This window comes from Eublepharis macularius, chromosome 3 (genome assembly GCF_028583425.1).
Source record: "Eublepharis macularius isolate TG4126 chromosome 3, MPM_Emac_v1.0, whole genome shotgun sequence".
Taxonomy (NCBI): domain Eukaryota; kingdom Metazoa; phylum Chordata; class Lepidosauria; order Squamata; family Eublepharidae; genus Eublepharis; species Eublepharis macularius.
The window spans coordinates 79,093,517-79,165,605 of record NC_072792.1 but is presented as its reverse complement, the minus strand read 5'-3'; the positions used below and the strand labels follow the sequence as shown (position 1 = coordinate 79,165,605).

Genomic DNA, 72,089 nt, shown 5'->3' with positions numbered 1-72,089 from the left:
TGATTGGGAGGGGGGGGGGAGAAGAGAAAGCAGGGAAAGGTGAAGATAAGGGATGTTGCCAGGAGGAGACAAAGAAGAAATAGTGTGGGAAGAAAGATAACGGGGGGAAAGAGAGGTGCTTTCTGCAAGTCCTTGCAGGTTTCCTACTGTGTAAGTAGTCCTAGCCTGGCTGCTTGCACCACTCCAGGACCAGCCTAGCATCCAGTATCATGCTACTGGGCCTTTAGTTTTCCTGAGCAGAGGCTCCCAGGGAGAGGAAAGCTATAAAGATGGGAGGGGGACAGATAATAGTAGGTTGGCTGGTGATGGTGGGTGGGAAGGATAGGAAGCAGGAAAAGGGGCTTTGAGGGAAGGGAATGAGGAAAAATGGGGGCAGCGAAAATGAGATGTCCCCTGCAACTTCTTGCAGTTTTCCTGATTGCTCTATTTCTAACTACTAACCAGGCCAGCCAATGGACACTGTCCAACTCAAGCAGACTTTTCCTGAGAAGGAAGCAGGAAAGGGTGAGAAGCTATGGGGTCTGCCAAGGAAGAGAAAGAGGAAATGGTGGGGAAGGGGACTACAGGGAGAAATGAGATTCTCAGCCCATGCAAATCCTTGCAGGTCCCCTACTTGTAATAATATAAACTGCAGTTAGATTCTGCTATGGACATGTTAAGGCTTCTATCCTATTTTTGAAAATTGATGGTATATGGGTAGACTTTTGTTTATACTGTAGCTAACTCAATGAAATAATTCTACGTTTGCATGAACATGGCTGACTGTGTGCTCCTATTCCATATAACGTAATATAAAGCTCTAAAGGAGTTTTAATGGAGCAAGACTGAAATTTTAAAATGTAACCCCAGATTGCTGTGAAGTCCAAACACTCGTATTGGTTTGGCATGTGTTAGTATGTCTTCTCTTTCCTTTTGATATAAAATAGTTTTGCTTTGTGGGGCATCACCTCTCTATCACTACCTAGTCAGCTATGGGCATAACATCTGTTATGATCCTTAAACCTGAGGCAAGAGGGCTATTACTAGACATTACAATGGCAACTGCCCTTTTAGAGAAAACTTTGTGAGAGGGTCCAATCCTGACCAGGCCTGTGGTGCAAGGAGGCACAGTGATCTCCCCACGCCTTTTCAAGTACCGAAACAAGCCCTCTTGGCATGGAGGAGGACAAGGTCCCCTGATCCTCTGCACCAGAGGATCCCCTGATCAAGGTCCCCTGGCATCCCTATATACCACTCTTCTAGACAATTCAGTGCCCACTCAGAACAGTGTTATTATCATCCCAACAATAAAGCTGGCAAGCTGGGGCTGAGAGGAGTGGCTTACCCAAGGCCACCTGCTAAGCTCATGGCAGTAGAGGAATTCAAACTAGTAGTATGCTGATTTTCAACCCAACCACTTAACCACTATGGTACAGCAGCTAATGCCTTGCTGCACTTTTTTTTGCAGGCCTACATATCTCAGACACCCTCTAAGTCTCAGGATTGCACTGGGGAAAATGGAGGAAAAAACATGAGCTGATCATTAGTGAGGAGGCAGCTCCCTAAGAAAGTATATGTAAGACTTCGCACAGGGTAGGAGAGTATTTACTTCCTGAAGAGGAGCAACAGTGAGGCTGCTTTTCAAGTCTAAAGATGCAAAATATCTGCTGTGTTGAGGACTCCTTCCAGGACTGTCTTATAGCTAACCACATGTAAGGTTTGAACTGAGGATATCATGTATGCTGAGCCTTTGGTTGTTTGCTTTTGACACCAGAACCAATGGAGGATTCCATGTTTATTTATTTAAGAAATTCATATATGGCCTTCCAGACTCCTGCTTGACGTATTTTACAAGTAAAAACAATACCATAAAATCACAAACCATCTCAATCATTAATCTAAATTAGCAATAAATAGAAATAAATCAAGGTAATTTAAATATCATATATTCCTTGTTGTCTCTCTTCTTGTGTGCTCAGAAGGTGGTGTGAGTAGAGGAATGTTCTGCAGTGTGTAGTCCTGCCTTATTATTTATTATTTCATATTTATATCCCACCCTCCCTACAAGCGGGCTCAGAGTGGCTAAGAACATTTAAAAACATTACAACTGTATAAATATTAAATATTAAAACACCATTTAAAACAGCGACATTTTGTATTGTGCAGCAGCAGCATCAGGAAGACTTATATTTTGTATGAGTACTGTGGTGGACAGTTTTTCACAAGGGGGGGTTTAAATTTCATTCCCCCCCCCCCCCGGTCGGCAGAGGCCCAACCTTAGCCATGAGTCTGGCAGAACAACTCCGTCTTGCAGGCCTGTTGGAATGACAATAAATCCTGCTGGACCCTGGTCTCAGTAGACAGAGCATTCCACCAGGTAGGAGCCAGGGCCAAGAAAGTGCGGAATTTAAGATTGGTGGGTGTTGACAGTGTTACTATGGATTTCAGTTCAGTGGCTATGTTTTTAGTTCCTTGGAGTTGGGTCCTTCTGGCATTTCTTTTCTGTGTTCAGGTAACACAGAATTCTGTCCAGCAATTCTAATGTCATGTTATCATAAAGGGGATTAGGACTGGGTTATTATCTTTTCTTTTTATATCTATATATTTGTATATAAATGCCATAAAAGCATATACTCCATCCATTTTGAAATTAACACGTCTTTCCCAGTAATAATGCAACTGTAGTCTTTTCCCAGTTCTAACTGTATCTGCTTGGTGCCATGATGAAAGAACTGTGGCAAAACAGCTATAAAGGCTCATTTTTGGCTATGACTTTTGATAAATGAAAGATTATTTCTGGAAGTTCCACAGTCCTGTTATTTCATTGCATTATACAAACCAAAGTGTGAAATAAGAGGTAAGAACTGGAGAGAAGGTGGCTAATGGTTTTAGAACCAATTTTGTAACTACAATTGGGGTTTCCACCTCATAAAATTTAATAGAAACAATGGGGAATGTCTCATTAGCAGCCTTTGCATCTTCATGAACGCATTTGGAGCTCACAATCTAGGAGAGTGATGCGTTAGTGGATACAGCCAAGAATAGATTTTTAGACTTCCTCTGTTTTATGTTGAAGCAATTTGCTACTCTTTTTAATTTGTTATGCAATGTAATTAGAGACTGTTTCAGAATATGGAAAACAAAAATGGTCTCCTTGGAATGCTGTCAGCACTTCAGAATAAGACACTTACGTCCAGCCTTATTTATGTTCTCATATATGTGCTATAAAATCCCAAATTTTCCTGACTTAGCAAAGCAATCACACTGTGGCTTGAGCAAAATATACCTTGTCAGCTATTTATACTCATTTATTTTGATAGAATGCTGTAGTGCTATATCATTATGTTGTCCAGCATCTCTGAATTACTGCAGGTGAAATAATTAACAATATGAAAATGTTCACCTATGAACTAAACTTATTAGAGCTTAAATTATTTACTATGAAGATTTCATATTGTGAATTAGAGAATAGTTCATGTGGTTTGAAGGGCAGGGTAGGGGACCTTAATACGTATGATTATTAGCCATTTTTAACTCTCTAATTGAAGGCCTATTTTCATATTTTTGGGCCCAGTTTCTTACTTTTTTAGGGGAGGGCAAAGCACTTCAACATGAGAAGAATCTATCAAACAGTGGAAGATATTTAGGAGCCTGGTTGATTTCCCTGTTGCTGCTGCTTAAAGTCTTTGCTGACAAGGTGCTTTTTACACTTTACTTTTCTCTTACATATATTTGTGCCCATTCTCTTACTCAAGAAACATTTTATTGAAATCTTTAAGGTGCCACCAGACCCTGTTTTATTCTGCTACCACAGACTAACATGCTACCATCTGGATTTAGGGAATCTTTTTGGATTATAAATCAGTATGATGATGTCTACAGGGATAATTCCACCCTCATTCCAAAAGCTTGAATGATCTAAGAAAAATCAAGGATGCTCTGCAAAACGTGGGTCATCAATGGCGACAGGAGCACAGGGTTCCTCTAGCACTTTGCTATGCGGGAGTTAGAAATTTTAGCAGACCCAGTCTAATGCTCTGCAGGTACTTTGCTGCCAGCCACATCTTCATATAGACTTCATTAAGATAATTGGGCTGATACCGCACAATCTCAACTTTTATGGCCATAAAATGTCTTCCTACTGTGGAAATGATATTGAGCTTTGGTTTAATTACAAATACATGCTTCTCATGACTATCCTTATTTTTCTACCTTTTAAAAAAGGGGAAACTTTCAAAATGCTGATCTTGCAGCTTCTTCCTCTTCTGAGCAATGGTTTTAAATTCCAAAGTATGTGCAGAATAGAGGTCAAAAGCCTGTTTCTTGTAAAATGCATACAGACTTCACTACAGATCCCATTCAAAGGTTTCCATCTGTTTTGTTGAGCTCTGTTCTGAGCATCATTGACAGGAATTCTTGCCTTTTGAAACAAACCTGAAAAATGAAGGGTGAAAGATGGGCAGCAACAGTGGAATGTTGACTATGTGAAAGTGACATTTGTCAGAGCTGGAAGAAGAGTAAGGGAGCCCTGAATGATTTTTAAAAGTTTAAGCAAAGGCTCACACAGCCTGGAACCAGCAGCAAGGAAAGAGCTTTATATTAGAATTTTCTGGATCCATTTATAAAATTTAGTTGACATGTCATTTGATTCTGCACATTTCTTTTTAAGCAAGTCCAACTTAATTTAATGAGATTTTTAAACCAGTTCAGTAGCCATAGGTATAGGCTTGTATTCAGAGGCAGGTAATTGGAGGTAACCTATATAGTAAAGCTTATTTAACCTAGAATTTTGTTGGTTAACCTGTGATCCCAATCCAGTCAAATTTAAGATTTTTAAGTAACAGTGATAGTTGAATTCCAGAAGTGTAGCTGCGTTAGTCTGTTGCTGCCAAAATACCAAGAGAAGCTTTGCAGTACTTTAAATACTAACAAACTTATTTTGGCACTTGCTTTCATAAACCAGGGTCTACTTCATTAGGTGCTTCAAGTTCCACATTTCAAAAAGTGCCTGATTAACAAAAAGTGGATGAAACAAAGCATTTTATATGGGACTCCTTCAAAGGCTGTACACTGGCACATAGAGGGGTTATATGTCCTCCCATCTCACTGCACCACTAACTCCAGTGGAGTTAGTAAACCACCTTTGCTTCTCTCTTGCATTGAAAACTCCTTGCTGAGGTTGCCGTAAGTCAGCTCTAATTTGTCAGCCCGAAAGACTTGACAGGGCTCTTTTCTTTTTTTGGTGCTGTCACAGCCAGTTTATGGGGACCCAGCAGGGGCTTTCGTGGCAAGTGAGAAGGTGGTTTGCCATTGCCTGCCTCTGCTTAGCAACCCTGGCCTTCCTTGGTGATCTCTCATCTAAATACTGAGGTCAGCTCTACTTAGTTTCCCAGATCTAACAAAATTGGCTCACCTGAGTCAACTAGACCAGGCTTATATGTATGGGCATATTTTAATTATTTTATTGACATGGTAGAATTTTCTTGGGGGGGGGGGGGTTAATGGTTTTAAAATGTGACTTTATTTTGTATGCCTTAATTTGTTAATTTCTTTGGTGGCCTTCTAAGGGCAGAAAGGCAGGGTAGAAATTTTGCTAAACAAGTTTTTTAAAAAAGATCAGGAGAGAGATATTTCAAGGAATAACTGGAAAATTTTAAGACTATAGAATAATGACAATAAAAATTATCCTCCTGCCCAAAGTTGCTGTATCTATTTCACACAAACTGCATCATAATTAAGAAAAAAGTAGCAAATTATATTTGAAAATAATTAATATGGGTAGACAAAAAGGCCAGATTTAAATCTAATACTGTATATCAAGCTAGGGATAAAATAAGACTGAGCTTCCTTTATTCCAAATTATGGCCGTTTTCTTTAACATAGTGCAAAACTCACGGAACAAAGGTATTTTCACGGCATGATTTCTGACATCACCCCACCATGATTCCGTTTTTGTGGCATGATGATGTCAGAAATCGTGTCATGAAGATGCCCTCATTCCATGAGTTTTGTGCAATGTTAAAGGGTGTGAAAACAGCCTATATTGGGGATCTAATTACTTCCAACTGTACTATATTATATGTAAAACCCAAAAGGTCCAAAATGGTTTGACCTGAAAATAAAAGTAATTGGGAAACATTCCTTGGAAAAATCAACATGGGAAACTCAACGTAACACTCCCTACGTAAATAACACATATGTTTCAATACAATTAAAGTATGAGCAAGATAGAAAAAAATATTTTACTCTTGGTTCTAGAACTCTCATTCAGTATTCACCCCAGTTTTAATCAGGCATCTCAGGATAACAACCAGATGAACAGGTTCTATGAAATCTGCCTGAAAGCAGAATATTAACCATGGAACAATTAAACTAAAAAATGGAATGGAGTTATGGTACAGGGTGGGCAAATAGCCCATCTCTGCCACACCCCAATTTTGGAAAAACAGCTAAACAGAGACATGACCCTTCATAAACAGTTAATCGTACAGTCACTTTAATAGTGCCCTCCTAAGCAGTTATGTTTGTTTAATCATTCAGTGGATTTAGATGGCTGTTACCATGCTGAGAACGGCATTGCAAAGCTGTTTTTCATCTCAAACAACAATTAGGGTTACTCACATGGGAAACTGCACCAAATACGTGGGACCCTAGGGTAAGAACTTTGGAGAACCACTTACTAAAAAGATTTGGAATGGATTTCGACAACACAGCCATTAACTTCAACATGCCTCAATATTAGCAAAACTGCAGTCAGAATATTATGTAGACGGCACCTTCTATCAAGCAGGCTAAAATCGTATTACTAAGCAAATAAAACTGCTGGAGAGTTTGAGGACAAGTAGGCACCTATTATTGTATTTGGTGAAACTGCCCCAAGATCAAAAGATTTTTAGTTAAGCTTTCTATTATATCAAAGCAATCTTAGGCTATAAAAGATCACTTGACTCAAAATGTGTTCTTCTAGATTGCACGCACAAATCCTAGATGCCCTGTATCAGAACTGAACTGATCCACTGATGGCTTGTAGGCTATAAGTGACCACATGTGGGATTTAAAAAAATAGAAATGGCTCAGCAAAACATGGAATTGACAAGAACTGATTAAAGGACTTTATACTCAAATAGGAGGGCTGTACTATAAGAAGGTGGTCTCAAAGAGATGCATCTCTAAAGAGACAGAGACTATAGATTTCACTATTATATTCTCTGCTGTCATGTACTATCTGTTGCTTTAAGTATGTAATACTATGTAGTATCTCTTGCTTTAAGTATGATCCTACTGGGTAGTTCTGTGTTTAATATGTCGGTCTTAGAATTGCTCATGCTTTGTTTAAGCATTTCTTCTACTCTGTATTAGATTTCTTGATACTGACAGCACTAATCGCCTAGTATGCCTTGAATCTCAGTGAGAATGGTGGATTATAAATGACATAAATAAAATAAAATGCCAAGAAACTAGCAAAACGCTTTTAAAAAGTGTTCTTTTTATTATGTACAGAAACTAAGACAAATTTTAAATAAAGCATAAAAAATCCTCCATTATTTCTGAAAATTGCTTATTATTAGTATATACATCTTCTGATTCAACAAAATTCCTTGACACTATAAAACTGACACAAGTCATTTTATGAGTTGGATCCTCTGACTCAGTTTTGATGAGAACATAGCTTTTCTCCAACATAGGCTGATTCCGCAAACGTTGGATAATGCACTTTCAATGCACTTTATCAATCGTTTGAGGTGGATTTTTTGTTCTGCACATGAAAAAATCCATTTCAAATGATCTATAAAGAGGATTAGAAGTGCATTATCCAACATGTGCGGAATCAGCCATAAGGAGGTTCTTGTGCTGGAAGAAAACTCCATCACAAGCAGCATGGAGTTATTGGATCCAACCTTATGGCGTCATGTATTTCTGAGCCTTCTGCACTTACTATCTATCTTTTATATTAGATGAGGTTTACTATGATTAACTGTTTGCATTTGATTTATATTTTGCTTTGGGTAAACTTATAGAAAAATTCCACTAACAAAATATTTGACTCTTATTTCATTATTTTCTAAGTCACAGGGTGATTGGAGGTGCGGGAGTTAAAGCTTACTCCTTTGTCATGGTCAGATCATACCTGATAGGATTTAAACTTACTGCTTCCTATGTCCACCACTGGTGGACCCATTAAGATCGTTTGTTCCAGGTACCTGATGGATCCCAACGACTTCCTGTCTGTGCTTGGGAATTTCCCCACCTCGGCTACTGACTATTCTGTCGATGCCGCCTGCTCTTTGGTATAGGGAAATGGTCTGGGCTATTGACACAATTGCCTCTAAGCACCCTCTCCTCCCAGACAGAGCCAAGCAGTCTCCATTGTTCACGGGTGAACTGACGGCACTGAAACAGGAGAGACCATGACTAGAGCAAGACTGATTAAACACAGCATAGAGTCCATATTAGAGCCTATTCTGTGGCAGTGATGGCTGTGAAAGGCACTATTTCTGTGCCACCAATGTATTTGCACATAATCATCCGCCTGAGTTGTTTTGTGTGATATGAGGGCTTTTACTTCATGCCCCCACGTAACTGGACTCTGACCACATGACAGCTCACTGTGATCAATTTGCTACTTTGTAGACAAAATCACCAAGACTTGCCCGCATGGATTCATGGTCAGATGATGTATGTTGGCATCTGCTTGTTTGATTTATATGGACACCTTTCAGCTTGTGGAGCCTGAAGATAGAGGCAAGGGAAATGATCAATGCTTTTTTGAAAGCAGGAATTGTACTTTCTATGCAAGGAGGCAGTGATTTGACCTGTGTTCCTTCCGAAAGTTGCATTCATCTTCTATTGCTTTCACTTCTCAAAAAATCTGAAGTGGAAGTAGATTCAGTTTGTGTCCATAATTTTTCTGCTATATTAGTGGATTTAAAACTACAATTTAAAAATTGAAGAGACACTATTATATGACTATTATATGACTGCGCTCCACTAAGTGTTCAATGTATTCAAAGGTACTATCAATATGCATATTTACCTTGAAAATTACACAAGTTCTATGCAAACTGGACCAATGGATGTCCACTTGCACTAATTTTTTTTCTAAGTTCATATCAGAGTAAAAATTCACTAAGGCATTCCAAAATGGCAGTTTTGTCCTATTTCAGATATTTTTGGAGGATCCTTTTCAGATGCTGAAAAAGTAAATTTGATTTTTAATTGCAAATGCAGAGGTTTTCAGTGTGCTCCCCGTAACAACTTGTTAAAAGAGGCAGACAGGTTAGGTGTTTGCAAAATGCAAAAAGAAATAACTTAAGACAGCAGGTAACAAAAGCAGGGGAAACAGAGGCCATAAAAATAACTTTTGCAGCAGTAAACTGTAATTTGAAAGCATTGAAGAATTTCACTACCCCAGCATTAGAGCACCTTAAAAGGGCACTGAATAAGGCTTCCACATCTGGGCTGGGAAATTCCTGGAGATTTGGGGGTGGAGCCTAGGGAGGGTGGGGTTTGGAGAGGAAAGGGAGCTCAGTGGGGTATAATACCAGAGTCCACCCTTCAAATCATCCCTTTTCGCCAGGGAAACTGATCTCTGTTATCTGGAGATCTGTTGTAATTCTGAGAGATCTCCCTGACTCACATAGCACCGAGGGCCAAACTAGACATGACAGCATTCTTCTGTTCGCCATAGGGACAGTGCCATTTTAATGTGATTTAAAAATAGCGCAAGGGCCTGATTCTGATTGGGCCTGCAATGTAATGGATTGAGGCTCTCTCTTTTTCCACCCCCTACTGTTCAAGTGCTGAAAACAGCCAGAAGGGTGCAACTCTTTCAACACTTGAAAAGGCACAGGGGAGGAATCAAGAGTGGCTCAACTTGCAATGTGTTGCCAAGCCCTTGCAGCATTTTTAAATCACTTTAACATGGTGTTGTCACCCCTGTAGAATGGATGAGCCATTTCAGCTCAGTGGGCACAAGCATATGAGCAAGTGGAGGCTTAGCAAACTATCATACTAGCAGTACAATTTCTATTTGTTCTTTTTCATAATTTTATATAGTTAATTTGTATCCTGTCCTTCTATTCCAAGGAATACACATGTTTAAACTAGCAGAGAATAAACATATGGGCATGGTGCGGGGGTATGATTCTATATAAATATATGATTTATATAGAATCATATATGATTCTATATGAGTAATATAGAATTCTGTATTTTATATAAATAAATGTAACACACACACACATATCTGTACACACCCCACACACAACACAAACCCATTTATACTGAGGAGGAAGATTTTACATTGGTTACTTATTTCTCTTTGTCAGTGCTGGGGAAAATGCCAGCCTAGCATGTCTTGTACACTATAGAGAAAAAACCCAGCTTTGGGAAATCTTAAAAACTAATATCCAGAGGTATCCTCAAAACTAACAAAATTTGTTTCAATATGTGCTTTCCTGAGCCACAGCACAACTCACTTCGGGTAGATATTAAAGACCAACTAGAGTTCCCAGGTATGAGTTTTCAAAAGTCAAAGCTCAAGGTAGGAGTCTTTCTAATCCAAACGGATGGTGAAAGGTGTATTGTCATATGTGAATTCAGAATGTAAGGGGGAAAGTGTGGAACTGATGTGGTTTCAGGTGTGAAATCAGCATAATTAGTGGTTACACATAGTGGATGGTGAAGGATAGAGGTTCAACATTTATACAAATACTTTAAATGAAAACAGATTTGTTGCGGGGGTACACTTTACAATTTGGTAGCTTCGGTGGGAAGGGGCAAATGGATAACTAAGACTCTCTTCTTGTATTGGCGTGAAGAAAACATCGACAGCAGTAACACAAAGCTCCCCGGGGGACCAAAGCAGAGAAGCACAGAGGGGCACACGTGGCTCCCCCGCTGCCCATTGACAGCAGACGCATAACCGCTTCCACGCACCTATAGCAGAGCACGACGGAACTCGTATCGTGACGAAAAGAGGTGATTTCGGATAACCAGAAGTGGAACATTCCTTCCTTTCTTTTCAGCGCGCCTTTTCACTCACAAAACACCGCCTGTCCTGACCATCGCAACGCTTGCAAGTCCCGTTCTACAACTCCTCATGTAAGCCATCGTGTTTGGACCACTTTTCGGCGCCAACCTCTCACATCTCGCGATATTTCCGTTTGCCGGACCGCTCTGTGCAGGCGCTCCGAGAAAGGCCTTTCACGGGCTACAGTCTCCATCGTTTTCAAAGCACACTTCCGGTTGCAGCTCATCGCCCTCGCCCGCATGCAGGGTCAGAGTGGTTACACCGAAATTATATTGCTTTAAAATCCTCGCGCCCTTTATCAAAAATATAGGGGGGAAATCGGTAAATAAGAGAGAGAATTTTTTTTGTTGGATTCCTGTAACTCACAGCAAGCAGAACTTGAACAGGTGCAGCCTTTCCTATCAATGCATGATGGACGAGAGAGACATGCCGGATTTCTGTATTCTGCACATAAGGCTTGTATTGGATGCAGGGCATCATGTTTCCAAAGCACTGCAACACGAGGAACTCGTATGCCTTTATCAACCAGGGTCTTGTGATGTCTTAAAGGACAAACAAATGCCACACGGGACAGAGGTCCCAGCTCCTCAAACATTCCTAGTCGAGAGTCCAAAACTTTTAAACGGTCAACAGCTGCCCTCATCTAAGTTTCAGATCCCGAGAAAGCTGCCGAAGCTCAAGAGCTGAGAGGTGGGATTGCTACTTATCAGGACAGCAGGACATCTTTTAAAATGTCACTGGACTCAAACCGTGCAGTTCCACTCAGACCAACACGACAATCCACCAAAGTATCTGCTGGGAGATAGTTTCGGGGCGGGGGGGGGGCGGTATCCGCATTAGTCTGTGATAGAAGAGGAAAGGAAGTAAAAACCAAGAGGAGCAAGATTCGGGACCAGGAGCATCTTAAAGACCAACTAGATTTCCAGAGTATGAGCTCTCAAGAGTCAGAGGGAGACATGATCAAGAGCATCGGGTCCTCTCAGGAAGCAAAAATAGCTCCTCTCAGCTTTCTGGGGATGGAAAGCCAATATATTTAACACAGGGTCGCCAGCTCCAGATTGAGAAACTCCTAGAGATGGTGAGGGGGAGCCTGGGGAGGGGAGGAACCTCAGTGGGACGTAATACCTTACACCTTCCAAAGCAGCCGTTTGCTCCAGGCGAACTAGCCTGGAGATCAGTTGCAATCCCGAGAACTCTCCGACGGCTTGGCCTCATTTCCCCTCTGTTTCCATCTCGAGTCCCAGCTCCCCCGCATATGGAGGTTCAGCAGACCCGGAAGTGACGACCCTAACGAGTGTTCGGCTTTTTAATGTCGGGGCGAGGGGGCGGCTGTCTCCTTCGGCCCCTCCCTCCGCGGCAGGCCGTTTGGCCGCCGGCCCTCGCCGAGTTCCTGCTGCCTGGATCCCGGAAGCACTTTGCGGCCGTGGCTGTGTACCGGCCCGCCCCTTCCCTCCTCCTCCTCCTCCTCCCGTGCTCCGCCGGTGCCGCCCGGAGACGCCCCCTCGCCTCGCGCAGACGGGAAGGAGGAGCCCGGCTCCTCTCCAGAAGCGAGGGGGCTCGGTGGCCCCGTCCCCCCCCCCGCCTCCCTCCCTGCCGCGCTGGGGGGCCGAGCAGGAGGGGGCGCGGGATGCTCTTCGCGGAGGTGGCCCCCCTGCGAGCGGTGAGAGCTGGGGGGAGGGGGGGCCGCTGGGCGGACATGAAGGGCGAGCGGGGCGCGCTGCATATTCATCGGAGGGGGTGAGAGGCTGCCCGGTGGGCGTCTCAAAGGGGGTGGGAGGCGTTGAATTATACTCTTCCCTTCAGAGGTTGCTACAGTGGGGAACTGTCAGAGAGGAGAATCTTGCCTCGGTCACTTAACTTTTTAATGAAAAAGGAAAGGCCAGTTTTAGTCGTCTCTTTTAAACGGTTTCTAGAGGTGTTACTATTTGTAAGCCTTACAGCGGTGTTGATTGGTTGGGGTTGGAGATCAGGCAATCAGCTCGAACTAGGGGTGGTCAGCTTGTCTTCCAGGCCTTTGCATGAAGATCATTATGAAGTCCTGTGAGCCTTGTGTTGTTGCACTTTTCCCTCTCTCTCTGCCCCGACACACACACAGGCCCTATCCTGCTTGGGTTTCTTTAAACCCAGTACAAACAGATATTCTTCATGATTGTAACTAAACCAGAAACTAGGTAAAATTACAAAATAGTGTAATGGGTGTGTGTGTTCTTTACACCTACATTTGCAGCAAACTTTTGTCTGTTTTGGAGGCTGCTTTTGGGTTGCTTGGATATGCCACACCTATGCATATATTTGTATAACAGGGATAGTGGGTAGTGTCACAACTATTGTCTTGTTCTTATTGTAAGGAATTGCATTTGTAATAGCTGCTGCTTTCTTTGGCATGTCTCTTCAGCATGTTGACTGCAGTATGATGATGCTGCTTTTGATTTTGGCAGCTTTAGAAATAAGAGCTTGATTGGCAAGGCTTTGGCAGTTACGAGAAATTTCCTCCCTCTGCTTTTTTTCCTAAAAATCATTTTTATTGTGGTGTTTGTCCATTTTAGAGGAAGTCTGTTTTTGAAAAGTGGTGCTCAAAAACCTTTGCAGATGATTTTTCTTAGTGCCCCCCCTTGAGCTAGCCTAAATTCAGTGCTGTTGGCATGTTACATTATTTCTTAGTTAATGGGTCCTGGGTTGCCTTGTTGTGAAGGGAACACGTTTTTAATCCTGTCTAAAAGGTCATAAAAGGCAATATAGTGTTGGAGGCCAAGTTATCACAAATTAAGAGTTGTATCATCTTTATTAACTGCCATCTTAATTTTTTTTTTGTTAAAGCACATAAACCTAGAAAAATTCCTGCCATAAATTCTACTAGCCTGCTTGCTCTTACATGCCAGTGTTGGCTATCTGTGAAAGAAAAAGCTCCAGTACCAATAACCCTGCAGAGATTCTCATGCTACAGATGACTGTGAGAGAGGCAATTGTGTTAAAGGGCTGCCCCATTGCAATGTAAGAAGTAAAATCATCTTTAAAGTACTGTTTAATAAATGCTTACAAAATAGAATGTGTTTTTAACAAGCATATTGTATTAACTATTATTATAGTGGATTATGTGCCAAAAAAATTTCCCATGTGTGAATCCTTGGGATTTTATTCTAGTTTGTATAAAACCTGATAAGGAAGCTGTAATGTTTTGTATCACCAAGACCTGGGTGGCAAAAGGGCTGTTTTGAGTGTTTGTACCTGGTGATGGGAAATAGAGGCCAATTAGGGATTCTCTTGGTGTACAAATCACCCTGTTGTGTAACAGTTTTAGTGTGAGCTGACTTTCTTGGTTTCTAGTTAGATGTAGGAGAATCACAGGCATTTGGTTCTGGGGACTTCAGTATCCATATTGAGGCAACTCTATTTGTAACTTCTCAGAATTTCATGGTCGCTAGGAAGCCTGTGGGTTGTTCCAAAATATCAGCCCTACATTACATATATTCTTTGGTGTTCACCGCACCACAGATGGTGATTTGTGTCTGGGAAGTATTTATCTTATCATAAACAGATCCATACCTGGCAAGGTGTAGCTTTTGGGGGCTTTATTGCAAGTAGATTCTATAGCTGTATGTTTGGAAGAAATACTTGTCACATTTGCTTGTATAATTTCAGTTTTATACTCCAGCTGATGCCGATAAAGGTTGCTTGGAGTGTAAAGTCCATCACATGCAAATCGTATCATGGCAAGTAAAATCTAGTTTACTAGAGTTAGGAGGATAACTAGCCAAGATTATCAATAGTTCTTTGTGGGGGGGGGAGGCTGTTGAGCAGACCATTGGGTTTTTTTACATCATTAGAAAATGCATTATAGGAATATAAGTAGAGTCTGTTGGATCAAACTAGTGATCCATCTAGTCCAGCATCCTGTTTTACAAAGCAGCCAGCCAGTTACCCTGGAGTGCTAAATGGCACAGAGTCCGAGGCCTTCCTTAATGCTGTCTTCTCATACTAGTTTTCAGAGGTTTGTTACCTCTGTTTATGGAGATTGCCTTCAATCACCATGGGTAGTAGCCAGTGATAGATCTCTCCTCCATGAATCTGTCTAAGCCCCTTTTAAAGCCATCTATGCTTGTAACTATCATTATGTCTAGTGGTATTGAATTTCACAGTTCACTTACTTATTAAATAAAATTTGGATCCAGTAGTACATTAGACAACAACTAGATTTTCAGGGTATGAACTTTTGAGAGTCAAAGCACCATTCATTAGCTGCTACCGGACCTGAATCTTGCTCTTCTGTTACAGACCAACGTGACTACTCACCTGAACTATCTTACTGAATAAAAACGTATTTCCTTATATTGGTCCTGAACATATTGATTATCAATTTCATTGGGTGCCCCTGAGTTCTGATATTATAGGAGAGGGAGAAAAAGTTATCTGTCTCCACTTTCTCTGCATCTTCATAAATTTATAAATTTCTATGCTATCTCCTTTAGCGAACTTTTTTCTAGACTGAAAAGTTCTAGACTTTCCTCATAGGAAGGGTGCTTCAACCTTTTAATCACCTTGGTTGCCCTTTTCTGTATTTTTTTCCAGCTCGACAATACCCTTTTTGAGCATCCTTAAATAAAGTGGAACCAGCCAATTTATGACTAAACCTCTGTCTTGGGGCAACATGATCAAGTGTTGAGTGCCAGGGCAATTCCTAGTATGCCTGAATGACACATACCTTGATCTTTTTCAGTCTGACTTCAGGCCTGGTTGCATAGCTGGTGAAGTTTTAGGTTTTTTTAACAAATAAATAGTTCTGATTGATCATATTCTTCTCAACAGACCAGAAAGCTTTTTATTTATTTAGAAAACTTGGGGTAATTGTTGAGTTCTAATGATTTCAGTCTTTTCTGTCCAATAGAACACAAAGCCACACTTGGGAATCCTGAGTCCTCTTCCTAGGACCACTGGACAGGAGTCAACAGTGATTGATATTTTCAGAAGTGTTGTTTAATGTATATAACACAAGTAAGGGAGTTCATTGGTAAGTTTGGGTTTGTTGTTGTTAATAGGTTGGTGACCCCTGGTTCTACATTTATTAATTCAACCTCTGGAAACTGCTGTCTTTGTTCTTAATCAGTGAATAAATTGAAATTGAATTAAGCTAAGATGTCGTTATCTGATTAGGTAAACAACTTAGTGATGCTCTTGAACCAGAACCTGCTTTCTGAAAATCTAGTACAAGATGTTTCTAAGAGTGCTTTCTTCCATCTACACAATGCATAGATTTTTATACCTTCTAGACCAATCTGACCTGGTAATGCCATTCTACACTTCTGCAACTTCCTGGCAATGTGCTTATATGTTACTGCAGTAGAAGACAACTCCAGCTGGTACAAAATACTGCTGTCTGTTGTCTACTGACATGCCACTTATACAACCTTTATTGCCAGTTTACTTGTAGGTTAAGTTCAGACTGCTGAATATGACTAGAGATGTTTATGAATATCAGACTCTTTTGACTTGGAGCGCAAGCATTAACAGTTCTGAAAACCAGGCTTCAAATAGTGTTAAGCCTTACAGCAGCAATATTCTTCTCTAGCTGAAATGGTACATTTGAGCCAGAGAAAAATTTCCCCTCTGCATCCTGTCCCAAGTTATTTTCTCCTCTTTTCTACCAGGTCGCTTTCCAATGATATAGTATGTGTGGTGCCCTACATATTCTGGAAACTGAATATTTATTTCCCAGAATGCACCAAATATCTGTGACACATGGTATCCTTAGCATTTGGTGGAGTCTGGAACTATAAATGTCAGAATTGTTGAGAGCCACAGACACACTGTGCATTCCAAGACAGTGGGGACGGGTGAGAAAGGAGGAGGGAAAGCAGGGTGAATGGAGGTATCATGAATTTCTAGTTGCTGGCTGAAACCCAACATTACTTCCTGGCAATGGGATGGAAGTGTTAGTTAAGAGACAATTCTTGTCGAAATTCTGTCAGGTAGAAACTATGGTACTACTGAGTGCTGTCTTCTGTGACAGTTCTAATGTTAGGGAATTGTTTTCCTGGGAGGTGAAAAAGGTTACATCCCTCTCATCCTTTAATAAGAGTTGCAACATTTAAAAAAATCTACAGTTTAATTTAGCTGTTAAAATGTTTGGCCTTTTTAATTGTGCTAACTTTTAAATTGATTTGTTCAAATCTTGTTTTTATGTCAGCTATTTTATATCAAGTACTGGTTTTTATATTTTCAGTTGAAGACTACTTCTCTCATAAAATCCAAAGGTGCAGCTTGATACCAGCTGCACTCGACACTAGACATGGGCCCGATCAAAAAAAAAATTCCGATTCAGCCGTTCGTGGATCTGGGCTGCTGCCGAACACAGGCCACCGATTCTAAACGATCAACTCTCGTTTCCAGGCCGCAATCGGGAATCGGGGAGGCCAGCACCCAGAACAACTGTAGTCAGGCTCTTGCGCGCGTGCGCATGCTCCTGAGTTGCCCCCGCCCACGCAGCAAGCCGGCTGTCCCAGTGCGCTGTGGAGCTGGCGGCAGCGCGAGTGTCTCGGAGGCTGCCCGCGCCCCTTGTCCTGGGGAAAGGCGAACGGCGCAGGCAGCCTCCCAGCCACCCACACTGCTTTTTGCCTTTTGCCTTTCCCCAGGACAAGGGGCGGCCGGCTTGCTCACGCACCCCTTGGCCTGGGGAAAGGCGAATGGTGCAGGCAGCCTCCCAGCCTCCCGCGCTGCCTTTTGCCTTTCCCCAGGACAAGGGGCGGCTGGCTTGCCCACACGCCCCTTGTCCTGGGGAAAGGCAAATGGCGCAGGCGGCCTCCCAGCCTCCCACGCTGCCTTTTGCCTTTCCTTTGTGCCCACCCCCTTCCCCCTCCCTCCCCTGGGTTGCTGCTCCGTGTTTGGAAGGAAGCCTGCTAATCAAGGAAAGCTGGGCTTCCATTCGTGTTTCGAGGGCGACAGAAGGAGGGCAAACACAGCTCATTTCCCTGACTCCGTTGCCCCGGGAATAAAATACTAGCGCCAGAGTGCAATTCCGAACAGAAACTGACCCATCCAATCAAGTCCCGAACAAGCAAACTCCCGACCGCTGGATCGGTTGCCATGGACAGAACCGATTAGCTGAGTCACGATGGAGCAAACGCCAAAATCGGGGAGTTTTTGAAATAATTCAGATCGTGCCCATCTCTACTCGACACTACTTTATCTATTCAAATCTCTCTAGTATTCTATGCAGGATGCAGATGGGAGGTTTCCAAGACCAAAGTCTGTCACATCTCTCCCCCTTCTGCTTCCCAGTTGACATCCAATGTGAAGAGTCCTGGAGAATATGAAAACTTGTACATTATTTTTATCCTAATAAAATGTATTGCATGGCTTTTTTCTTGGATATTGTTTTTTGTTGACATTTTTATGTGATTTATGAATACTGTTGTTAAACTGCCCCAACACTAGAAAAATAAATCCTAAAATAAAATAAAAATCAAGTATATTAAACCAGTTAGATCACTCCATCCCCCAGAGACTGATGGCTCTAGAATTCTGGGTGGGGGCAACTTGTCCAACTGGTTCTTCTATTTCCTCCATAGATCCCAAAAAGTATTATTCAAGCTTGTATAAATCCTGGATAAGGAAGCTGTAATATTTTGTATCACCAAGACCAGGATGGCAAAAGGACTGTTTTGAGTGTTTGCACCTGGTGATGGGCAATAGAGGTCAGTTAGGGATTTTCTTGTTGTACATATCACCCTGTTGTTTAACAGTGTATAAGGCCATATCCAGAGTAATGGTTTCACAGCTTAGAGGTGGACTGGATATGGTCTTATCTTTGGATGCTGAGATGGTGTCTGTGGCTATAAGTACCAATTGCCAGCTTTGATTAGTATGTCAGCTGAGCCATATTCTCAGAAGAAATTAATTCTCCATGTTTATGCATGCTGTAGCCATATCAAGGTTAAATTATCCTAGTTGTGTTGTAGGACTCCCTTTGTGGTTATTTCAGACTTCGAATAGTCCAAAATACTGTGACAAAGGTATTGACAGAGAGATGTTGCAGTGAACATATTATTTCTGTATGATAAGATCTCCACTGGTTCCTAGTCTTTGTGGACATTATTTAAAGTGCTTTTTTGACATTTAAAGAAGTTCCTTGAATCTATTGAGAGAATTGCTCCTCGCCGTCTTCTCCCTTCCTTACAGAAGAAACCAGCCCCATGGTTCACCACAGAACTAGGAAATTTAAAGAAGACTAAGATGTCTGGAAAGATGCTGGTGAAAAACTTCTTCTGAAGCTGATAGAACACGCTATAGAGCCCATTGGAAGACTTATGTAGCAGCAGTGGTAGCAGCGAAGAAAAATTACTTTTCTGCAACCATTGCATCAGCTAAATCACATCCATCCCAACTGTTAAGGTATCTTGACATCTTTTGATTCCTAAATCAGAAACTTTGCTTGTTCAAGAACAATTAGCTGTGACATCTTTGCAAAGTTTTTTGCTGATAAAAATAGCTCGAATATACTCTGATCTGGATGCCACCTATAATATAAATGAGCCAGAAGTGATACTAAACACACAGATCCATTTCTTTTTTTAAATATATATATATATATATATATTTTCTAAACAATAAAAGGGATACAAAACAACAAAAGGAACAGTGTTATGACCCTTTCCTTCTCTTGGGTAGATTTGGTCTTTAAGCCTTTTATTCTTGCCCCCTCTTGGTAGATTGCTGCCACCAGGAATTAAATTCCAGAATAATTTAAAATTCTCCTTTTAGTAACATGCCCAAGGGTCAAGCTTTTTCGTGGTACTATGTGGCTCTGATGACAGGAATGGGATATAAGAATGACAGATACTCGGGGATATAAAAAAACTAAATGTTTATTTTTATAGGAAGTGTATCGGTTTCATATTATTTCTAAAACTTGATGGTTTCAAAAGAGAAGTTCTCAATTCTTAAAGTTACTTTACTTAAACCCAGTCACACAGATCTTCACACACAGTTTGCCTGCTTTTGATACTAATTTCTGTCTCAATTACAAGTAATACCTTTTCTCAGGCACACACACAGTTTGCCTGCTTTTCCCTGACTAAATATTTCTCTTGGAAATGCTTAAACATGCTAAGGCTGCACACGGCTTGCCTCTCTTGCCCTGACTAAATATTTTCTCTCCACTCTCAGTCTAAAATTGCATTCACTCCACCCACATTCTCAGTCATCAACCAGTCATATCACTCACTCATCCCTATCTTTCATCCCCACACTTCATCTATACCACACCAAGCATTTAAAGACATACACACATTTACTTAAAATCATTACAAACAGGAATACAAATTACACTAAAGGAAAATTAAGGTACCCATTACAAAGATTGCCTAGAGTACAATAACCATATATTGTTTAAATACCATGTGCGGATTTATTACAACCATTCTCGGAAACCTTTCCTCTCTTTTGCTATATCTCACTATTAAATCAAATATTAAAGATATAATATTGTGTTTTAAAGTATTTAACTATTCATTGTTCTACTTTTCTTACCAAATTAATTTGACACAATCTAACCATTTTTAATATTAACTATATTATACTATAATATACTAAATTATGCTAATTATCAGTCAAATTCTTGAATATGTTTCTATTTCAGAAAATTTGAAACTTAAAATAAACAACATTTCTATAACCTTTGTTAGTCAAGGCTCATGTCCAAATTTACATTGTTATTTCTTTTATTTCTCATTTTTATAATAGGTGAAGTAATTTCCCATTTTTAAAAAATTCTTTAATGGGTCTTCTATTTATATATTTCATTAATTTTGCCATTGCCACATATTCTATCATTTTATCTTTCCAATTTTCTTTAGGAACTGGTCCATTTCTTGATAATTTTTGACCCAGTCACAGAATTGACAGAATTCTAGCATCGGTGAGCCACTACTTTGTATCTTGCCCATCCTGATAACTAATATCTTATAAAGATCACATAAAGGATATCTATCATAAATCAGTCATTAACTGAAGGCACCTTCTCTCAGCTTCTCAAAGAAATGCTCATCCTCCCACTACTTAAAAAATTATCCTTAGACAAAAATGATGTGGCCAGTTATTCCCAATCTCTAATCTACCCTTTCTGGGCAAAGTGACTGAGAGACCAATAGCTGACCAACTCCACAAATTCTTGGACAACTCTGTTGCTTTAGACCATTTTCAGTCTGATTTAGGTCAGGCTATGGGTTGGAGATGGCTCTCTTGGCTCTGGTTGTTGACTTCTACCTGAATGTAGACAAAGGACAAGCTTCATTATTGTTCCTCCTGAATCTGCAACCTTCAGCATAGTAGACCATGCCATTTTGCTGAGGCATTTGGAGGCAGAAGTAGGTGTCAGGGGTTGTGCTTCAGACTGGTTTCAATAATTCCTCATGGGATGAACTTGAAGGGTTGCTATTGAAAACCAGCTATCCTCAGTGTGAGAAGTCTCATGTGGGGTTCCACAAGGCGCAATCTTATCCCCCATGTTATTCAACCTCTAGGACAGGGATCTCCAACTTTTTTGAGCTTGCAGGCACATTTAGAGTTCTGGCACAGTGTGGTAGGCGCAGCAACAATATGGGTGCCAGAAAATGACTGCCCTCTGTGCAGCCAAAATACTCCAATCGCCAGTCAGAAACCATGCTTTGAAAAAAATCCACCTGATCCCACTCACTTTCTAAAAACATTTAGCAAGCACCAGAAAAAGTGTTAATGGGCACAGTTGTGCCCATGAGCACCACATTGGGAACCCCTGCTTTAGGAGAACTCATTTGTAGCTATGGAATTGGATGCCATCAATGTGCAGATGACACCCAGCTCTGTATCTCATTATCCAAATCCTCTGCTGAGAGGATACTGAGTTACTGTTTTTGTCAACTGGCGAAAGCAAACAGACTGAAACTAAACCTAAACAAGACAGAAGTGCTGCTGGTTGGTAAAGCAGAGATCCTGAAGGACATTGTGTTTCACTTTCCAACCTTTAATGGGATTCATTTGACTGTCGCTGACTCATTTAAGAGCCATGGGGTTATACTAGATCAAGTGCTGCTGCTAGAGATGTAAGTGAATGTAACTGCTATAAAGGCCTTTTCACAACTTAGACTGGCCTGAAGATGGCCCCCTAACTTGACATGGCTCTTCTTGCCACCTGGATTCAGGCAAAGTAACATTGAGACTAGACTACTGTAATGCAATCTACATAGGTCTCCCCTCAAAGCTTACTTGGAGACTCCAGCTGGTGAAGAATACTGTAGCTCATTTACTCTCAGGAGCTAGATGGAGCATGCATATTACTCCCATTCTGCAGTCACTCTGTTGACTTTCCATGAGTTACCGGGCTCAATTCAGGGTCATGACTATCACATTCAAAGCCCTTCATAGCCTTGGTCCCTCATATTTGTGTGATATGCTCCTCTGGGCAGAGCCTTCTGCAGATACCGCCCTGCAGTTAGGTGAAATCAACAGCTGCCCATACACATGCTTTCTTTGTGGTAGCTTCCACCTTATAGAATGGCCTGTGTGAGGTGGTCAGGAAAGCTCCCACTCTCCTTTCCACAAACTATGCAAATCTGAATTATTCTGAAGGGCTTTCTATATAGATTATGGGGTTGTGTCATAAGAAGTAGCCCAGAGAGATGCACTGGCAGGGGCAGGGACTATATGCTGGCAGACATGCAGTTGGGAGTTTCCATGTTGCTAAACATGGTATGTAATTTAGTTATGTTTAGTTTCCGGAAGATTTCATCTCTGTGCTTGGCTTTGCACTTGTTTTTCATTTTTTATTCCTTCCATTCCCTATTGTCTCTCATTGAATGTCCTAACTGCTGTTCATTATTGTACCAGTGAATGTCCTAGCGGTTGATTATATCATATTTTCACTTGCATTGTGTAACCTGCCTTGGATCTCAGTGAGAAAGGCGGACTATAAATAATAGTAAATTGAGCTGGAGCCAGAGTTGTGAAGAAGCTCCTTCTCTTGTATGAATGGTGCTCTCTGTAGATTCATTATCAGAAGTTCTCTGGGAACTGTAGTCAACAAAAACGAGGCAGGTGATGACTGAAAAGGGCTTTTTCAGTTTTAACGCTACATCTTCCCTTTCAAAGGTTTGCCTGGCTCCCTCTCTGCTAGCATTTAAGTGCCATGCTTTGGTTTGATTTTTCTATCTGATTTTCCCCACTGAACATGCCTTAAAATCTGTTCAGTGTTCTTGGGTAAGATGCTATTGTTTTAGCTCAGTTTTGTATACCTTGAGATTATCCTGTTGTTTTTGTATCTGTTGCTCACTTATTTTCATATTCTTTCCATTGGTGGTTTTAATAGCACGTTTAATTATATTGTATAACTTTGTTGATTGTGAGTTGCTTTGGACAACATAGAAAATCAGGATATAATTTCTTTTAAATTATGTAATTGATTCTGAGGTAGAAAACTACATAAGCCACCAAATCTTGTTTGTACACTTTGTAATGAAGATGGGCAGCTTCTTCAACTCTGAGAATAATTTTGGAGATGTATCATAAGCTGCAGTTGTATGTTTTGATACGCTTGTTGTACCAACTGTGTGTTTATTTTTTTAATTGTTATTTTATACATACAACAATAACCATAAAAAGGTGTCACTACAACAATTGTACATAATAAGCTTTAAATTGCAGATTTATTACAATTGAATTATATGTTACGTTATGCTGCATTTTTACCCAAATTAGACAATCATATTGGTGTTGTGAATTAAGATTTATAAGAGATACTTTATTTATATCTATACTTTTCTGTTATCTCATAGTTATATTTCAATGATTTCATTAATAATAAATCGTTGTTGGAAAGGTATTCTAAGAATGAATACCACTTCTCTATGAAATTTGTTGTTTTAGGGTAGTTTGTTGTTGATTGTTATATCTGTTACGTGTTATCTTTTCCATTATTAGTTGTTCCCATATCTTTGTAAACCATGTATCTAGATTGATTGTTAACTGAGATTTCCATCTCAAAGCTATAGCTGTTTTAGCTGCCACTAAGAGGGTTGATATCAAATCTTGTCTTATCTGTGGAATTGTTTGACTTTGCCAATGGTCTAAGAAAATTAATTCTGGCTTCAAAGGTATGGTTTAGTTTGTTATGAAATTAATTTGCTCTAAAACTTTCCCCCAGAATTCTTCAGTGTATTTGCATTTCCTCCAACAATGTGAGAATGAGCTTAATTCTCCGCAGTTTTTGGTTGAGGTTATTCTGGCTAATTTTGTGGCATAAGATACCAACAATATTATTTTATAAAGCTGGAGTCTTGTACTGATAATCTGTGTGGGTTTTTTTCATGTGAGAATTGAAGTAGAAGCGCAGTATTCTCCTGAGACATTGAAAACAGGACAGGTTTCTTAAAACTGAATAATCATTTAACTAAAGTTTTTCCACATGAATTGTTTTACCTGTAGCTCTGTACCTTGCAAGACCTTTTTCATTTTCTACAAAATACAAAAACATAACTATTCCTCTATTTTTAATAAATAGGCTAAACTGGGATTTTTTTAGGATGCTTTCTAATCCTGTATCATTCAGTGAAATGCATTGTCTTGTGTTAAATCCCATGCGCTCTTTTTGCCTTGGAATAATTGATGCATCTTGACCCACCTTAGATTTTTCTGTATTTGATCTGTGGGATTTTTGCCTGTAGTCCAGCAATGGAAGCCATGTAATTTATGGGATTTTTGCATCCCCTTAATGAGTATGAAGTCATCTGAAGAGGGGATTGCCTTTACTTACCACCCAAAGTGAGAACTGAGCTCTCCCTAATCAGTAGCCACAGAAGGAAGAAAAGAGCATCAAGCTGATTTATTTCTAGCACTGTAATACTTTCTAAACAAATAACTTCATAACTTTAGCAGTGAGGTCTGAGAGAAGGGGTTCACAGTCAACCTTACTAGTAAGGCCTCTGTTACAAACCTGTGACATGCTGCTTCAGCTTTATAGTGTTCATGTATGCATGGCATCATTAAATATCCTTTTTTCTCCCTTCCTCAACAAAATGGTGTGGCCAGTCTTTTTGCATATGGAAGCATTTCCATGCTTCAAATCATTCTAGGGAAACAACTGTGTTGTGCTAATGCTGCTAAATGAAATATTTCCAAATGGTACCAATATAACCAAAGAATATGTTAATAATAAAACAAGTGAAGTCATATAAAAGGGTGGCAGTGGTAAAGGATCAGCTTTGGTGCCTGACAATGCAAGTAATATGAAGGCAGCATGGGAAATCATAGTAGATAAGTTTCCATATAATCCTGCAATTGGGTGTGCTTCCCATGCCCTAAAACTGCTTTTTAATGTTTTCACAAAGTTGGACACAGTGGGAAAAAATCTCTACAGAAGAGCTGCAGAATTTTTCAAAGATTCTACATTCAGTTTCTTCTGAAATCACTGTATTTTAATCAGACAGTGTACTGCTGTTAGATATCCCTCACTATATTGCAGAGATAAAATCTAATGTATTTGAGAGTCTAAGGATATCGCCTCTTACATGTTTGGAAGATTCCAATTAGAAATTTAAGATCCTGATACTTTTATTTTTAAATGTGACCAATTTTGTACTTAATTAAAGTGCGTGCTGATAATAGACTACTGAATATTTCAATGCTTTAATGTTGTAAAATTTAACTACATATCAAAATATGCTGCTGATTTTACTATAGAGTGTGCACCCCTTTTCCTGACCAAATAACATATTTTATATTATTTACTACAAAGCTTGTGTTTTCTGTTTGACTCCTTTTTTTGTACTTTTCAGATAGAATTAAGGTATATGTTTATAGGTAGCACTGGGGGCATCTGTCTCTGCGGTATTCTCTCAAGCATTTAGTATATTTGCACTATTGCTAGTTGAAAACTAAGGTGTTTGTAACTTTTACATTCCATAAATAAGTCAGAAATTGCACTTTATATGCTACACTCAACCTTTTGTTCCTTGGTAGCAGAAGGAAGTGAGCTAGGGCAGTCATACTAGCCTGATGATGTCCTGGGATATCAACTGATGCTGGTATAATACCTGTTCTTGACTTCTACTAATTTGTTGTCTTAACCCTGTTTAGCATCCAAAATGCTTAATGAAACCTTTAGCTAGTTTGCTGTGTTAAGGTTTGCTTCACTCACACCTTGCACTCATGCATTAGTACAAGTGAAAAAACTGCAGAAACTATAACTTGCTCAGTAGAGCTAGAACTTTTAAACTTTGGTTTGCAGGCCCGCTTCAGATCACTGTTTCATATCCTAGTATGTGGCCAATATTTGAGCATAGTTTTGGACATACTTATTAACCTTGGTTTTATGCACAAACCTATGGCAATGCATTGAGCTTTCCCTCTTTCTCTAATTGGGTAAGCCTGTCTCTATCAGTTCTCATCCCGACTGATAGAGTTCTTCCCAGCTAACTTTGGAAAACTGCATGTTTACCTTTCATTGTTTAGGTCTTTGGCATTGTATGCTAGTATTTTTTTCTGTTACCCCTATCCTCCCCCCCTTCCTGGTGTGTGTGGGATGTATAATTCAATTATTACCAAATGAGGGACTATCTGATATTTAGTTCACAGTTGTTCATATTTAAGAATGTGATGACAAATAATGAAGAAACTTGGCAATCTAACTTTCAAGTTTTACTCCTTTTCACCCATATTTGGTGGATTGACTCAGTTTTGTGTTTTTGTTTGTGTGCATGTGTAATAGCGTCACGGTAAAGCACTATCTGTTGTGCAGTGGAATCCATTATATCTGGAAAATCATATGCAAGTTCCATTTACTGAACCTTACGTAATTTTCACAGACACCAATGTTAAACAATTTACTCCCCCCCGCGCCCCCCCCCCCGACTAGGAGTCTGTGAGCCATTTGAAAATATTATTGTTATAAGTAGACTTGTAGTGGCAGATGTCAGTTACAAAGAAAGGAGTCTTTGCTGTCTTTAAACTTCCTAGGGTACCTGCGCCAACATTTACATGTGTTTGGAATCTGTGCTGACTGGGGAAAATGCTGGGGAATTGCTGGTAATGGATATACTCTTCAAAGTAAATGAAGTAACCTGTAAATGGTAGCTCTCTTGGACATCCTTTTGGACATTCAAAGTAAAGCCTGGGTAATTATATATAATTGGGTAATCGGATGATTTTATGTGAGAAGTGATGGAAGCATGTGATGTTGTGAGGATCTGTTCTGGAAAAGGAAAATGTTTATAGGGTGTGTATTGTATGCTTCAGGATACTGGAGTGGCAGTGCAGTTGGGTCTTATTTGCAAACACAGCCTACATCCTCACAGGCAATCATCTTGGATTCGTGGAGTAAACATGAATTTGTACAGCACATTCTTTGAGGTCCTCTTTTCCTGATGAATGTTCAAATTGTTAGTGTCTTTTATATACAATAAAAGATGGGACCTTGATTCTAACTTACTCTTCTGGACTAGTGTCTTTAGTCACATTAGTGAAGGAATAGGAGGAGCATGGTAATGGCAATTTGAACTTGTAGCGTGGAGTTATACCTTGTATTTGAACTACTTTGATTTATTTAACAGTTTAAGAGTTGCTTAGATGTGGTCTCTGAGAACCACTTCACTTTACACTGTAGAATTGCTTCTGCAGGTAATTTAGATGGAAATGAATTATCTGGAATTTTGCATCTTTTTGAAGCCAGTATCTTTCCAAATTCCTGGCTCAAAATCCCACATTTGCAGGAGCATAGAATGGTCTGTTATCAATCTTATGGATACTTTTGAATTATTAAGTACTCTGGGGAACTTAGGGAGTTGCAGCAGTAACTCTGCTGAAGTTCCGGCTTCAGTATAGAAGAGAAGGCTTTCTGGGGCTACAGAGTTGTTGATCTCTGGTACCCTCTCCATCCTTCAAGTAGATGCCCCCTCCCTACTTCCTAGGCAAAGATCAAACAAATTGGGAGACAGGTAGAGCATTTATGGCAGAAAACTCTTATTGAGTCAGGCAGAACATGCCATAGAGCTCATCTGAAGGATTGTGAGGTGGTAGCGATGGTAACAAAAAGCATTTTTTTGTTATTATTTTATTGGTTTCAAAAAGAATACATACATATACACATAGACATCACATCAGGGAATATCAAGCACAACTTCATAAGAAATTAAAGGCAATAATAACAACAAACTATATATTATACTCATTTTCCATCTCTACAGTTCCTTCCTCTTTATATCTTGTTTTCCTTATCCAAAACCTAGTTTTCCTGTAAGGCTACCCTGCTTAATTCCTGTAAGTATTCTCTCCTGTCTTCATATCCTATACTTAATTTCTTGTTCCATATTTTGATTTAACCCATCTATGAAAGGGTGTCCCATCTTTTCTGCAGATCGTCCCTATTTTGTTCTTTTATGAAGTCTGTTAAGACATCCATTTCTGCTGTTTCTAAGATTTTTTCTATCACTTCTCCTTTCAATGGTATCTCTAGCTTCTTCCAATACCTCACATATATTATTCTTGCCGTTGTAATTACATGAAGCATCAATTACCCATTTTCCTTCTCTACCCCCTCCAACATAATATTCAATAAGAACAATTCTGGTTTGAAAGGTATGGCCGTGCCTAATACTTCTTGAAGTAACCCATGTATCATCTTCCAATATTTCGCCGCCTTTGTACATGACCACCACATATGATAGAACGTACCTAACTTATCTTTATATTTCCAACATTTATTGGATGTATCCGCATACATTTTAGCCAGTTTCTCTGGTGTCACATACCACCTATAATACATTTTTTACAAATTTTCTTTGGAACTGACTTTATTTTGATATTTATCTTCCATATCTGTGACCATTATTCTAAATCTATCTCATGCCCCAAATTTTGTGCCCACTTTGTCCTACAATCTTTTATTACTTCATCTTCCCTTTTCAATTGCATTAGATGTAGATAGAATTTCTTAATTATTTTTTTATTTATCTCTAATAGCAATTTATCAAAGGGGGGCTGTCCCAAACAGAATCCTTTGCGGTTTGTCTTTGGCAAATCTGGATTCGATATGTGCTCTTTGTCACCAGTCCATCTGTATATCCTGTTCTTTTAATTCCTCTATTGAGTTTAACTTTCCATCTTTCCCTAGTAGTTGCTCATATCTATATATTTTCTCCCAATTTAGTAAATTTGGGTGGGTAAATGCTTCCGCTGGTGACACCCATTTTGGAATTCTTTTGTAAATCTGCGATTTTAATTTCTCCCACACTAACATTAAAGACTTTCTTATTACATCATCTTTGAAGTACTTATGTACCTCAGCTTTATGATACCAGAGGAATGCATGCCACCCCAATTTAAGATCATGCCCTTCTAGCTTTAAGAGCTTTATATTCTGGATTAAGATCCATTCTTTAATCCATACCAATACATAGGCTTTGTAGTATGTTTCCCAGTCTGGCAAGGCACATCCCGCTTTCTCTTTTAATTCTTGTAGTGCTTTAAGTCTTATTCTAGGTCTTTTGCCTTGCCATATAAATTTTGAAGTTATTCTATTTAATTCTTGAAAGAATGCTTTTTTCTGTATGATTGGTATGGTCTGGAATAAAAACATGAACCTTGGCAATATATTCATTTTGATTGTGGCTATACGCCCCAACAGTGATATATTCATATCTTTCCACTTATTTAAATCCTCCACAACTGCTTTAATTAATTTTTGGTAATTGTCCTCCCTCAATTAACTAGCTCTGTTGGTTATATAAATTCCTAGGTATTTCACTCTTTTTTCCCATTGGAATCCAGACTTCTATGTTAATTCTTTAATTTGTGCTTTTGTCATATTTTTGGTGATAATCTTTGTTTTTTGCTGATTGACCTTCATTCCTGCCATTTCCCCAAATCTTTTTATTTTTGATATCAGACAGTCAAAAATATTGGTTCTTCCAAAATACATACTAGGTCGTCCGCAAAGGCTTGTAACTTATATTCTTTGCCTTTTATTACTGCTCCTTTTATCTCTTTATCTTTTCTAATTTCATTATTTAGGACTTCCAGAGACAAAATGAATAGGAGTGGCGAAGTGGGCATCCCTGCCTCGTTCCTTTTTCTATTTTGATGGATTCTGTCAAATCTCCATTCAAACTTATTTTCGCCCATTGTTCCGTATATATCGCTTGAATCATATCTAAAAAAAATTCTCCACAATTCATCTGTTTCATTTCTTCTAACATAAATTGCCAGTTGACGTTGTCAAATATCTTCTCTGCATCCAGAAATATCAGGGCCATTTGTAAAAAAAAGCATTTTTCTGTGGTACAATTGTATCAGTGACTAGTTGTGTTCAGTTATATTGTTCAAGGTGGCTCATGATCATGTATAGATCTAGTTCCCTAGTGGAGGAAAATTTGCTTAACTGTGACATCTTTACTAATAAAGTCCAGTTAGACTTAAGTTCCAGTTGTAGATATTTTGTCCAATGTGCTGGGAGCACTTGCTTGCCTTAGGGAAAGCAATCTAGAATCATATGCAGAATGAACTTACATGGGTAGAGTGCTTAGGGCTGAGAAGGTCACATCTGCAAAATAGATGCTTGCCTTTTCGGCTAATTAAAGTTTGCCGTGAAAAGTTAGTGTGTATGTGGAGGCCCTTGTTAAGATTATGAACTCTTCCTTAGTTTTAAGGTAAGATGAGGTCACCCTTTGCTGGAAAAAAAACATAATTGGCCAAATATAATCCAAGCAATTGTCAGATTGAATTGAATCTTTTCCTTTTTAGGCAAGGCAAATGAATAGGTGGTGGCAGGGCAACTTTAGGCATACCTAAAAGTCATATCTGCCCTTGGCCCATGTCAGTCTGGCTTCAGGTTTGACTTTGACATAGTTTTTTTTTCTCTGTACTACAGGCTCTCTTTATAACTGGGTAAGTCATTCCATTCTTTTTAATTTGTCTGCTGCCTTTGATATGGTGGATCATGTTGCTCTTTTAGAGCAAAGTGAGTGGCTCATTGGTGTCTAAATTTTTTAATCTTAATGAACACAATAATTACTGTGGCTCTAAATTCTTTTGGGATTTAGACTGTGAAGTGCCGTGAGATTCTGTCATATTTCTCCATGTTCTTAATATGTTTATCTGACCACTGAATGAGATCATTCAAAACTTGGGTGTTAGCACTATGCTGATAACATCTAACTGCACATCTTTTTTAGAATTAATAACGATAAATGTATGCCATTGCTAATATAAAATTAGGCGCATTAAGCAGTTTCAAAGTTGTAATTAATGTTTTTGGGGTGATATTACATAGAACTCATTTGATAGTACGTGCAGATTTTATTGATTTGTAAACAGTGTGCGGGGTGGGGAATAAAATCATTATTTGTGTACTACATTGTCCATCACCGCATAATGCCATCACAAACATGTAATAAACAGCTATTTGAGGTTTTTATAGGTGGTGAGTGGGAAATTACAGGTGCCTCAATAATTAAGGCACAGCAAACACAACAGATGCTGTTGTTGGTACCAAAAACGTTTTTTGTCACACTAAATGGTGTTCAAAGTTGGATTTGTTAAATCAGAAAGTTGCTGTGTAATGAGTGACACAGCAGTAGCCAATAGTGATTTCATCAGTGTTTTGTTCTGATTATATTATGTTCATCCTTTTGCTTCGTTGACCATTGGCAGAGATAATGGTCTGCCTTTGTCAGGTATGAATCACATGAGTCAACTGAAATTTGCAAGGGCTCATTGATTCTCAGACAGATTTGAGAGGGCTACCACTGTGTTTCTGTGTACGTCAGTCAGGAAAATAGAACATTCAGTTATTGTTTACATATAGTTCTACCACACTGGTCCTTTTATTTTAAATAGTTTGGGATGGGGGAGACAATACATCAGGGATCCCCAACACGGTACCTGAGGGCACTATGATGACCTCCCAGTGTATTTAGAAAATGAGAAGGGGCAGAAGGAACTTTTGCCCAGCAGGATCATTGGAAAACTGATTGGCTGTGCAGTTTTTAAAAGTTGCTTCAACAACAGCTGCCACCACAGCTTGAGGATCTTCACTGTGTTACTGTCTGTTTGCAAGGAAATATTTTTAAAAATATGTTCATTTAAAAAGGCATCCTGTGACGCAGAGCTTCTGCCTTAAACGTTTAAAGAGTTACTATTAAAGTTAAGCATAACTTCACTCCCTGATATTTTGTGGTTTCACCCACCACCGTATATCAGAAGTACAACAGCATCAGTAGGCTTGAAATGGTTGGGTACTCTTGCCTTATGCTGAGGAGAGCATAACAACGATGTGCTGGTCTAAAACTGTTAGGCTAAAAGAAATGTATAGAAGTTGGTATGTATTGTTATCAATAGGGAGTTCTTCTCTGATCTGTTTAAATATTGTTTATGGATGGTGAAGAAGGATTTGTACCTGAGGAGGTTTTTCCAGAAGATATAAACTATGTATTGGAGTATTACGCTCAGTGTGGGGAAGAACAAACTGCCTTATGAAAGATGTCATTATGCTTATATGACCTTCAAATCTGTTAGATTTTCAAGTAACTTTTTATTTTACTGTATTTATAGACAATGTTTGAAGCATCAGAAGATCACAACCACTGGGAATCCTGTTGACTGCTGTTTCCTGATAATCTTGGGAATAACATCAGTCTGGCATGGCGCAGGGCAGCCAGCAACTTGACATGCAGGTACTCCATGACCTCCGACAACGTTTCCCTGAAATTCCTGAAGTTGTGGTGTCTCAGTGTATGCTTCAGGTAGGTGTTGAGAGAAAACTCTTTTATTTAAAAAAAATTAAAAAGTACGTAACATAACTTTTCTTTATGAAAAAGAAGTCCTTTAAAAATGGACTTATTTTAACCTCTCTTGATTACGTATATTATCAAGCAAAACACAATTCCCCATGGCGGAATACAGAGAAACATAAAGTTCATTGAAGTATGATAGACACATGGCTCGTAATCTAGAAGAAGGTGGGCATGTCTAAAACCATTTAAAGGGTGGGAGCATTCTTATCAAGGGGATTTCAGAGCTTAACCATTGGTTTTGGTTCCACTGAGTGCAGCTAACTTTCTCTAGATTGAGCTTCACTGAGATTTTCACTCAGCGAAGTTAATGCCTGTAGAACTCACTTTACTAGTAAAAAGGAAACAATTGAAATAGTTTCCTAAAGATATATTACCATACAATGAAAATTAGTTGTGAAAAATTCATGCAGCTATTTCATAGGTGTCTGTGCAGGGGGAGAGTGTCTTTCCTCTATCTTCAAAAAAATCTTCTTACCTGTCAACCTGAAATGTTTGAAGTAGCTAACAAAAATTCCAAATAGAACATATCAGTCAAAACACTGTTAAAGTTATAAATCTTAATAACTAAAACATACACAAACAGCTCAACCTCAAAATTAACAATATGCAGGGGAAAGACAGTTAACATTCTAATGAGAAACAGGATTCTCTAAGTCATAAGAGATTGTAGTCTCTCCTCCACCTCATATTAAATGAAAGCTTGGGGGAAAAGAAATATATTTTCCTCATGCCTGAAACTCAGCTGGTGAGGGAAGGGAATTCCATTACTGAGATGCCGGTATGGTGACCCTGTCACTTTACACAGAAAATGGAAGCACACAGAGCACTGAGCAGTGTGTCAAGCACATTAATTTTGGAAAAAATGGTACTCTGAGTTTCTTTGTCCCAGACTGTTCTGAACCTTAAATGTAAAACAACTCTTAAGAATTGTACCTGGAAGGAAATAGCCAGTCAATGCAGGTCTTTTAACTCTGCTGAGATGAATTATCAGTAACTGGTGCCCAACAGCCATCCTGCCATGGTATTTTGTACCAGCCAAACCTCTATAGGCTTTAAAGACAGCCCACCCCGTTTGCTTTAAGTTACTAGAGAAAAATGCATTTTCAGGGCTTCAAGCTCAGGTGCAGGGGGAAAAGATACGTCTCTGCTCATGAGGAGTAAGGGGTTTTTTTTCTAGTCACTTGTCAATATTAAGCAACAACTTTTGTGTCTTTAGGTAGCTTTTGACTATAGAGCTGAAGGTAACTAGCGTTGTCAAACTCAGCAGCTAGAGTAATTCTGAAAAGACAGTAGTAACTCTAGGAACAGTAAAGGACTTTTTACTTGCTTGATGTTTGAGAAAAGTAAGACTCAATCATGTTGAATAGTGTGGTCTTTTTTTTTTAGTTTTTTTCCCTGGTAGTATTGCTTCCCTCCCTCCTTGAGTTCAGCTTTAACCCATCTGATGTAGATTATTCAGGGCAGATTGTTTAAGTATAAATGCCTACTGCTTTTGATGTCAAGGCAGAAGGGAGGGTTCTGTAGTTGCTTTTAAAATCATGGAAGGCCTGATAGCTTGGGGCTTCTGCAAGATGAATGGCTTTTAGCTACTTGGAAGACACAGATCCAAATATCTAAAAAGGTTTTCACACGCATACACAGCCCCCACGCCCTTACACCCATGATGGTACTCAGATTAGCAAAAAAAAATTAATAAAAATGAAGGACTTATGTCTTATGAAAATGGATTATTAGAAATGAGTTCTTGTGGCTCTTTACTGGTAAAAGGGCTATCCTTGTTACCGTAGTCTAGTTGTATACGGCTGATATTCACCACTATATTGGTAGATGGCCAAAAGAAATTCTGTGATTTGTTTTTATTGATCCAAATTATAAATAATATTTTCTTGGCTTACCTCATGATCAACTTGGATATTACATGCTTTCTTTCTCAGAACTGTGTCTTTTTTGCTGAAGATTGTCCAAGAAATTGCAAAATATTAGCACACATTTAGGAGCTCCCAGTCAGCCCATCCTACTAAACTCTTCCCTTTGAATGAATGAATGAATAAATAAATTTATTTGCGGTCAGAGACCATAACAATGACAATACATCCTTATCAATCAATAAGATGATTAAAGCCAGCCCCACCTACCTCACAGGGTGATTGTCATGAGGATAGTAAAACACAATTTGTAAACCGCTCTGAGTGGGCATTAAATTGTCCTGAATTGCAGTATATAAACTCTTCCCTTTGTAAACTTACTCAGGACTAGCTAGTGATGGCAGAGTCTTTATTGGACTCTTCCTTAGCACCTCATAGCTCAGGAGCATCTGTGAAGTTTTTCCAGCGTGTCCCAGCTAAACTTATTTAACCCGGAGGCATTGGAAATCATCATTCTCATGCATCCCTGAGGCAGTGGCTGTTTCTGAGCATCTTTAAAAATGCCTATAAGGCTTTCCCTGCAGTTAATTTTTCTTAGTAAGAGTAGGTTTTCTTGGGGACGGGGCAGATCAGCAGAGTGTGTTTATGGCAGTGGGTCCATTACCAGATGGATTTGTGCTTTCGGTGGAGTTGTGGTCTTGGCTTGTAATAGACTCATGAAGGTGAGCTCTTGTTCACAATTATGATCCCCTCCATTTTGTGTCATTCCTAGGAAGTGTTGAGAATTTATGAATGTCCATTGACATTGGTTTAACTAATGATAAAACTAGATGAAATTGGAACATTTGCAAAAAGGTCTTGTAACTTTAAACAACCTGTACATTACATAAATATTTGGCCTTTAACCAAAGTCTGTTGGAGTGCTTGAGACTTAGGGTAAACAGAATTTTTGATAGTTTCCACCAAAATGTTCCAAATTACTATATTTCTGATATTCATTGTAATGAGCACAAAACAAACCATTGGGGAAAACACAGTGGTTATAGCAGGTCACAACAACAGAAGTTTGCTTTTATGATAAACATAAAAAGGACAAAATGCCACTGAGGGCTGCATTAACAGTCCACATTAAATGCAGACATAGCAAAATATAGAACTTTCTAGTTAGCATTCAGTAAACTTCATTGTATTCAGGGTTTTTTTATAACAGTTTGCAAAGGATATAGTTAAGGTCTAGAAATTTCAGAGCACACCAACAGAGAATGTGTTAGGTGTAATCTAACATGTTGCTGTGGATGTTTTTTGGTTAGGATACGTTCTTCTTGCTGGCACAGATGCACTGGGAAGTTGAAACCTCATTGGTATTCTCTCCATTCCTGATATCCTCTCTTAACTCATAAATTGGAAGTAAGGTTAGCATTTAAATCTTCCAGGTAACTTTTTAAGAGAAAATAACACCACAAAAGGTGTTCAAACTTTGTGAAGCTTCTTAGAGACTGGAGTAGCCTGTAGTTGAAATTATCTTACAGATGTTTTAAATAAATTATATCCCACCTTTTCACCCGTACAAACAGTTTAAAAGACATTAAAATCAACGTAAGAACAGCATACATACAAGCTTGCGGAAGACAGTGATAGAGGGGGATAGATTATTCTCTTTGGGGAAGGAATTCCACAGTTTTGGTGCCACAAGAATGAGATAAATTAATGGAGTGTGTTGTATTATGTGCATTTTTAACCCAGGAGTTGGATCCAGAATGAATTTTCAACTCACACAAGGCATTTCCACCAGTGAAACAGAATATTCTTGCTTCTCCCCCATGCAGCTCACTGACCACCCCAAAATGCTGCTTCAATGGGGTAGGAAGAGGGACTTGGTAGACATTACCCCACCCCTTCCATTTGTGCAACGTTTAGTCTGGATCCAACCCCAAAGCAATAAATGCAAGGAGAAAATGTGTCACGATTACATTTTTTTACTTTGACTTTCAGAATATATCATTCACTGTAAGTTTTTTGAGCTACATCTTTCTTAAGACAGAAAAAATATCATATATTTCAAGATTCAAAACCAAGTTATCCAGAAATCACATCTGCAATTTTTAATGGATTGATTAGTATAATTAATTAATGTTTCCTTTGACTGAGTAGGTACCAGATTTTTAAAACCTTCTTTTGTATTTTAATGCCATTACTTATAAAACCTGTGAGTGAAAAGTGTCACTTTAGAAGAAATAATCCTTTTCCTCATACAGGTGCTCCTACTGAAGTGGTGCCTGATTATGTCATTTGCACATAACCACTGCAACTTTAATCAACATCTTATGAATTGGCTAAACTCTTAAATCTTAGGCAGGCAAGTGCTAACTAAAATATAATATAAATGCTTGCTCAATTAGATTATTGGAGTTGAGATCAAATGTCTGAACATAGTTAATGTTACAGCTTTTGAGAGTTATTTATATAATTTAATTTTCTTAACGTGTGCAATTTCTTATTACCAGCACAACAACAACATTGATGCTTGTTGTCGATTTCTTGCGCAAGAGAGTAACAAATACTTGTATATGGAATACCATAGTCCAGATGACACGAGAATGAACAGGAATCGCCTTCTCCATATTAACCTGGGCATACATCCTCCTACCAACTATCATGGAGGGGATGGAGCTCAACTTAATGGTGGTCGTACACTGGTACATAGTTCAAGTGATGGACATATCGATCCACAACGCACCACAGGTAAACAGCTGATATGCTTAGTTCAAGAACCGCATTCTGCTCCAGCTGTTGTGGCAGCTTCTCCCAACTACAATCCATTTTTTATGAATGACCAGAATAGAAACGCAGCTACTCCTCCTCCGCAACCACCTCAACAACCTTCTTCCATACAGCCTGGAATGAATACATCTGCTATGCAAGGCCCTCCTCCTACATATATGCATATACCTCGGTACAGCACAAATCCGATTACTGTTACAGTATCTCAAAACCTCCCCTCTGGACAGACTGTACCCAGAGCTTTACAAATTCTCCCGTCGATTCCAAGCAATCCTTATGGGAATCCTGGCTCTCTGTATATTAGACAGACATCTCAAAGTTCTTCAGGACGACAGACTCCTACACAAAATACACAGTGGCACTCAGCACCACAAGGTCCAGTCCCACATTATAGTCCACATCCGCTGCCAGTTTATCCACATCAACAGAACTACCAGTCTTCTCAGTATTCTCCAAAACAGCCTCAGATTCCTCAGTCACCTTTTCGATCACCACCTACTTCTCAGTGCCCCTCTCCATTTGGTTCACCTCAGCACCAAGTTCAACCTCCTCAGATAGGGCATCAGAGTTCCCATGTATTTATGCCTCCCAGTCCTTCAGCTGTGCTACCCCATCCATATCAACAAACAGCCCAGACGTATCAAAAACAAGGTGGACACTCAGTATCTTATCTACCATATGGTGGACCTAGTTTATCCAAAGGCTCCATGAACAAGATAGAAATTACAGTTGAGCCACCACAACGACCTGGGACTTCAATGAATAGGAGCCCTTCACCTATAAGTAACCAACCAACTCAACGAAACCAGCACCCACTGTATGCCCCTGCTACTCCTCCTTCAAGTTCTCCTTCCAGAAGTATGTCGGGTCAGCCCAAACCTCCTTATACTGTCAATCCTGTGTATATAACCTACACACAACCAGCTGCACCTACTGGCGCACTTACACAGTCACCCCGGGTAATGGTATCTCAGCCAAATCCTGCAGTTTTTAAAATTACAGTAGGTCGAGCACCAGCGGAGAACCTTTTAAATTTAGTGGACCAAGAAGAGCGTTCTGCAGCGCCAGAGCCTATTCAGCCCATTTCAGTTGTACCAGGATCGGGAGGTGAAAGAGGGAGCCATAAGTACCAGAGGAGTTCCAGTTCTGGATCAGATGACTATGCCTATACTCAAGGTATATTTATTGAGATGCAAGCTGCTGTAGTTTTCAAAAGGATTTTTAAAAAAATCCAAACCACTAATATTATGTGAATTACTGTTACTTTTGTTTAAGCTTGTTCATAATACTTAGTATCTAGCACTTCTAAAGTACTGCTGTTTGCTGGAATCCTTTTCCAGACCAGTTTTTGGAGCCTTTGCTAAGTGTTTAGATTTCTGTCTAATATACTAATGTCTGCATAGTGCTTTCAAATGTTCACAGAATTTCACATACATTATTATTGTAATCCTTACAGCCCTGTAAGCAAGCCAGTGTTACCATCCACATAATGCAGATAGCATGCTGAGGTGCACACATGCATATAAGTGCGCATGCACACACACGCACACACAGAGTGACTGACTTTAATGGCAGATACCCATCATATTGCCCTATAGTTTATGGCTCCTTTGGGGGGCTGTGCAGCTGCAAAATACATATTTTATAGGGTTCAGCATCTGCCACATCAGCACAGTGTGGCATGATGCTGTGTTGTGCTGATGAAGGGTGACTAGTGTGTGTACTGAATAGAATAACATATTGGCTTTTGAAGCCATTGTCATACTATATCCTGCAGTGCTGTATCATGGCACAGAACTGGGAAGAGGGGCTTGGACTAGATCCAATTGAAGATGACTTAGCTGCATGCTATCTTAAAGTAACTTGTGCCATGGTAGAATTATCACTGCTGTCACAACCCTTTATGTCCCAAACATAGTAAAGTTTTTTCATGTCATGTTTACAGGTAGGCTTGGCTGGCTGGCTTTAGCAATGAGTACTGTTGAGGCTTCATCCATGTACTGTTAAAATGAATTGTGGAAACTTCTGCATGACTGATTTGAAAAATGTGCATGAATTTACATTATTTGTTTTTTGATTCTTGTCATCTGAGTCTCTATTTTACAGCCTGTAAAATGGGTTTGTCAAGCATTGATATCCGTTATGAAATACACTCAGTAGTAGTCTCAGTAAGTTAGAATATGGGAGAATAGGATGTGCATGATAATGGACTGTTGTGCAGTGCTTGTAAAAACCATTTAAAAGTTCTAGCTGGATAATATCCTATGTTTGCCCATCTGCATAGGAAGGATTGTTCTGCGTAACAGTATTTTCTAGCAAAGCTGCCAATTATATTGTTTATACAAGAAAGCTAGATGTTTTGAAGGGAATAATGTGTTGTGAATATTAATTGAAGATTAATTTAATTGAATTGGTTGAACAGATTGATGGTAAAATATTAAGAAAAATTATTGGGTGGAGATGTTAACAAAATGCATCCTGGATGTATTTTGAGTTTCTCATCTCAGAAATAAAAAAAACCCTGAGAAGTGGTCACCATGCTTCATAGTACTCTCCTAAGACTTTCTATTTTAATGCCTCTTCTGCCATTTGCCTCCAAGGAGCTTGAAAATATGTATGTGCTTTCAATCTTTAACAACCATTGTGCAGTATTAAAAAGCACACTGTGCTGGAGGGCTATGCAATCTAAATCTCCTCTAAATAATCATGTAGAACTTTTAAAAAATGGGTTTTGGGTAGTTACTTGCACAGAATCACAGTATTTGGGTCAATTTAAACTGTTAGTGGCATTATCAGGCACTGGGAATTTGTGCGTGTGGGTAACAACATATTGTATCTTTAGGTGTTTTATAGAATGCTCTGCAAGCTCATGATGCAGTTAAAATGATGTAGGACTGATTCTGAGTAGACCATCTAGGGTCTATATGAAGTCTTCAGAGCTCTTTGTCAGAAGATTGAGGTACAAGTATTGTCATAAATGCTGTTCTTACTTGTATAAGAATTAAGTGACGTGTTCACCAGACATCTCCGTAGCTGAAGACTCTTTGTATCTATTTCTCTTGTTTGCCCCCAAAGATTTAAGAAGTATGGTTTACTCTGAGCTTCACCAGTGGTCCATTACAGGTAGCATGTTTTCAGGAGATCAAGCAGAATCTTTTCTGCCTTTCCACTTATGGTCCTTATATGGAGGTTTGAGATGGAGTGTAAAAACATATATTCCATATAAAATGGCAGCTTAGTTTCCACAACTATCTTGAGTATTTTTACTTAGCACATTTTTATCCTTCCCTTCTTTCAAAAAGTCCAGGGTGGCTTTCCTCCATATTATCCTTGCAACAACCCAGTGAAGGTCCCAAGGTCATGATTAGTGGAGATTTTACCTTGGTTAGCCCAGTCCTAGGACAGCCATTACCCCACACTGGTGCAGTTTGATCATTCTAATTTCCTTTTCTTGTACACTATTGGTCAGTCTAGAATACAGCTGCACTGACCCTATCATGCTTACCTGCGTCATGTCATCCACAGGTAAACACTTCTAATGCTATAGTCTACATGATGTATTCTGTTTCTGTTAATCCTGAGGAAGGGCAAACACTTTGAAGTCCTTGGAATAATGTTTGAGCAAGTCTTGGGTATCTGAGATTTTCAACTGGCATTGCCTAGTGCCTACACACATTGGAAACTCTAAAGAATAGGACATTTCTTTCCGTGGAAGCTGAGATTTTTCAAAACCAGTACTGAACTCTGTGGCTTGCTTGCACTCCTGTCATACAATGGATCCTTAGTCCAGTCAAATAATATTAATAATAGCCACATTTTGCTTTCTCAGTCTGGCAATAGGTTCTGCGGTGTCCACTCTTTCCTTCCATCTCCTTTCTCGCTGCTTAAGAATGTAATGTCAGTTGGGATTCATTTAAATGCTGGTTCACCATAGCCCCAATTAGGTAGCTTTCTCTTCAAATTAGAGAGAGATTGTAGGAAAAAGATCGCCCATTCAAGTAATCCTTTTTCAGTCAAACTCCTGTACATAGTAAAGGGGAGGGGCCACAGAGGAAACATGAGCCATCAAGTCTTACCAGTTGTTTCCCCTCAAGAAAAAGAGTTGTCATTTATTTATAAAGAAATCTTCACATCTAACATGTGCCAACCTTAGGGTAAGTGCACACCTAGAGAACAGTGGGACTCAAGCTATAGTAGGAGGCATATAGCCTTCTTTGTGCAGTGTTCCTTACAGCATGTTCATGGAGAGGAGTCTGTGTGTTTAGACATTCTTACATACGCCCCAAGCAGAATGCAGGATTGGAAATGGCTAACGGATGTAACCACAGTAGATTAAGAGAAAGCAGTGACTACGTATATACTAAATAGTACTAGGGAAGGAAGCATTATTTTGATGTCACATTTCAGCCACCCCATCTGTCTTTTATGTCAGTTTTGCAATTACTACCCTGTCTTTGCCCCTCTGTGTGATGCATTTTATTCAATGAAGCATTTGCCTAACTTCAGTTCTTTGTGTAGCGTATCCCATGAGATTACACCCTGTCTACATTAGAGTCCTTGTATTGATATAATTAAATGTTCTGTTTGTGTGTGTGTGCGTACATGTGCCCATCCCATTCCCTTCTAAATTCCTTCATCATAAGAAGTGGAAGATAAGTAGCCCTGTATTGAGTAGTAGGAAAATCGAACACATTATCATTCTAAGAATCACTGGGTACAGTGTATTTTGGGCATAGAACAGGATGAGATGGACTGAGATGGAAGAGGTGAAGAAGGGCTCTTCAGTATACTTTGTGCTGTAAACTCTGGTTTTTTTCTACTCCCCCCCCCCTTCTCATGATAATGCAGCTGGCAGCAAGTGGCAGAGACTGCCATCCTGCTGTCTGCCACATCTGATCTGCAGGGAAGCTGGCTGCCATCAAGGTGACTAGTAGCTCCAGGCCTCAGTTTTCCCTTAAGGCAGCTGGTGGGCTGAACAGGCAAGGAAAGCAATCTTACTTTCCTAGAACAGTACGATAGAATCTCTTGTTTCTTGCAGATATCCTTAGAGTAAAATGATGAAGGATGAGTGGAGAGAAAGCTGGAAGATGTCCAAAAATTTCTGTGCTGGTGAAGAGGGCTGCACCAAATACAGAGCAACAAACAAACGAACAAAAAAACCTAGTGGTGCTGTGGAAAAAGTAGCTTTAGTCCAATATATTCTTCTTTTTCTGTAATAGATTTTTATTAGGTTTTTTAAAAAGAAGAAAGAAAACTTTTTAGTATCAGGTTCATGTACAAGATAGTCATTATACATCAGAATTTTTAAAAATTTGCAATACAAACATCAATCCATAGAAAAAGAAACTGAGTAACCGACTACCCCTTTTTTCCCCTTTATACAATACACAGTTCATTTAGATCTCTCCAAGCACCTTTTAATTCCTTGCTCTTTTGCCCAACTACTCAATTCCTTTTCTCATTTCTTACAATTATTTATATTCTAAGTGAGCAGCTTCTTTAGGCACACTTCAGTCCTTTAATTCTTAAGCCCAGGGTACTAAGCCCATAGCCAGTCCGGGGACAGAGCTAAGAAGAACAAACAGCCACATCTTTATATTCTATTATTAGTCCCATTATTTGTGTATATCATTGACTAAATAATTTCTTAAAGGAGAAAAGTATACAAAAAGATTTTTGTAACAGCCTACCCTCCGTCTTTCATACATCAAAACCCAAGCCATCTGAGGTTTTGTACTTGTATTTTCATTACAAAAGGCAAAAGAAAGTGAATAGGTAGACTTAGCGTAACCAATAGTTTAAGTTTTGAAATTTAACAGATTTAGAAAATTCCCTCTACCTCCCTGGTGTTTCCCCTATTAGTCCTAGAAGATATCTTGTCTCAACATCTTTCTTATACTTTTATTTAAAGGAAAGAAATCCAAAGAAGAAGATAAAGGGTGAGAAGGAAAATAGAAGACTACAAAAGACCCAGTTACCACACTCCCTCTAGTCCAGTAATTAAACATAAACGATATCTAATGTGTTAGAAAAGCATAGAGGATTGTATTAGGTCTATATTAAACAGCATAAAACAGGAGGCATATGAAGCCTAGTTTCTTTCCAGATTCTCTAAGTTTTATATTAAAACAATGTAGATAGCATTTAGAACGTGGACATATATAAATCACAATATATCCCATATACCATCCTTATTTGTGAAAGCCCCTAACAACCCTATTAACCCACCCTTTTAATCTCACTTCAGTTTAAAGCTCTATGCCATATAAACAGAAAAGAAGAGAGAGGGGAAAGAAAGATAAAGGAACAGGGGTCACACTTAAAGTTTCATATTCTTTCTTCTTTCTCCCTCTGGAATAGTATTAAAACTCTTTCTTTCCAATGAACAGCCATAGCTGACTCTTTTTGCCTTCTAGCCATTCGAGGTGCCGTTAAATACATTATAATGTCCCTGTTTATCTCTCTTCATCTTTGTGATAGGTTTCTTGATTGGAGTATGTTGTATGCTTTGTACTTCATACAGAAGCAGTACGCTAAAACTCTTCCTTGCAGCTTCCTTTTCAGCACGCTCCTCCCACTTCTCCACTTTCTGTACTTTCACAGAAGAAAACTGATTTTCTCCTCCATTTCGTTGGGAGTATTTTTCACAATTCCACTCCAATTTTCTTTTAGGTAAGTCGGTCCCATCAAAATTCTCTTCTAACTTGGCATCTAACACAGTGCTCGTGCCTGTTTTTATTCCAAGTGTTTAGTCTGCTTTTCTTAATACACAGTCCATCAGTTTAGAAATTTGTTGCAGCTTTAAAAATAACTCTTCAGAAAACGCCATTTTGTCCACTCACAAATGTTCAATCACAGATCTTTTAAAACTGGTAAAAAGCTCCTTTGCTCTTACTATTTGTAGTTATAAAGTTTTTTGCTTCCCAGCTCTCCATCCCAGGAAACCTCTTCTTATGCTTCACTTCTTGATAGGTGTCAGTTTCCTAGTCCATGAGGCAGCCGCCTCTCCAGGGGATAATAAACCCCCCTCATCAAGCTGTTTAGCCATCGTAAAGCAATAAGCAATGCTCTCACTTGGAGAAGTGTCAGGTAAAATCACTCTTTTTCGGTCTTTCAGTTGTCCTTGCATCTATCTGGTCAGGAATCCTTGCTTTGTTTTTGCTTGTTTCAAAGTCTTGGGGTTTGTAGCTTATGCGCCATTAAGGCTTCTTCCTCGGTCCTTGCCTTCAAGCCGATGTGAGGGCTCGAACAGGGGGTTGCCAATCCACATGAGTTCCTCCACCTTGCTCTGGCCTGCCCCCCCTCTCCATGGGGGGGGGGTCTTGGAGGCCCGAATCCTCGAGTCCCAGGGGATCAGGAAGATCACGGCACTGAGCTCATAAACTCAGCTACCATGACATCGCCACGCCATTCCAGAAGTCCTTCACTGGTGCTTCTTCACTGACATCTGTTTAATAAGAACTGCAAATGTTTTAAACCCCTGCTATTATTATACAGACCCCTCTGAAAAAGTCACAGCAAAATGCACAGGAGACATATATAGGAATAAAACTACTTTTTTTCCTGCACCACTCCTTTTTTGCTTCTTGCAAAAAATTCAGTGCACAAAAAGACGTCTCCCCCTTGAACTTTCTGTCATGTAGTCAACAGCTTGACTACTCCTAAAGAATAACTTTCTTTCCAAGCAAGTTCCTTTTAGCTTGAAATCTCTTTGGAATTTTTCTATATATATATGAGCGCTGATAATGTGATTTTGGATATTAAAGCTACTTTTCCCAAAGACAAAAGTAACTATTAAGACAAGGTAATGTTTACTACAATGATACACTCAATAAGGTTTCGAGTTACAGTTGGAGGCAGGAAAAACTGACGTGGCTTTTGAATATTCTGTTTGGAATTTAACTGTGTTACTAGGGATGTGCAAGAAAAAAAATTGATTTTCCCACTTTGGAATTTCTGAAGCAGGGGAAAAAGTCGGAAAAAAGCAATTTCCAAAGTGGCAAGCTGCTTTGGAAATTGTTTATTAAGTGGCTTCGGTATGCTCTGTAAAGATTTGGACCATACCGAAAAGGCATTTAAACTTCCTGCCCCTCCCATTCCCCCCCCAATCAAGTGAAATAAGCGGTGGGACGGGAAGTTTAAACCTATACTTTCTAGCTGCTTGCAAGTGGCTAGAAAAGAGTAGGTTTAAACCTCCTCCCCCCCCCCCGACTTGGTCTGCTGCAGGAGGGGCCAGGGAATCCCCTGGCCCCTGCTGCAGCAGGTGAAAGAAGCAGCGGGGCTGTAGGCTTAAGTCTGCAGCCCCACTGCCAGGCGCTCTGTTCACCCCTGTTCACTCTGTTCACCCCTGGCCCTTCCCTCAGTAGGCAATGGAAGCGGCAGGGCTATAGGCTTAAACTTACAGCCCTGCCGCCGGGTGCTCCATTCCCCCACTGAAGGGGAGGGAGAAATCCCCTGACCCCTGCCGCAGCAGGTGAAGGAAGCCTTCAAGCTGTAGGCTTAAGCCTGCCTCCCTGCCACCAGGGATTCTCTGTTCGCCCACTGCTGGAGCGGCTGGTGGATTCCCTGGCCCTTCCCCAGCGGACGATGTGAACAGTGGGGCTGTTGGCTTAAGCCTGCAGCCCCGCCGCCACGCACTCCTTCGCCTGCTGTCCAAGGGGCCATGGAATCCCCTAGCCCCTGCCGCAGCTTGTGAAGGAAGCGGCAGGGCTGTAGGCTGAAGCCTGCAATCCCACTGACAAGCGCTCCATTTGCTCGCTGTAGAAGAATCCCCTGTTCCCTGCCTCAGCTGGTGAAGGGAACAGTGTGGTGGTATGTTTAAACCTAAACTTTTCTAGCTGCTTTCAAGTGGCAAGAAAAGTGTAGGTTTAAACCTCCCACTCTGTTGCTTTTTTCACCTGATTGGAGGCGGAGGAGGGAATCCTCTCCACCTCCTCCCATGGGTGAAAAAAAGCAGTGGGGCAGGAACTTTTCTTGCTGTTTGCAAATGCAAACAGCTAGAAAAGTGCTGTGCCTGAAGCTTTCTGAAGCTATATAAATCACTTTGGGAAGCTTTGTGTTGGGATTTCTGAATTGGCCCGGCAATGCTGGCACCAATTCAGAAATCCCAGATCCTTATAAACCCGAAGTGCACACCCCTACTTGTCATTGCTCTGTTGATATGATGAGTCTTAAGAAGATTTCTCCTTGTATAAGTACCTTTTTATTGAGTAGACAAAGACTAAAAAAAGGTGACCAGATATGGTAATATCTTTAAGTTACTGTCTGAAATGTTTTTATGATTGATCAAAGATTCATCTGCAGCTGTAGTTCATTATGTTCTACTGTGTTTTTAGATTCTTTGTTCCTATATAGTTTATATTCTCTTTGTTCCTATAAAAGTCACCTGATTACTCTGTGCAAGTTATGAGCTATGTTTCTCACTTTTGTGCATTGATCTGACTTTGTTCCCTATAATATACTAGCCTTGCTGTTACATCAACGTGCAAGGATGGAGAGATTAGCAAAGGGACTGAAATTTGAAAACGAGGAGCTTGAGAAGCTCAAATCTGAAGTGAATGGTATGGAGCATGATCTTATGCAAAGACGTCTTAGAAGAGTGAGCTGTACAACCTCAACCCCAACAGTAAGTTTTTAAAAAACTGCTTCAACAAACTGAAATCTTCACTTTCTTGTTTGGCTGTTTGGAGAACTCATGCACCATTTTTAAAAATGTATCATTTCTTTTTACATACTGAAGACTGAGATGCAATTGACCAGTCAGCAGACCTATCCCATACTGTTCTAGAGGGGTCCCTTGATCCTTGGGAGCTGCTTAGGGGTGGAGGGGAAAGGCTGCAGTAGAAAAAAAGCATCAGAAAAACTCAATTTCATAAGTAGAACTCTGCTTTCAGGAGCCAGCATTTAGGGTCTAGATGACTTAAGAACTGTGCTTATATAGCTAATAGTTCAAATAACTCCGTGGTGTTTTCATCAGTCAGGAATACTTTTTTTTGTTGCTGTGTGGGCCATTAGATGTATATAAGCACAACTCTTTTTTTTAGGGGTCTTTATACTCTTATTATTTTGATCTTTCTTTTTGTAAATACTTTATTATTTTATTAAAATAATAAATAATAATAAAAGTGCAATGAAAAGGGCAGAGAGGAAAAAAGAAATAGAAAAAGAGAAGAAAAGAACAATTTCTTTTTAAAAAAAGAAGAAAAATAATACTAGTTGTTGTGGGTTTTCCGGGCTGTATTGCCGTGGTCTTGGCATTGTAGTTCCTGACGTTTCGCCAGCAGCTGTGGCTGGCATCTTCAGAGGTGTAGCACCAAAAGACAGAGATCTCTCAGTGTGAGAGATCTCTGTGTTTTGGTGCTACACCTCTGAAGATGCCAGCCACAGCTGCTGGCGAAACGTCAGGAACTACAATGCCAAGACCACGGCAATACAGCCTGGAAAACCCACAACAATCAGCATTCTCCGGCCATGAAAGCCTTCGACAATACAAGAAAAATAATACATTTCATTTTCCATTTTTCTCTACAACACCTGTCATATCTTTACAAACAATGTAGTTCTAATACCCCTAGAATGTTTTTATAAATTATTTTATGGACAGGCTAATTTAGTCATCCTAATAAAGAATCATGCATAAAACTTGTTTTAACTGTCATTACTAGAAACCCTAACCTCACCTGGATAGCCCAGGCGAGCCTGATCTCATCAGATCTTAGAAGCTAAGCGGGGTCGACCTTGGTTAGTAATTGGATGGGAGACCTCCAATGAAGACCATGGGTGCAGAGGCAGGCAATGACAAACCACCTCTGTTAGTCTCTTGCCAAGAAGACCCCACAAGCGATTGCCATAAGTCAGCTATGACGTCAGGGCACTCTTCACTCACATAAGAAACCCTGGTAAATCTTGTGTTAAAATGAAGTTGAAATTCATTTAGTAAATTCTGTAGGATTAAATAAAGGCAGATTAAAATAACTGACTTAAATCAAACTTTCAATTTTGTAAATCATGCATTTTCTCAGAGTAAAAATTGATTGCCTCAACAATGATACCTGTTGGCTTGCCTCTGTACTACCTACAACAACAACAACAACATTTAATTTATATACCGCCCTTCACAACAACTTAACACCCACTCAGAGTGGTCTACAAAGTATCTTCTTATTATCCCACAACAATCACCCTGTGAGGTGGGTGGGGCTGAGAGAGCTCCGAGAAGCTGTTACTGACCCAAAGTCACCCAGCTGGCTTCAAGTGGAGGAGTGGGGAATCTAACCCGGTTCTCCAGATTAGAGTCCTTCACTCTTAACCACTACACCAAACTGACTAGGATCATGATCTCACTTACCCTTTTGTACTAAATAATTATATGTGTTTTGATACTTGGCAACTTCAAAATTAATAGATTTTTATGGTTCTGTTGATGTATGTGTACATTTAAATGAAAAATATTGTCATGCCAACTTTTCTTCCATTTCTATATTTGATTCTTTCTTGCTAGCCTGAAGAGATGACCAGATTGCGAAGCATGAACAGACAGCTCCAGATAAATGTTGACTGTACACAGAAAGAAATTGACCTCCTGCAGTCTAGAGGCATATACTTTAATTATTTTTGTTTCTTAAAGGTGGTTTGGAACAGGTTATTTGAATGCAAGCAACAATATATATTATAGTTCTGTTTGTTCTGATGATGCAGAAAAAAAATATTTGTTTTAATGTTTTTTGACAGTTGTATGTAGCATGGTGTGCTACAATAACAAGGGAGATCCAGGGCCCTTTTCATACTGAGACTTTAAAGCATTTCAGTATCTGTTCTGCTTCCCATATTTGCAAGAGTTTCACACTTGCAAGGTAGTCATGGGATGCAGTACCGATGTTTGTCCACGGTATCCCTGATTCCCCACCCCCCACCCCTGCAGACATACAGGGATGTTATTGTGAAGCCACTGCCAAATCACATGGCGTGATTAATGTCAGTGTGAACTCTATGCTCCCCTTCTGCTTCTCTTCCCCTCCCCTCTCCTTTTCCCTGGGAGCTTATTAGTCTATGCAGAATTAACCACTCCCACCCTCCTCAGCTCTCTGAACTCCTTTTCTGCCATTTTTTTCAGTAAAGCAAGGTAAGGGCCATAAGGCTGCTTCTCCGTTGACTTCCTTCCTCCCAGTTATGCATGCACTCTCTTTATTTTTTTTCCACAGCCAGGAATGATTCCTGATCTTTCTGCTTATTCGCTGCTAGCTTTAAAAGCCAAGAAAGGGTTAAATGGTGGCTCTTACCTTCCTCCCTCTAGGGTATGCACACACGCTATTTTTAAAGCCAGGAATGATTTGTAATGTTGAAACATCACTGCTTATTCCCTCCTGGCTTTAAAATCAAGGAAAGTGTTAAATGGCTGCTTTCCCCCTTCCTCCCTCAGTGGTATGAGTACACTTTTTTTTTCAAAGCTAGAAAAGTGTTGTAACGTTACTCCTCATTTCTCCTGCCTTTAAAAGCCAGGTAAGGGTCAAATGGCTCATTTTCCCTCCCTTCTGGTGTCATCTGGAAAGAAGCAGCAGCATTTTAACCCTTTCCTGGTTTGGTTTTAAAAAAAATAAATGAGAGTGATACATGTTTTCTTTTAGAACTCTGCCACCAATAGCCTCTCCAGGGGACAGCTCAGTCAGCAAAAGCAGGAGGGGATGAGTTCCAGCATTGCAACATTACTACGCATGCTCAAAGTTTTTTTAAAAAAGTGTGACGTGAATTGCTAAGCCCCGAAAGCCTGAAACTGTTCCGAGGCTTCAAAGGACGCCAAATCGAAACTGCATCAGACAGTGTGGAATGTGGGAGTGCCATGTCAAAGCCACTGGGATCGAGACAAACGCTCATAAATGGCATTTTAAACTTTAAGTGCAAAAAGGACCCAGGTTTAGACCCTCCCCTAATTTCCTTAGAAACTCATCAGGTGACCATAAATACACAGCTCCCAAAACAATGAAGGTCTTTAAATTGCTGTGATAAGAAGGTACAAATGAAAGTCTGAAAGGAACTGTAGACAGTAAACATCTGTCACATTGATGACAGATGTACATTATGCTAGTAACTTGCATAATCTCATAAACATTTACCACTTATCCTGATGGAGAAATTATTTTCTGTTTTAATAGGAAACTTTGACCCGAAAGCCATGAGTAACTTTTATGATAACATAGAGCCTGGTCCTGTTGTGCCACCAAAGCCATGTAAAAAAGGTGAGTTGCTTGATAGACATTAAAGATTTAGTTTATAACAACTTTATACTTAGAAATGTTCATTTAGGAAGTAATAGTGTGTAACCCCCCCCCCCAAAAATCTGGGAAATCCAGATCCAGGTTTCAGAGATCCCCCCAAAATCCAGGATTCCTGAAATCAAGGGAAGATTCTCTGATCTGGTTAGACAGATCAGAGAATTCCAGGGTTTTTTTGAATGATATTCCCTATGGGAAAAACTATCTGGGGGGGGGGTGTCCAGGGAGCTGGGGTTGGCATTTTTCAAGTAAACTCCACCGGATCTGCAGGGAACCTACACCTGACTGTCCTCTAAAGATCCCCAAATTTCAGGAAGATTGGACCCTGGAGTCCAATTCTATGTGTCTCTGAAGAAGGTGCCCCCAACCATTCTCCATTGTTCCCTATGGGGGAAACATTTCCAAGCAGGCTTTCAGACAGAAAAACACAGGGCAAGAATTCTAGTGGCCAAAGGCAAACTCAACCCAGAGAAAACCCAACAGAACCAAACTGAAGTCCTCCCAAAACCAAAGCGCCCCTTGGACAAGCTGCCCAGTCATTCTCCATTGTTTCCTATGGAGGAAACATTTCCAAGCAGGCTCTCAGCCAGAAACACACAGGGGCAAGGTTGCCAGTGGCTAAAAGCACACTCCCAAGTGCAAGAGGAAACCTAACAGAACCAAAATGAAACAAGGGGACCCACATCAAACCAGAGAATCTTGTCAGAGCAGAGAATTCCACCCAAGAGACTGAAGCAAGAGACACTGTTGCACCATTAGGCCAACTGAACCAGTGCACTCACAGAAGCCAGGCAGACAAGAAAAACAGCTCCTGCATGGGTTGGCCACTCACTCATCCCTCCCTGCCTCGCTCCTCCCTTCTCCATCCCCCTTAGGAAAAAAGCAGGAGAAGCCCAAGAAGGAGCCAGCCAGAGGTTGAAGCCATGTTTTCTGGATAAATACAGATTTATATGGGGATCTAGACCTAGGTCCCCTGATTGGATCCTGGATTCTCTCATTTGACTTGGAAAAGACAGATTTAGCCAGATTGGCAAAAATCTGCCCCCCCCCCCCGCCAAATCCCAAATCTAGATTGCATACCCCTATTCGGAAGGAGAATTTCCATCTCCTTTATTTTATAAAAAGCATTGTTAACCCAGTTGTAGTATCAAAAATACGTTTTGGCCGTTTCCACACATGTTGAATAATCCACTTTCAATACGCTTTAGTGAACATTTGTAACTGATTTTCCATGTGTGGAACAAAAAATCCACTTCTAAAGGATAACTAAAGTGCATTGAAAGTGCATTATTCAACGTGTGTGGAAACAGCCTTAGTCTTCTACTTGTGTATCAAAACCTTTGAGCAGATATGCATCTTCATATATACTCAGCAGTATATTGGACATTTTTAACAGCCTGTTGGGAAATGGTCATTAGACAATGATTATGAAAAATATTTTTTACAATTGAGATTTTCATTCTGGAGAGGTCCTTCTTGTGTTTGTATCTGATTTTGCAGTTGAAGAGGTTGATTCCTCCTGGATCTCTCTGCAGCTTTTGATACAGTAGATTATGCCATCAGCTCTGCATTGGCTTTCTACTTGTTTTCAAATTTCTGCAACCCATTCCCTATTGTTTTGTTTGTTGAATATCTCAGCTATTGATCATATTGACTTACACACTGTCGTCTGTCTTCAGTCTCTATGAAAAATGCAAACTACACCAGTTTAGTGTAGTGGTTAAGAGCGCGGGACTCTAATCTGGAGAACCGGGTTTGATTCCCCACTCCTCCACTTGAAGCCAGTTCTGTGACCTTGGGTCAGTCACAGCTTCTAGGAGCTCTCTCAGCCCCACCCACCTCACAGGGTGATTGTTATGGGGATAATAATAACATATTTTGTAAACCGCTCTGAGTGGGTGTTAAGTCGTCCTGAAGGGCGGTATATAAATTAAATGTTATTATGTTATTACTATAAATAAAATAAATGTAGCAGCCTTTTCTTCCCTCTACCCCTTGTTTTTATTTCTTAGCCTTTTCCTTTTCAGCATTGAAGCAATTTTGTTGCTGGGGAGAAAATAAGAGAGCTGTGTTTGTGATGCTATTCTGGTTTTCTCTTTTCCACCTTTACTTTTTACTGGGGCTTTTACCAACTTAAGCAGGGTCCTCAAGCAGTAGGGAGGAATTAAGGAGCTGAAAGAGCACCAGAAGAGGAATTAATTGAAAGATCAAGAGCCCAAGTGGCCAATTCCAGTTAATCTGTGATGAAGCCAAGAATCCTTTAATTCAACTGTTTTTATTTTTCAGTTTACATTCTCTTACGTTGGTTTGGTCAAATCTTCAGGACCTTACAGATCATCTAAATACTTTAACATTCTGGCACTATGGTTGAAACAGATTCAGCATTGTCCTATGGACAAACTGGGATCATCAGAAAAATAGCACAGCTTGAAAATAAATCCATGAAATATAATTGCCATAAATTTGTCTTTTAGTGAATTGAGAGGAATGAAGAGCATACATTTTAGAGTTTGTGCCGAATGCTCTTTTAAATGCTAATGTTGTATAATTTAGACTTCTATGGTTGCTTGACATATGTCCATAATCTGAACATTCATCTTGTTAGCCTCTAAAAATGCTAGCTAATGGAGAAAACCTCTGTAAGAATTTTAAGAAATCACACAAGCTTGTATGAAGTCACATTAAATGTGCTCTCTTTTTATAACCTGAGGCAAAATTTGAATTTACTGGAAAGTAGAGAGCAAGTGAACGAACGATTGAAGCGATTCTGACTATATTCCAATCCAGTGATTCTGGCTATATTCATCATTTGTGCAAAACATTGCAAGTGTCTGGACACCAAACATGTTGTATTAGATTCACATCAGTTAGTAATTTAAGATGGCTTGCTTATTTTATATACTTCATAGCCTGCCTTTCTCACCGAGATACCAGACAGCTAACACAGTGTGAAACATTGCAGTTCAAATAGGATGAGACATCCAATAAACAATGTAATAAGACTAGGGCCGATTCCAGACGGCCCTCTGCCTCCCGAAACGTTGCGCGTCGTCGCGCGTAAAACGCGAAATATCACGTTTTCTCGCGCGAGTTTTGCGCGAGGTCGTGCAAAACTCGCGTGAGAAAACACGATATTTCGCGTTTTACACGCGACGACGCGCAACGTTTCGGGAGGCAGAGGGCCGTCTGGAATCGGCCTAGGATGCAAAATTTGGAAGCCATGCAAAAAAGGTATGAAACGTGCATCATGAACACAAATCTACTTTGGTAATTGCTTTTGGGGGGGCATTGTTTATCTGTGACATCTATGTGGAAGTAACCCATTTATCATAGTGATTGATAAACTAAAAACTTCATCGTCGTTCTTCTGTGGGGACTGCACTTGCGCAGGCCTGCTCCAGAGAGAGATTTTTTAGTTCTAAAGCTCTGGAGGGGATGTTCCAGGCCTCCTGCACATGCTCAGAGCCTTTCCCATCCGAATCCAGCACAGAGACACCAAACGCCCCCTCTTCCCTCAGTTCTCTTTTCGCCGCCAGTGAGAGACATTTACTAGCTCTGCTCCACTTCATTTCATTAGTACTAATAGTGTTGTTCGTTAGAATTAGAGTTATTGTTATAGTTAAGAGTTCATAGTTATGCATTAGTAGTTAATAGTTGATAGTTCAATAGTTCACAGTTCATAGAGAGGTAGTTCAAGTGGAACCATGGCGCAGAAAACACCTTTCAAGAAATGTGTGAAATGCGACACAAAGATGACTCACACTGATGATCACTCATTATGCCTGCTGTGCCTGGGTGAGTCCCACAATGTTTCCACCTGTCATCATTGTCAACACTTCACCCCTAAGGCGTGCAGTGACCGGGCCACCTGCCTCAAAACGGTGATGTGGGAGATGGTTCTGTCAGGCTCCTCGAAGCCAACTGCTAAGCCGTCTGTTCAACTAGAACCGACCCCTCGCCGGGAGACTTTGGTTCTGAGAGTGGCTTCATCTGACTCAACAAAGCTACCCTCGGTTCCGGCGGGCTCATCGCAACGGCGCCAACAGGAACCGAGCCGACTCCAAAGGCGAAGATAGGCTTGTCTAAACATCGTTCCCCGGATTCAGTCGGCATCTTCTACCCCGTTGCTTATAATTGAGGAGGAGATCCTTCACCCTCCACCAACTCCATCCCCTCCACATAATCCTGCCCTCCAGCATGAGGAGGAGGGTGACAATTTGCTGGATGAGCTGGAGCGGGTCTTTTCTACCGAACCATTGTCGGTTCCTCCCCAACCGGAACCGAGAGCTGCCTTACCGTCCCAGTCAGGCCCAGTGATGGGGGCACCCACACAGTCCTTCCCAACAATTTCTGTGGCCTTTGCAGTCAGTTCCATCAACACCTGCTGTTCCAGTGGCTGCCCCACTTTCAGCATGGCCATATCTGTCCATGTACCATCCTCCAGCTCCCAATTGGCAGGAGTTTATGTCCTGGCTGTAATCTGCTCCACTGATGCTACCAGTTCCGAACCACTCGGTTCCAATGCCTAACCCACCATCGGAACCACCTGGTATGTCTCTGCACCATTCTCCGTTGCGAAGACACTCTACCTCTGGATCCGAGGAAGAGATGGACTTGGTGTCACAGTATGACAAGATCTCAGAACCAGCATCTGACCCCTCACCAGAGGAGACTGTAGGAGACCCTACATCCTCATCACCAATGGAAGATTATTGGCTCTTCTCCGAGCAGATGCTCAGAATGGCCAGGGCTCTTGAACTTGACGTCTCGTCCTCTGCGTCCAAACCCAAGAGCAAGGTTCTCCAAGCACTCTACTTGGACACTACGATATCTGTAGCCCTCCTGGCCGTAGAGGATGTGCTGGATATCGCCCATGCAGTATGGGAGAAGCCTGTTTCCACCCCGGCTACGTCCCGCAAGGTAGAGGGATATTACAAGCTCAGGCAGCAGGACTGCGCTTTTCTCTTTAGCCACCCTTGACCTTCCTCTCTAGTCACTGAGGAAGTTCAACCCAAGCATAAGTACAGCCTTCACTCCTCTCCTAGTGATAAGGAGGGACACAAATTGGATCAACTGGGGAGGAAGGTTTATTCATCAGCTGCGTTAACTTTCAGGATCTCAAATTACCAAGCTACAATTTATTCCTCTGGCAATGTCTTTCTGCTTATGTGACTGACTTACCTGAGGATAAGAAGCCATTAGTTAAGGTGCTCCAAGGAGAAGTGGCACACTTAGCTAAACAGCAGATGACGGCAGCTAAGCATGAGGTTGACTGTGCGGCTAGGGCCATGGCTTCGGCCATAGTTTTATGCTGTCACTCGTGGCTCTGCTTTACAGCTCTCACTCCTGACAAACGCAGCAAAATTGAGGATTTCCCTTTTGAGGGTACATCGCTCTTCTCTGAGAAAACCGATGAGTCTCTCAACCAGATGAAGACTAATAGACAAACAGCATGTTCGCGTGGGGTGATTGCCCCACAACAGGCCTACCAGCATCAGCAAGCCAAGTACCAGAGCCATGGTTGCCAACAGTACCAACAAATGCCAAGGTACAGCTATCAACTGTACCAGTCTTATCAGCCCTACGAGCCTTACTCCTACCATCGCACATCTGGAAGGCGTTCCAACAGGCCACATTCGAAGTCTGCCCAACTCCAATCACCTAAGCAGTCTCAGGGGCAAAGGCCCACTTTCTGACTGACTGCCCCTGCTGCAGGACAACCCTGTCTTTTCAGATAGGTTGGCTCCCTTCATTGCCCAATGGGAGTTAATTACACAGGTTTTGGGCATAATTCGACATGGCTATAGGTTACACTTTCTGGACCCCCCCCCCACCTTTGACTCATCCCAGGGGAACGTCTTCTCCACTGACTCGAGACATGCAGCTTGCTATAACTGAGCTTATGTTGAAGGGGGCTATTCAGAGAGTGCCCCCTGATGATTCTGGTTATGGGTTCTAGTCCCCATACTTTACTGTGGAGAAGAAAGACGGGGGAATCCGACCTATTCTAGATCTTCAACGTTTAAATAGTTTCATTAAAGTTGAAAAGTTTCAAATGTTAACACTGTCTGAGGTCATTCAATACCTTGATTCTAATGTGTGGTTTGCAGTCCTTGATCTGAAGGACGGCTATTTTCATATTCCCATTCACAAGTCCCACAGAAGATTTTTACAGTTTTCTCTTGGAGAAGACTCTTTTCAGTATACCGTCCTCCCCTTTGGGTTATCCTCTGCCCTGAGAGTTTTTACAAAATGTATGGCGGTGATGGTAGCGTTTCTGCGATCTAAGGGCTGCATCGTCTATTCCTACCTTGATGATTGGCTTCTAGTGGACCCTTCAAGGGAGACATTACTAGAGCATATTGAGTTCTCTATCCATCTCATATCTAGCCTGGGACTTTTGGTTAATTGGAAAAAATCTACCCTGGTACCCACTCAAACAGTCCAGTTCATTGGTGCGATCTTGGACGTGCAGAGAGGTAGGGCCTTTTTACCCAAGGAAAGGGTGATGGGTATTCGGGCCTTGGTTAAGCGAATTGAGGCTAAGAGGTTCCATCCCGCCAGGTCTGTCCAAAAATTACTAGGACTAATGGTATCCACCACCTGTGTCATCCCTTTTGCACGCCTCTATGAGACCATTACAGAACTGGTTTATTCGGTCTCTTGACCCTATTGGGCAATCACAGGACATATGTCTGTCGATACTGAGGTTTGTGGTAAGGTCCCTAGCTCGGTGGACAGACCCGGAAAACCTGCTTTGGGGCATCCCTTTGGGAATACACCCTACTGAAACCACCCTAACCACCGATGCATCTCTGATGGGCTGGGGGGGTACTTAGTTGAGGCTTACACTCAGGACATTTGGTCAGAAGCTGAAACTAAGCTCCACATAAATGTCTTAGAGTTGCGGGCCATTCGTTACTCACTTGCATCTTTTGCCAGGGATGCTAGGAAGCAAAAGAGTCTTGGTGCAGATGGACAACACCACCACAGCTTACTACTTGAACAAACAGGGAGGGACAGCCTCCCTGACGCTCTGCAATGAGGCGTCACATCTTTGGCATTGGGCCATTCGCAACAATGTTCTTCCTCAAGCAATCCACATTACAGGATCCACAAATATCAGGGCAGACACATTGAGCAGGTCCTTCAGTCCACACCATGAATGGTCCTTAAGGGACGGTTACATCCATCCAATTTTCAGCATGTGGGGATTTCCCGGAATCAACCTGTTCGCTACTTCCCAAAACGCGAAAGCCCACCTTTTCTGCTCTTGGGCAGGCTCAGACCCTGGTTCAATTGGCGATGTCTTCCAGATCCCTTGGGATGAGGGTCTGTTCTATGCTTTCCCACCAACTCCGTTGCCCCAGATTCTGTGCAGAATCAGGTTCTTCCAGACCCACTGTATTCTCAGAGCTCCTTTTTGGCCCCGCAGGGATTGGTGTGTGTGTGTAAATATATATATATATATAAAATAGAAAATAGGGAATAAAAAGTAAAAGGAGGGGAGATAGAAAGAGAAGAAAGAACAAAAAAAAGAAATTACATATCTATTACATTGCACCATTCACTCTAATACATGTCTCAGTATTCTGCTAATCAGCTCTCTATTTGCAAATTTTTCCATTTATCTTCTATAATGTCCATAAAGGACCACATCTTAGTTGAAAATTAAATTTCTCCAAACTTATCTTGTATCCATTTGTAAAAAGGCTCCCAAACGTCATTATAGGGTGTAATGTCCAATTCTTTCAATAAACTCGACAATTTGTCCATTTCAGCCATCTCAAGTATTTTTTCGACCAGGTTTTTTTGTGTTGGGATAGTTGTTGTTTTCCAAAGTCTCGCATATGCAATCCTAGCTGTTGTAATTATATTCAACATCAAATGCTTTTGCTCTTTATTGACCGGGACCGATATGTGGTTTAATAAAAAAAGTTCTGGTTTCAAAGGTAGTAGAGTCATGAGTATCTGTTGTAACATTATATGTACCATCTTCCAGAACTCCACTGCTTTTTTGCATGTCCACCACATATGATAGTAAGATCCCGGTGTCTTCTCACACTTCCAGCAATTATTTGATATATTTAAGCAAGATTTAGCTAACCTAATTGGGGTTAGGTGCCACCTATAAAACATTTTATATACATTTTCCTTCAATGAGGCCGATTTTGTCATCTTTAAATTACTTTTCCACATTTGTGACCATTGCTCTAAGTCTATTGTATGTCCCATATTCTCGGCCCATTTCATCATAGTATCTTTGACCTCCTCCCCCTGTAATTTTGCTTCTATAAGTATAGAAAAGTATATTTTCTTTGTCATTTTAAAATTGGTACCACATAGTATCACATCAATATTTTCATCCTTTTCGTAAAAACCCACTGTTTTGGCTTTTTTATATCTAGATTCCAGTTGTGCCTGGCCCCACCATCCCAACTCAATGTCTAGCTCTGCCATTTCTTTTGGATTTTTTAATAGCCCAGCTGGTTTCAGTAAGATCTTATAGGTAGGAGTTTTCCCCTTTTTTTTCAACAAAGGATGTGTAAAAGCTTCAATTGGGGAAACCCACAAAGGAATTTTCTCATAAAAAGTAGATCTTATTCTTTCCCAGACTAGTACTAGTGCTTTCCTTATTCAGTGATTTAAAATATTTATGATTTTCCCATTTTTTATACCAGAGAAACGCGTGCCAGCCCATCAATAGGTCATGTCCTTCCAGGTTTAAAAGTCTTTCATTTTCCAAAGTAATCCACTCTCTCAGCCAGGTCAGCACACAAGCCTTATAATATAAGAGCCAATCTGGTAGGGCAAAGCCTGCTTTTTCCTTAGTATCTTGTAGGGCTTTCAGCTTAATTCGAGCCGTTTTTGTTCTGCCAGATAAAAGATTGTACAGCCCGGTTAAGGTCTTTAAAGAATACTTGGGGTATTCCTAATGGAATATTTTGAAACAGAAATAGAGCTCTTGGGAGAACATTCATTTTTATTGCTGCTATTCTTCCCGTCAATGATAGCTGAAGATCTTTCCATCTTTCCAGGTCTTTTTTAATTTTTTTTTTATCAGTATCCCATAATTGTCTTCATATAAGGAGCTACATCCAAATTCCTAAATATTTTATCTTCTTTTCAATTACTAGTTGTGATTTTTGAGTTAATTCTTCCATCTGTCGTTTTTGGATATTTTTAGTAATCAACTTTGTCTTTTGAATATTTATGTTTAATCCTGCCAAAGCTCCATACTCCTTGATTTCCTGCAAGAGCTTCTGTATTGATGTTAAAGGGTCTTCTAAAATAAAACTAAGTCATCTGTGAATGCTTGTACTTTGTATTCTTGCTTCTTAATTTTGGCTCCTCTGATCTCATCTGAGTTTCGGATCTTGTCCATAAGTGGTTCCAGTGTCAGTATAAACAGGAGAGGAGATAATGGACAACCTTGTCTTGTTCCTTTTTCAATTTCTATTGGTTCTGTTAGTTGGCCATTAATTGAGATTCTAGTCCTTTGTTTATCATAAATTCCTCGTATTATTCTAAGAAAGTTTTCTCCACACTGCATCTCATCTAGTTGTTTAAACATAAATTGCCAATTGAGATTGTCAGATGCCTTCTCTGCATCAAGGAACATCAGAGCCATTTGTTTTTCTGGATGGGCTTTGTAATACTCCAAAATGTTTAGTATTTTTCTTATATTATGGCTCATCTGTCGTCCTGTTAAAAAGCCGTCCTGATCTTGGTGGATCATCTGGTCCATTAGTTTCCTCATTCTCCTTGATAGTATAGTTGCAAAGATTTTATAATCTGCATTCAGCAGGGGTTCCCAATTCTATGGGGGGTGGCAGAGGGCTGATTCCATCATTTACCCAGGGTTCCGGACCTGTTGCACAGGGATCAACTACTACATCATAACATCCAGACACTCAGTCTTACTGCTTGGCTTCTATTCCTTTTCTGAAGGTGTGACACAGATACTATTGAATGCTAGGAAGCCCTCGACTAGGCAGTCATATTTGCAAAAATGGGAAGCTTTCTCTAAATGGTTAGCACCCATGGGGTTATCCCCCTTCTCTTGCCCATTGTCCGTGGTATTGGACTATTTGTTATCCCTTTTGTGCAGGGGCCTCTCAGCCTCTTCAGTGAAGGTCCATCTTGCCGCTATATCAGCGTTTCATGAACAGGTAGACAGCAGGACCTTTTTCTCTCTAGACAGTTCCTGAAGGGAGCCCTGCATACTTCCCCCCCCCCAGGGTAGCCCTGGCTCCACAATAGAGTCTCCCCCTAGTACTCAGTCGATTAATGCTGTCTCCCTTTGAACCCCTTGCCAATTGCTCCTTGGCCTTTCTCTCTTGGAAGGTGGCTTTCCTTGTGGCCATCGCCTCGCTCAAGAGGATTGGTGAGTTGGGAGCCCTTAGGGTAGATTCTCCCTTCCTGCAGTTTTTTCCACAAAAGGTCATTCTGTACCCCAGTATCACCTTTCCCCCCAAAGTTGTCTCAAAATTCTATCTACATCAAAGGGCATCATTACCAGTATTTTTTCCAAACCCTACGTCAGAGGCAGAAAAGACACTCCACACACTCAATGTACATAGGGCTTTATTGTACTACCTGAGCAGAACATGGTCATTCAGGTGGCCCAATTCACTTTTTGTTTGTTATGCAGGCCCTCGCAAAGAGTTGCCTGTATCTAACCAGTCCTTATCCAGATGGGTAGTGGCTGCTATTAGGAGATGTCATGCAGTGGCAAAGGTTCCGTGCCCTGGGGTGGTCAGGGCACACTCCACATGGTCCCAATCATCTTCGGCAGCTTTTCTCTGGGGAACACTGATGCAGGACATTTGCCAAGCTGCTACATGGTCGTCAGAGCACACTTTCATCAGACACTATGTGATCGACGCTGACTCCAGATCAGATGCTGCATTGGGGAGAGCAGTATTGCAATCATTATTCCAGTAGAGTCTCCTCACACCCACTCCCATTGGTGAGTAGCTTGCTATACTCCAAAAGTGCAGCTGCACAGAAGAACAATGACGAAAACAGTGTTGCACCTACCTGTAACTGTTGTTCATCGAGTTCTCTCTGTGCAGACACACATTCCCTCCCTCCTTCCCCACTGTGAGGAGAACTATTTTTACCTCCAGCGGCATTGGAGAACTGAGGGAAGAGGGGGCGTTTGGTGTCTCTGAGCTGGATTCGGGTGGGAAAGGCTCCGCACATGTGCAGGAGACCGGGAACACCCCCTCCAGAGCTTTAGAGCTAAAATATCTCTCTCCGGAGCAGGCCTGCACAAGCGCAGTCCCCAGTGTGCATCTGCACAGAGAGAACTCGACAAACAACAGTTAAGGTAGGTGCAACACTGTTTTATATTGGCAATGCTTCTGTGGTCTATTCTTGATTTCTATGGAACCCCATTAAATTGTAGTGATCCCAGAATATAAACCCCAAGATACCACAACAAATTCTGTTCCAAATCAGGTATTAGTTCGGAAGCTACCCTAGTTCAGTCCACTGCAGTAAGAGCTAGAAGCAGTAAATGGGACACTTCTGTGTTAATCTTTATTCTAGTGCCAGGTTGGTATGGGAGTCCATTCCTGCAGTAATCTGATACATCAGACATGATCTGCCACAGTATCTCAGCTGAAGCTTTGAAGAGAGTTTACATAATGTAAAAGCACTTAAAATCACCAAAAAACAAGTGCATATAATAAAATACAGCTGATATCAAAAAACTCGTTGTATATAAACGGGTGGGGGGGTAGCTTGGCTTTCACTATGTATCGTAAGGAAAAGAGAAGCACCCTTAGAAGTAAACTGCAAGAACCCGGGTGGATAACCACGATTAAGGGAACAAACAATATATACCATTAAAGACTCTCTTCAAAATTATATTATGTGAAATATTCTTACAGTGGCACAGTGCATATAAGACAATAAATATTTTTACAATTTCATACTTAATTCACACCAATTTACAAAGTGACTATAAGACACAAAGTCCGACCAATAATGGGAGTAGAATTGGCTCCCACAAGGTGCTGAAAGTTCAATGGGGGATTGCCAATCACGTCCATGCTGAAATGTGCAAATAGTTGCTGTTTGATTGTAGATATTTATGTTGTAGTTTTCATATTTATTGACAGATGGAACAAGGAGATGACACAACTTGAAGGACTAAGGACCCGACAAGGAACCGGTTATTTTAAACACTTGTTTCTAGACTGCATCAGGGGTCATCAGACCTCCTCCCCGTGCACTTTCAAAGCTGTAATAAAATGCATCAGTTCAATGCAAGTGACTGTTTTTTCTTGATACACAACTTACAACACATTATAAATTAACTCACCAATGCTGCCACTTTGGCAATCTCAGGCGGCATACGGCGCACTCCTCTTTACTTGGCCGTGCGCAAATATTTGGCACAGAAAGCCGACACTTAAGCAGCTGTCTTAAGGGAGCCACCCCCCAAGAAAACCCTTACAGTATTTAAAGCTATACAGTTCCAAGATGTACAGTCGTACATGATACAAATCAATGACCAAATTACATTGCTGATTAATCCAAACCAAAAATATATCAGTTACAAAACAGACCAACAGGATACATAATGTATCTATAAGAAACAGGATAAATTAAATTCATGATTTAACCCCAGTTGTTGCATGCTCTTCAGTAAATGGATCCATTTAGCTTCCCACTGTTGTAATGTTAAAGAGACCTTTGAAGTAGTACCCCTAGAAGCCACCTGTAAAACCGTATATCTAAAGTCAGACTCCTTGTGATTAAATTCTATGAAATGATCAACTAAAGGGGCATCCACTACCCTGTTCTTTATTATTGAAATATGTTCAGGGATACATACCTTGACCGGGCGGGTAGTGTTCCCCACATATAGCTTCTTGCATGGGCATATGATCAAGTAAACCACAGCCCTTGTCTGACAAGTGGAAAATGAATGTAACTTTATGATGTTATTACCGTCATTAACAATGACTTCCTTGCCTGAAAGGGACAATCTGCAAACTCCACCTGCCACAGGGAAAATGTCCCACTGTAATAGGAGGATGCTCCAAGGCGACTCGTTGGTCAGAGTGCACTAGCAAGTCCTTTAAACTGCGTGTTTTCCTAAATCCAATAATGGGGGGTCTCTCACAGCCAGGCAGGTCCTGCCAGTGCTTGTAAACAATCTTTTTAATATTATTGGACAAGGGAGTGAACTCCTGCCTGAGATTGCCAAAGCGGCAGCGTTGGTGAGTTAATTTATAATGTAAGTTGTGTATCAAGAAAAAATAGTCACTTGTATTGAACTGATGCATTTTATTACAGCTTTGAAAGTGCATGGGGAGGAGGTCTGATGACCCCTGATGCAGTCTGGAAACAAGTGTTTAAAATAACCGGTTCCTTGTCGGGTCCTTAGTCCTTCAAGTTGTGTCATCTCCTTGTTCCATCTCTCAAGAAATATGAAAACTACAACATAAATATCTACAATCAAACAGCAACTATTTGCACAGTTCAGCGTGGACGTGATTGGCAATCCCCCATTGAACTTTCAGCACTTTGTGGGAGCCAATCCTACTCCCATTATTGGTCGGACTTTGTGTCTTATAGTCACTTTGTAAATTGGTGTGAATTAAGTATGAAATTGTAAAAATATTTGTCTTATATGCACTGCGCCACTTTAAGAATATTTCACATAATATAATTTTGAAGAGAGTCTTTAATGGTATATATTGTTTGTTCCCTTAATCGTGGTTATCCACCCGGGTTGTTGCAGTGGCTTTCACTATGGACAAAGATAGCAAGTAGAGTACAGGTTCAGATTTTAAACTTTCAACACTATCATCTACTTTTATTGTTGTTCATGTTGTGTGCATTTAAAGCTAGATCTTTTTAAAAAAATCTTTCTCTACAGACCATCAGAGCAGTTCCAAACAAGCTGTGCGATCACAACCAAGAGATGAAGACTTTGAAGGAGCTCCGTGGAATTGTGATAGCTGTACCTTTTTGAACCACCCAGCACTGAATCGCTGTGAGCAGTGTGAAATGCCGCGGTATGCCTGAATCCACTAAGGGCTTTGGATTAAAAAAACATAGGCTCTTCAGCACACAGCCATAGGAAAAGGAGTCGGGGGCACCTTTCAGTCCATCTGCCAGGCATTTGCCTGCCAATCATTTTCAGATTATGAGAGAAATTCCCCTTCCACTCATGCTGCACTAAAGATTAGTATGGGAAGAAAAAATATTCTCTTATCCCACTGTGGTGAGCAAGGCTGAAAGGATACCCTAAATCCAAATGGATTTCCTCCTTGAAGAATGTATACAGGAAAGCAGGTGATTGCTGCTGTTCTAGCCCCTATAATCACACATACTGGGTAGTAACCCTAACATATATTTTTATAAGCATAGAACTATTACTTTGCGGTGTGAAGTGTTACAGGTATCCAGACAAACTGAAGAGCCAGAGCTGATGAATCTGGCCACAGCAAGCTGGAAAACAAAAGGCTCCTCCTGTGCTTCCAGATTGTAAACTACTGAAAAAGAAGACCGCGGGGCGGGGGGGGGGGATTCAAAGAGAACAAAAGGGTATTAGTAAATGCTGCTTTTTTCAGGGTAATTTAAGTCTACACGATTGCTCTTTTGAAATTGTGAATTGTGGTGAGAGGAGAGAAGTACTGTATGAGCCTTATTTATAGAGTACAGTCAGAGGTGATTTTACAATCCCTTTTGCTTGTACAGCACTCACCAAGTCGCGTTAACACTGGTAATTAAGTAATTATACCATATTACAGCAGAAAACTAGTGCTGCATGCTTTTATTAGGCCATTGTGTTTTAAAGCTAAAAGTAAAGTATGCTTTTATAAATGACGTTCCCTTAACTGTGCTTGACTACAGTGGAGCGGACGTATGCCAAATGCCGAACTATTCCAAATTTCTCTTTGGAAGACTTGAGCTCAGCCATCATTATGTATAAGAAGTGTTTGCACCCTATTCCTTAGGCCTTTCAGCTTCCAATTATGTGAAGAATTCATAATGTTTACAGCACAGAAGGTACTTTGTGCCCCCATTCTGATTTAGCTGAAAATTAGTAATCAATATTAGCTCTTCAATAAGGGTTTATTTGCACCTTGTTAATAAACCAGCCTTTATTAACTAGTAAAGTGGCATATTTTGAAATGTTGCATACTTCATTTCTTCTTTGAATTTGGTCAGTTAATTTGCATATTTCCTTCTCCAAAAAAAACCGGGTACTGTTATGCATCTGACATTATAAAAGTGGTGTTTGGTTTGAGTGCTTCAGGTTGCTGAATAAAGCATTCATTTGTAAAAGTTTCTTGGTTCTAAAGCGGAGTAATTCTAAACAGTATGTCAGAATGTTTAGGATTTTTTTTCCACTGGCAAAATACTAGGACAAATGTGCAAACAAGTGTGTTTTGAGTCACATGATCATGTAGATATTTCTCATATCTTTTGGTATATACAGATGATAATGGTAAGATGTTCAAGTTTGTTGTTCAAAATGGAGTTTATCTGGTATGATGCGGAAGTGTTAATTCATCTATTTAAACGCTAACTCCTCAGAAACTATTTAATATCAGATAGATCAAGGAGAATGATCAAATAAAAGGGATTAGTGTTGAACGTTGAGATTCTTATTGAAATTCTTCACTTGTAACTCTGTTACAAATATGACCTATGAATGTCTGAAAGAAATGTTTTAAAGTTCTCCTTCCCTTAAGAAGTATCAAAAGTTAAATAATCTAATTCTTCCTTTCTACAAACCAGAAAATAATGATCTGAAACATAAGCCAGAAAATAATGATCTGAAACACGTTAGGTAAAGTTTTTTTTTCAATTACCAGTTAAATCTTTACCTGTTCAATAACGACTATCATGATTCCATAGTTATGCATTTGTGTTTTATAAACACATGTTCCCATTTGGCACTCATTCTGCCACTGGCAGTTAAAAGTAGAAGTAGCATGTTTGAAAGGTATATACTACTTCATCACACCAGTATGACTGAGGGTGGTTTCGTTTAGAAAGGGGGAGAAAGAAAGGTTACAGGACTTGCATGCATCCTATCTGTTTCGGGTGCATTCAGCCTTAAGTGTATGCTTTCCAGAGTCAAACTCCTACAGGGCCTTTGATACACTCTCAGGGCTCTCTGCTCATACCGGTATCCCTGGTCTGTTATGTGAGTCAAAGAATGCTCAAGGCATGTGGATTTCCCCCATTGTGTGTCTACAGATTCTTTGATTCTGGTGAGAAATCAGGGAAACCATATACATATATCACTGCACACTGGATATGCAGATTTATTGTTTTGGAGACCCATCCCCTTTTGCGGTTGGCTTTCAATTATGGGTAGAAGGCAAAAATACAACTTGTTGTGGAAAATATGATAGCTGGGTAGTAATGATGATTCATACAGAAAAGCATGAAGCAAATTAGTCGTACTTATTTGTTGACACTGCAAAAAATATCTGGCTCGCTTTCTGTATAAATATCCATTCTTGCTGTACTGGCCAATTAGCAATGAAATTAATTTATAGGGGACTTGAATTTTACTGTTTGAGAGTTACATACAAGTATTGGATGTAAACTTTTACTTGGAAGATACTGGGAATAGGTGACTCAACCAAAGTGGTCTTAGATTAAGCCCAAACCAGTACTAATTTCATAGAACCTTTTGATTAATATATTCATGGCCCTTAGTATCACTTGACATATAAAATGCATTGCAATGTATACAACTTGAAAATGTGCACATCTAAGTGATGGGATTTTGAGGCCATCAGGAAATTTAAAAATGCACTACTTTTTAATAATCACTGAGCTTTCCCTTGCTAATAGTGCTTGGGTAAGTACAGTCGGGTAACCTGTTTGGACATAAAATATTCAAGCTTATGTCCAGGTTCTCCCAAATACTTCTGTTTATAAATACCTATTTTATATTTAACTGCTGTTAAGATGCTTCCCTTTCAAACATAAAAATACAAATGCTCCTCCAGGTTTTAGTCGATAGAATAGGTTATGGAAAAAGTCAGAAAATAGCAAGCCAAAAGTAAATCCTCAAGTTGGATATATGATGAACTATCAAGCTAGTTTGTTTGTGTAGAAAGGGAGGGGCTAAGAGAAAATGTTTTGTGAAATAGATCAAACTGAAGTGTGTGTGTATGTCTGTGGTATGTGTGTATTTTCCCTTATATGGCAAATGTGCAAAGCAAGTACAATTTTTAAAGAGCTGGTCTCAGTCATGCTACTATGTCACAATTTCTTTCTTTAAAAGTTGCTTTCAGTTACTGTATGTCTCCATTCTGCATGCGCTCTTCATTTACCCCCATTATGATTGATTGTAAGCTTCTTTAAAGATATTTGAATGCACATATTTTGAAATTGGAACAAAACTGCAAAATAAAAACGTGTTTTAAACAGAAGATGAAAAGATTTGATGTGCTGATTAATGGGATTGTGACTCTGGATTGACAAGCATTTAATAAAAGAAAAAAGCCGTTGTGTTGCCTAGAATGTGAAATTGGTTCATAGTACAGTATGTGAGGTAGCCAGCTGGGCTCTCCTTTCCTCTAATAGTGTTTCTCCTGATACTGTACATGCTCAGATGCAATAGTGAATCTACAGTGAAAGAAGAAAACATGCACAGAAATAAATGCATATTATAGCCAACACTGCCTCCGTGTACTATATGTGTTTCTCCAATTGCTTTAAATGGCTTTTTTTTCTTTTTGAGGTTGGGGCATTCTCATTTCTATTTATCAGAGGGGAAAGTGGGCTTCATGTTTGAGCTGATCGAAGGTCAGAAAAGTTATTGCAATATTTTGAATCTTGTAAAACCTTCGAACAGTTCTTTAAAAAAAATTGTTCTTTGAGTAGTAAAACCAGTGTATTTAATTTATTCTTTTTGCTTGATTGAAATCCTGTTAAATTTTCATTGCAAAACAAAACCATAATATTTCTAAATCATATAACTAAGGTGTTTCTTACGTTCTGAATGTGCATATGCTTTGAATGAAAACTTAGTGCAAGATGAACAATATGTAAAGGCATTAAGAGGTTGTACAAGCATGAGGCCTCCAAAGGACAATATACTGGGAGCTGAAGTTTCCTAGAAAAAAAAATAGAGAAAATACAACATCCTGAATTTGTTTTCATGTGTAGTGAGGGAGCCTTTTTAAAAAATACTATTAACTTTCTTTGACATCCAGTCACTCCTCTTAGAATGAAGTCTTTCTAGTTAACCCATAGCCATATTGTATGATGGATTTGGGAATATGTTGTGCTAAAGCCCCTTCCCAGTGATCATTTATTAAACTTGAATCTTCATCCTAGAAGAAATTAAGTGGTATCCCTGCGGGTCTTCAGTGAGATCTATTAAATTCTTTAGGGGTCACAGAGTAGTGTTTTGAAGATGTACAGGTTTTGGATTACAGCTTTAGGTACCTTTAAGACTAACCAATTTTATTGTAGCATAAGCTTTCGAGAATCAAGTTCTCTTCGTCAGATGCCTGATACAGATACATCTGACGAAGAGAACTTGATTCTCGAAAGCTTATGCTACAATAAAATTGGTTAGTCTTAAAGGTGCTACTGGACTCTTTTTGATTTTGCTACCACAGACTAACACGGCTAACTCCTCTGCAGCTTTAGGTACTACATCTTGAGTTTAGCTCCAGAACAGGTATTAATTGTGGTTGATAACTTGCTGTGATTTCAGACTCTCTTCCCTGGGGTGCAGGACAGTGAAAAAGAGAAGGTACTTTACTTTTTCAAAACGATGTTAACTGTCTGCTGTAGCCTTCAGTGTCAACATTTCAGTCATAAAGAACCAGTACTATTTGCTTCTCAGGGCAGATGTGGCAGCCATTTTTTCAGCATGGCTGAGAACAAGGTGGGCTATAAGATCAGGTTCCCACTGGCCTGTTCCGCATCACATTCAAACCACAATATTTAGTGAATGAAGACAGAAGTCCAAGGTAACTTTTCTGCTAATGGAAGGATATTTTGCCAGTCTCCATTTTACGTCCTACTGCTCTAGAATTTCCCCAGGAGCATGATATCAGATAGCTGAGCAGGCTTTTCCAGGAGAGAGAAAATCAATTACAACACCACCCCTGGGCATAAATTATTTTCAAAGGTAGAAAATAGCCTAAAGTTTTAAGCCCAACCCATCTATCAGTTTTAAGATTTACTTTGAACAATTGATGGTAAGCTTGTGACAGATCAATGAATTCTATCACAGTATTGGAGCAATGAGATAAGAAATGCAACTATATTGCACACAAATCAAGATAATTTTTAGTGTGCCAAGAGACTTTTTGACAATAATAGCTCTGTTATATTGCTGCTATTTCCAAAGTAGCTTGCAAGTTCAAAAGTTGTTAACCATGTGTTGAATGAGTCTGGGATTGGAAAATAGATATGTACGCATAAGCAGCTGTTTCTGCGGCTCTAGATTGTGGTCTGTATTTCTGCTGTCTTCTGCTGTATAGTGATAACTCTTAAAACACTAGTGAATATGTACAAAGGATCAAGGCAGAGACATACTTCTCTGATTATGGTTGCATCACCCCCTCTCCAGCTTCCACTGTCACAGAATCACTACTACAGGTGTTGGCATACTACTAGTTCAGAGATGTCTCTTTGTCTACATGAACTTGAACTGTGCTCACAAAGGGGAAGAAGTGGTCTGCAAGTTCATTGTCTCCTATTATTAAATTCATGCCAGGTGTTCATTTTCAGTTATAACAATGGTACAATTATAGCTTTATTTTACAAATTGTAAAAGAAACTAGAAATGATTATAACTTGATTCAAAGTGGTAGAAGATTAATGCTAAGAATCAACATAGTTCTATGCACTTGGTATGGTGGGTGCAGGTGGACCCCACCTCACAGACTCACAAGCCTTAAACAGCTTTTGCCACCCAGGCATGCAGAGTCCCCCAGCACATGCCACCTATCTAGTCCTCTACTACAGCAGGCAAAGAGCCCTGACCTAAATCCTCACAGGGTCCCCTTTCTCCTCTTCCAGAGGCTCCAGACAAGCAGCCAATTCCCCAATATTTACCTCCTCTCAGCTAGCTACAGCTCAGGGCTATTGGGGAAAAGGGAACCCTGAAGTTACTTTCCCTCAATATTCGCTGTCACCATTTAATTCACTAGACCCATTAGTCATGGCCTGAGCATTTGTGTGTGTGTCACATATTTTCCCTCAGTTAACAACTTTCAATCAGCCAGGGTTAAACCAAACAAAAATAAACTTTATTTACACGATGGAACATAGGACTGAACGGATTTTAAACTAAAACAGATATTGGGGTTAAACAGGAATGGTTTTAAAATAAAAGACTTAACAGCCACCTATCATTCTGCTGCCTCTCTCTGCAATGTCTCCAACCCTTCTCCCTCTCAGTCTCTCCAAAAGCCTTCTTTTTCTTCCAATGGCCCAGCATCCCACCCGCTCCCATTCACTGTCTCTCAGGAGAGGTGGAGCTGGAGCCAGTCCTGTCTGTGACACGCCACTCCTAGACGTTGTCAAATGCTGAGGTGTATTTTTAGATCTCTGCCAGTGACAATGAGGGCTGTTAGCTCCTTATATAAATACATACATATGCAAATCAGTAAACCTTTACCATAATATAAGCATTTCTCGACCTTCTACCTACCATTATCATAACTTTAGATTTTCCTTTAAAATGATCACATTAACACAATCATAACAACATACTGGTTGTGACCAGAGCATTTGTGTGTCTTATTTCCCCTCATCTAACAACTTCAGGCTAGCCAGGGTTAAAACAGAAATAAAAAAGAACTTTTCTTTACAAGATGCAGCACGAGTGAATGGTTTTAAAATTCATAAATTGTGGTTAAACAATGTTTCAGTGCAACAGCACAGCCAGCAATATCTCTACTGCCTCTCCTGAGCAGAATCCAGCCCCTTCTCTTTTGTTCTCCCTCCAACCATCTCTTAACTCCCCTTGGCCCAGCATTCTGCCTGTTCCCATTGGCTGTCTCTCAGGAGAGGTGGAGCTGGAGCCACTTCTGACTATTGCACCTGGTAACTTGAAGTTGGCCTTCAAGAGAGTCCCAGGCCCTCTGAGTAGCCTGTCTCTTAGGAAGAATGCAGGTGGAAGAGGTGGGGAGCACCTGAAGAGCCATGCCTCTTCCTGCTCTGAGATTGCTCTCTTCTGATCATTTCATCATTAATGAGGTTGGTCATCCAGTCATGAAAAGTTGGTGGGGCAGCTAATGCATCTCACCCTCTCTGGAATGGCCTGAGGAAACAGGATTAATCTGTTCACTCACCACCTCCTGATTGGTCTGTATGAGAGCTGCAGAGGAAGTGC

The 72,089-nt window shown here is 40.2% G+C and overlaps 1 protein-coding gene across 3 annotated transcripts; it reads left to right on the top strand.

The window, feature by feature from the left end:
* The first annotated feature begins 12,454 nt into the window (after window positions 1-12,454).
* On the top strand, window positions 12,455-68,407 carry TAB3 (TGF-beta activated kinase 1 (MAP3K7) binding protein 3). 3 transcript variants are annotated; one of them, XM_054973457.1, is made up of 10 exons: window positions 12,455-12,671; window positions 13,829-14,002; window positions 15,894-16,016; window positions 19,184-19,396; window positions 32,579-32,769; window positions 37,190-38,642; window positions 46,931-47,091; window positions 48,967-49,060; window positions 50,615-50,698; window positions 64,635-68,407. In XM_054973457.1, the coding sequence occupies exons 5-10, from the start codon at window positions 32,668-32,670 to the stop codon at window positions 64,781-64,783; spliced, it is 2,043 nt and encodes a 680-aa protein (XP_054829432.1). In that variant the 5' UTR covers window positions 12,455-12,671; window positions 13,829-14,002; window positions 15,894-16,016; window positions 19,184-19,396; window positions 32,579-32,667; the 3' UTR covers window positions 64,784-68,407. The 3 variants fall into 3 exon arrangements, with proteins under 3 accessions (XP_054829432.1, XP_054829434.1, XP_054829433.1); XM_054973459.1 differs by lacking the exon at window positions 13,829-14,002; XM_054973458.1 differs by lacking the exons at window positions 13,829-14,002; window positions 15,894-16,016; window positions 19,184-19,396.
* The last annotated feature ends 3,682 nt before the right edge of the window (window positions 68,408-72,089 follow it).

Excerpts from the sequence above, each read along its gene's own strand:
- TAB3 (XM_054973458.1), top strand. The coding sequence starts at position 32,668 with ATGGCGCAGGGCAGCCAGCAACTTGACATGCAGGTACTCCATGACCTC. Across the intron at positions 49,061-50,614 it reads TGACCTCCTGCAGTCTAGAG|GAAACTTTGACCCGAAAGCC; the intron begins GCATATACTTTA and ends CTGTTTTAATAG. Across the intron at positions 50,699-64,634 it reads ACCAAAGCCATGTAAAAAAG|ACCATCAGAGCAGTTCCAAA; the intron begins GTGAGTTGCTTG and ends CTTTCTCTACAG.